This window comes from Micromys minutus (genome assembly GCF_963924665.1).
Source record: "Micromys minutus genome assembly, chromosome: 3".
Classification (NCBI taxonomy): Eukaryota; Metazoa; Chordata; class Mammalia; order Rodentia; family Muridae; genus Micromys; species Micromys minutus.
Window position 1 is genome coordinate 66,364,582 of NC_137972.1, and position 71,520 is coordinate 66,436,101.

The following is a 71,520-nucleotide window of genomic DNA, read 5'->3' on the forward strand; positions in this document are numbered from 1 at the left end:
TACTAGAAAAGAACAAAACCGTCTTATCTCTGTAGCATATGAGGCTACTCTGATAGATGGAAGTGCTGCTGGTACCAGCCTGGCTGTGTCCACAGCTTATCGTATGCTTTGATTGCGCCCAGCCTAGACGGTGGTGATGGAATAGCTGTTCTCATCTCTTCATTACAAGCTCCGCTCAGGGCCAGCTAGTGCATTCTTCCATGTAGGAGACAAGTGTGACGTGTAATGAGGACACTGCAGCTCTTTCTTGTCGACAATGAGCCTTTATCCCATCTCATTAGGATGCTTCGGGAGCCCAGTGCTGAGCAGTGTCAGAAGCTGTGTTTCCTGTTGATTTATGTGCTGTCACGGAATTAATTGAGTCTGGACATGGGGTCTCATTTTCTTGGACATGTAGCAGGTAATCATGCTTCTCCTGTATCATTCAAATAGCTTTCCAGATGGTCTGTTACGAAGGATCTCTCTTTAATACGGCTAATCCGAAGCAAAGGGCCTCAATATGTTTGTGTACATGCTCTGTAATAGGAAGCCTCTGGACCCCTGTGCATGTGCAATTAACTCTCTCCTGGCCACACTCCTCCCTATGCTCTTCTGAGGATGTGGGCCACGAAATACAACAAAGGTTTTAAAGTGTTCTGAACAGAGGGCCTGTGTCAGGGGAATGGTTTCCGGTATATCTTTAGGAAGCCTCAGAGCATCACCTATGCATGATCAGGATACCCAGCAGGGGGATGGTTTCTTTATCAGCAGAAGCCACTTTAACAAAGATACTGCCGGCAGGCGTGGCTCAGGCTGCAGCATCCATATCTCATAGTTCAGAGGCTGCCTGGAAGGAGGGCTGTCTAAGGTCAAAATGCTGGTGTGTTGGTATTTGAGGGAATTCTCTCTGGATTCATAGATACTTCTTTACACTGGTCCCTTACATAGTGGAAGGGACAGGGCAGGCCTTTTGAACCTCTTTTATAAGGCCTAGAGAACTCATCTTTTCTGACATGACCTCCCCACATCTCTATCTCCTAATGCTATCCTTTTAGGGTTAGGATTTCACCAAAGGAACTTATAGGGGACTCAACCATGCACTCTATAGCAGACTGTCTATTCATTTAGAAACTATGATGCAGGTATTAAAATGAAACTCATGGAGCAGTTTTACTGCTCATAGTATTGTGTTAAAGGAAAAGAGGAGGGGCTGAAGAACTTGGATCAGCACTTACGAATAATTGTTCCTGCAGAACACCGAGTTTGGTTCTTAGCACTCATCTTGAGCACCTCATAAGCAACTGTAACTCTGGCTCCATTGGGTGGTCTCTTCTGGCTCTGCAGACCCCTGCACACCCACCCTCACACATACACACAAATAAATAAATGTATAAAATGTGCTTTAAAAAAAAAGAGGAAAACACAAAACTGCATTTCCAGTAAGCTCTCAGCCGTGTGAAGCAATGGGAAGAATAAAGAACAGAAAGGAATATACCGCAGAGCCTGTAGAGGGGGTCTGCCTGGGTCACATGACCCTCCCCCTTTTCTATTAAACACACCATTTCCATCACCAGAAAATAGCAAGCACTCAGAAGCAGCCACCTACCGATATGAAAATCCACCCACATCATTGTAGCAGACATCCTGCAGGATCGCTCAAGTCCCCGGCTCTCTCCTACTAAAGGCAGAGAAGTCCTTGGAGGCCTTCCACAGGGCAGCTGTCCCCACCAGGTAGCCGCACTCCTAGACGTGGTATACAGTTTGGTAATTGAAACCTGTCCGCCGGTAGCTGAGTTCACCAAGCGGATGGTGTTTTGTGGTTCTGTGGGTACTTCCTTCAAGCATTTGGGAGCTCCCTGAAAAAGTTGCTTTGACGTTGAGGTGATGAAAGGGGCGGCCTTTATCATCAGGCTGCAAAGCGTTCCCCAGCCACATGCAGTGTGTTGTCGCCTTGTTGGAGCACATGGTGCCTGAGCATTACTAGATGCTGTTTTAATGTCTGTTCTGTGACTGTGTAGCACAGGATTGACATATAGGGCACAGAAATCCTTTGAGTTACTAGTCTGGTCTGAGGAAGGCTGGCCACCAGCACCTGCTGAAGGCATAGTGTGGTGGAGTGTTAAAGCAGGGGAGAGAGGAGTGTGTGAGCTTGGTTATCTTCTTAAAGGCTACTAATAATATATACAAGCAACATCATATAGACTGAGCAGGTTATAGTTCAGGAATATGTATATGTATCAACATTTAATGAAAAAAAGAGGCCATGAATTTGAAAAAGTAAGGAGGGGTATATGGGATGCTTTAGAGGGAAAAAATGGAAGAAGGGAAGCAATGTAATTAGATTACAATCTTAAAAGTATAAAATAAATTTAAAAATTTAAAGGTACTAACCATGTGGGGCTCCGCCATTATGACCACATCTAATTCCATTGTCTCAGTGGATCCACCTCTAAACATCACTAACACAGGAATATTTCATTTAATATATAGGCAGTATGAGAAAGCTAGCAGAACCATTTACTTACACGGAATCGTTTCATTCCAACTATATCTCTGCACACTTTTTTTTTTTTTTTTTTGTCTCTCCACTCCTTGGCCACACTGTCTTCTGGAATGGGAGTTGTCTGTCTGTTATCCTTCAAATGGTCCCATTTTCCCAGACTGTCCATTCATACCCTAGCTGTGGGAGTGACCTATAAGCTCTATCTGAGAAAAATATATGGGAGCGTCCTTTCTCTAACTCCCCATGAGTGGGTATGGGGGCAGAGAGAGAGCGAGAGAGAGAGAGAGAGAGAGAGAGAGAGAGAGAGAGAGAGAGAGAGAGAGAGAGAGAGAGGTTCTCTATTGCTTGGTAAAGTGGTCAAACTCATCCCATGGAGAATGGAGACTTCCCAGAGACTCAAAGACAGAGATTTAATTTAGGATGTACTGTTCAAATGAAGTCCTGGGTCCATTTGAATGAGAACCACTTGCAGCTCTAGGCTAGGCTTTGGCACACTTGCCCAGAATGTGCCACGAACATGCAAATCTCAAAGTTGACATGAGCTCTTCAAAGTAAGTGCAACTCTTTGTTTGGAAGCAACCCTTTGCTTTCCACTATGACCCATCTCCCGTATGCATAGTTACCTAAATGCCATCATGCCCCATCGAAGAGGTGCTACCTGCCATAGCTGCCATCATCCTTCTGTGTCCGTAGAGCCATCTAACACACAAGTTTGACTATGTGTCATCTCCCTTAAAATTCATCTGTAGCTTTCCTTAAGCCCCTGTCTGTTGAGTTCAGACCGGAATGGGCCATTCTGCTGTGGTGTGAATGTTTAGCATGTTTCCTGAGAGGTTTTTTTTTTTTTTTGGAAGTTGGGCCCTGAGTGGTGATAAAGGGAGAGAGAGATAGTTGATGGGGTCATTCAGAGATGGGGTAGAGGAAGTTCATGGAGGGGATTAAGGTAGTTCTTTAGAGATCCAGAATTACCTTGAGAGCAGAAAGTTGTCCCGTTTAACCTTGTCGGTGGGTCCCCAAGGCAGATAACAGCCAGTAGAACAGTGCCTGGACCGCTGAGAGCTCTCAGAGAGCATGGTAGGCGTGGGGCTGCTCCTTACCCAAATCAGGCTTGGGCCTCCTCAACTTCAAAGAGACAAAAGCCGCCTCGTGATAAAGCCAGATAGGCTTCTCAGAAACCATGTAGAAGAGCTAAGGAAGCTAAGCCATCACATCTGGAGTCAAAAGTCCAACCAGGAAGCAAAGAGCATGGCATGAAGTTTTTAAACTCAAAGCTCACCCCAGTGGTGGACTTTTTCCAGCAAGGTTGTACCATCTAAATCTCCCTAACCAGTGCTGCTAACTAGTGACTCAGTGTTCAACCTTGTAAGCCTAAGGAAGACCTTTCTCATTCAAATAAGCAAAGGATGCCTCTAGAACCATTCCTAGTTAGCCCCACAGGGAAGAACATAGGAGCGTAGTCACATGATGAGAAGGTGAGGCAAGACTGGAGGACATGGGAGTAGGGTCATTTGCCTAGGGACATAACAGTATCAGCTAAAATCAGCCAGAAATAAGTAGATTAGGAAGATGTAATTTTCCATAACTGGTACTTCTTTCTGTACACCAGCAACAACCAGGTAAACAAGGGGAGAGTAACTTCATTACAATACAGAAATAATGTGAGAAGAAAGTTAACAGAGGATGATTATAAGTTGGAAGCAAACTACAAAGTCACTGAGATCCATTTAGGACTTAGGCAATTGCGGAGTTATTCGTGTGGCAAAATTGGATTAAAAAAAAAAGATCCAACATCGTAAGTTTGAAAATTTTCTCTAAAATAATGCATAATTGAAGGCTATACCAACCACAGCGATAATGGGATCCTGTAGGACATTTGGACTCAATAGCTCTTCCGTCCATTGGGGAGGATGGATGTGAAAATAGCTGGAGGGTATCCAAGATGAAGGGAATGGAGGAAATCCACTTATCTGGTGTTAAAAATCTCACAGCCGTGGCAATTAAAATGGCACGGGGCTGGTAGGAGAACAGATAGCCTAGGCCGGTGTAGGAATGCTCAAGGCTTCCACAGAGGCTACTGCAGACAGCCCATCCTAGCACCCGGGCACTCAAGTTTATGAATGTATGCAGTAGCGGCCACACATCCACCCTGCTGATCACTGCCAGTGCAGCATTTAAAATCCACTCGAGCTATTCAGTGTCTAGTGGGGGGATTTACCTCGTGCTAGAGAATCTTCCCCAGTGGTAGGTGGATGCAAGGATTCTGAGCATGTTTGGGCTCAAGGAGGTGAAGGGCTGATACTCCAGGATAGATGAATTGAATTCATGATTTAATAATAGCTCTTTCTGTCCTTTTGTTAGAAAAGAATGAGACATTGCAAAAGCAAAGCATTATTCACAATAGGAACTACACACTAGATAGTTACTTCAGCATCAAATGTCTTTCTCGGTGTATCTTCTAATCACAGAGCAAGATTGATGCTTTGTGCATAAAACATGTTACATATCTCAAAGTGAATATGCCTGGTGGATCACGCCTTTGATTCCAGTTATCGGGAGGCAGAGGCAGGAGGATTTATGTGAGTTTGATGCCAGCCTGATCTACAGAGTGTCCAGACAGTCAATAATATCTCAAAAAACCAAAATCAACCAACCAAACAACCAAACAAAAAAATAAAACAACCAACCAACCAACCAACCAACCAAACAAACAAAAACCTATGAAACAAAAAACAAAAACCCAAAAACCAAACAAATCCCCCTAAAAATGATTAATGAAAAGGTAGTTTGCAGGAATTTAAAAGTTTCTAACAACTCATTCATTTTGACAAACATTTTTGCAGAATCTATAGTCTTATCTCGGCTTTTAAAGTACCAGTCCCTTCATTACCTACTGTTGCCAGAGTCTCAGACACTCAATTCTAAAATGAAACAGCACTGGAAATACCCAATGAAGTTGAGACTTCGCTTGAGGTTCAAGAAGGCCCCTAGCTATGAAGTCCAAAATAATTTTCCCATTAATCTTTTCACAGTTTCTTAAAAACATTGGTGGAGATAAATTATGAACTTCAAAAATCTAAACTTTAAGCTGGGCACATGCCTTTAATCCCAATACTCAGGAGGCAGAGGCAGGCAGATAGATCTCTGTGAATTTGAGGATAGCCTGGTCTACAGAGCTGTCCAGGACGACCAGGGCTATATAGAGAAACTCTGTCTTGAAAAACAAAACAAAAGCCCCTAAACTTTATATATTTATAGGATATATTTCCAAGTGCAACTGCATCCAGATACATGCTCATAGTAAGTCCAGGACACTATATCTGGTGTGTTGGGGTCACCAGCTATCACAGGTCATAGATCCCTGAGAGTTCCCATTCCACTAGGTATCTTTCTCAACCCTGAAATGATTCCCAATTCCAGTTCTGTCTCCATCCTCCCTCCACCAGAATCGCCCCTCCCTGTTCCTATCCCCACCCCATCCACCCACCATATATATATATGAATATATATATTCATATATATTCATATATATATATATGGGTCTTCGTGGTGTCTTTGGTAGATGCTGTCTGTTGTTGTTGTTCTTTTGAGAACAATTATCCAAATCTTAAGACCCCTGACTTAGCGACACAAGTTACCTTTATAAAGTAAGTTCTGTGCAGAGGTCAAGAATGAGCCTACGGGCCAGACTGTTTTCAGTGGTAGAATTCCTGCCTAAGTTCCATCCTTGCACCAGAGAGATCCGAGCCAGTGAGTCTATGAGTTCCAAGGTGGATTTGGGCATCCAGATGACTCTCATCTCCTTCATGCCTTCTTTTGATGTCTGTCCTTAAACCTTCTGACATGGTCATGTTCCCCACCCCCAAGGCATCCAGATGGGATTTCCATGTCCTTCGAATAGCTGTTCATTCACTATGCTCTGAATAAGTGTGCAAGATATAGCAATGCGGTTTGGTCACATAGCAAGTGCCGTGTGCCTTGGGTTGGCCATGGTCTAATGGGACTTTCTGATCGCTCTCTCTACCTTTCTTTCCACAGTGGCTGCTTCCAGGTAACGATGGCTGTGTGAGCGTCTGCAATGGCCCACCGCAAGCGCCAGAGCACTACAAGCAGCATGTTGGACCACAGGGCCAGGCCGGGTCCTATCCCCCATGACCAGGAGCCCGAGAGTGAGGACACAGAACTGCCTCTGGAGAGCTATGTACCCACAGGTCTGGAGCTGGGCACTCTGAGGCCAGAGAGCCCCACACCTGAGGAACAGGAGTGTCACAACCACAGCCCCGATGGAGATTCCAGCTCAGACTATGTGAACAACACATCTGAGGAGGAGGACTATGACGAGGGCCTCCCCGAGGAGGAGGAGGGTGTCACCTACTACATCCGCTATTGTCCTGAGGATGACAGCTACCTGGAGGGCATGGACTGTAATGGAGCGGAATACATAGCCCACGGTGCACATCCTGTGGATACCGATGAATGTCAGGAGGCGGTGGAAGACTGGACAGACTCAGTGGACCCTCATACTCACAGCCCCGGGGACGAAAACAGTCAGGAGTACCCAGACAGCCACCTGCCTATCCCGGAGGATGACCCTTCTGTCCTGGAGGTCCATGACCAGGAAGAAGATGGCCACTACTGTTCCAGCAAGGAGAGCTACCAGGACTATTACCCCACCGAGACCAATGGGAACACGGGTGGCGCTTCCCCGTATCGCGTGAGGCGTGGGGACGGGGACCTAGAGGAGCAGGAGGAAGACATCGACCAGATAGTGGCTGAGATCAAGATGAGCCTGAGCATGACCAGTATCACCAGTGCCAGCGAGGCTAGCCCTGAGCACATGCCTGAGCTGGACCCTGGGGATTCCACCGAGCCCTGTCCACCCGGTGACACCGGCCACGGACCCAGTAGGCAAGAAGCAAGGCCCAAGTCACTGAACCTTGCCCCTGAGGCTAAGCACCCTGGAGACCCCCAGAGAGGACTCAAGACCAAGGCCAGGACCCCAGAGGAGAGGCCGAAGTGGCCCCAAGAGCAGGTATGCCTTAACTACCCCAGGGAAGGGGTGGCCCTGGGGAACATGATATCGCCCAGTGGGTAGTGAAGCCTAATGGGGGGTGTGCTGACACCTAGAGGGGGTGTTAGATGCTATCCAGTTCATACTGTGAGCTGAGTTAATTGTTCGGTAACTGATAATCCAGGAATGTGTTGTCACTTACAAATCCATCCAGTAAATTAAGGAACCCATGCCGCCGAGGCTCTTATCTCTTAGGAAATGCCCTGCACCGGGTCGAATCCTACTTCCTTAACCAGCTCACAGTAGGAGGGTGTCCCTGGTGCTCTGCTGAGTCCCAGAGGTGGCCTCCTTAGGCCACCAGGGCACTGGTTAGGATGGTGGTCAAAGGGCACAGGCATTGACGCACTTCCCTACCCCGTGAGATGAGTTCACCTCACGGTGCCTGTCACAACTTCTCCAAAGCGATCTTGACCAGACAGGCGCTCAGTTGTGAAAAACTAGTCTTGGGGGGAAAAGTCACTCTTTCAGAATGCGACAAAGTTGTAAAGAAGTACATGCTAACACGAGGGATAGCGTGATAATCGTGCTTTATTTAAGTTACATCAAAGCGAGTATGTAGTCTAATAAACATATCTGGAAAACCACTATCCCGCTCCCCCCCATCCACACAAATCAGGAAAAAAAATCACAGTGAGCTGTTAAAGGAGATGTAATTACTGAATTTGTATAAAGAAATTTCTGTTTGGCCCATCATATGGACAGCTTTTCTGGTTTGTAAAGCCTTAATTATGTTCCTTCAGAAGATTTCATGAGTATGAATATGTATTCAGTACATACTGAATTGAACACATGCACACGCTAATGCACACATGCGTGCACACAGACATACACAGGTGAAGCTTGTGCTTGAAATGTAAACCACACGGATTTACTGTGCATTCCGACACACACTTTGGTGCCTTTTGTTCTCTTTGAGTTACTTAAGTGCCAGCTGACCTCATTTTGGGGGTGCCCTGTCACCGACATCAGTACTGCCTTCATGGGGGGTCCATGCTATGGGGTGTAAATTCTATTGTACTAGTGAACGTTAGGGGCAGGGATTCTGAGCCCTGATCTGGGCTTCAACTCAAAATACCCCACATTTTTATTCATTCTTTTCAGAGCATGGGCTTCTCCCCCAGCGACAGCAATGGCACTGCAGGAATGGGCGTGGGTTGTGTAGAGCACATGACATACTGTGTTTTGTTGTAATAAGTGGCCTCCCTGTCAAAGGTCTGTCAGGAGAAAATTGACTTGGAACCTGGTATGGAGTTAGAATACTGGGGCGTTGTTCTGTATTTTTGTTTGTTTGCTTTCCCTTCATGATAACAGAATGAATGAATGAATGAATGAATGAATGAATGAATGAAGTTGAATAGAATTCCAGAGACCTTTGGGGTTAGAGAGCTTGGGTGTGTGTGTGTGTGAATGAATGCAAATGGTTAAATAAATGAGTGGTCCTGGCCAATCAGAAGGCTGGTGGAACTGGGTGACACCTCCACCATCATGGGCGATAAGAAGGAAGTCTGTTCTTCCAGAGAAAGGTGTTGAACGGAAAAGCAGGTGCTTCAGTCTCTCAGCCCAGGGTGTCCGTAAAGTGATGTGCTCAGCCAAGAAATTGGAAAACTCCCAGAAGCCAGTTAATGATTATAGTAGGTTATTTTTGTTGTTTTGGTATTGTCCCTATTGTTGCTTTTGCGATCATGCATTGATTAGTTTGTCTGTTCATCCATGGGCTGATCCAATGGAGGGATAGCCTAGCAGGACCTAGCTCTAGGCTGTGCTGGCCCTCATAAATAAGTGAGCTGAGTGCTCCTTTGGAAGGCTCTGTTGGGTCTTGCCATGTAGATAAGTTGTATATCCCGTAGTCCCGAGTTGTTCAACTCATACACCAGGAATTCTAAATGTGGGTCATTAACATCCTCTGTAGTCCCGAGTTGTTCAACTCACACACGAGGAATTCTGAATGTGGGTCATTAACATCCTCCGGTGAATAAATCGAGCCATAAATATCCACTGGGATCACCTTGGAAACCAGATTCTCTAGAGAATTGCACAGCACTGGATACTTCGAAGGTGCTTCATTTGAAATCGCAGCTGTGTTCCTAAAAGGAATCTTACTCTCCAGGGGATGGACAAGCTGTGCCAGCAACAGTCAAAAGCCTGGAGACCCATCTCCCTGTTTAGTGCAGCATTGCCTAGAACCAAGGCTATAGGAAAAACCGAATCTGGAGAAAAAGAGAGGGTGGGAGGGAGGCAAAAACAGGGAGGGAGAAAAAGGGTGGGAGAAAGGAGAAAGGGATGGAGGGGGGGAGAGATGGAGAAGAAGAGGGAGAGACAGGGAGGAAGGGGAAGAGGGGGGAGGGCAAGGGGGAGAGGAGGAGAGGTAGAGGGAAAGGGAGAGGGAGCAGGAGAGAGAGGGGAAGAGAGGGGGGAAAGAGAGAGGGAGAGAGAGGGGGAGGGGGGGGGGAGAGAGGAGAGAGACAGAGAAAGACAGAAAGACAGAGACACAGAAAGACAGAAAGAGACAGAGAAAGAGACAGACAGAGAGAGACACAGAGAGAGACAGAGTGAACTTTCTCTGTAAAATGTACCCTTGGCTTATAGCATGGGCCCCACACAGGGCACCCCAGAACTACCCAATCCTATTCACATTTCAACAAGATGGCACATTCAGATCAGAGAGGCAGTGCCTTGGAAGTGTCCGACTGGAGAGACACAGCCTCAGCATCCCTTATCTCTTCCCTACTCGTTCTAAAGCTTAAGAATTATAGTCAAGGTTAGTTTCTGAAACACGGTTTGAGTGTCCTCTGATCTGAAAACACAGTCCTAAATACTCTAAAGCTGGTTTCTTAAGTGCTAACACAGGGCTATGGTCAAAGCACTAAACAGTGTGTTAGGCTACCCCATGTAGGAAGCGGACATGAGTGTTCATGCTGCAGTCTCATCCCAAGTGTGTCTTACTATGTACATGTAAACATTGCAAAGTCAGGGAAAAAATGATCCCCAAATCTGAACCAATGGACACTCTCGGTCATTCTGTGTGGCTTCTCAGGACGTCCTGAAGATCATCCTTTAGTCACTGCGTGGATGGCAGTGAGCACACAGTATGTGTATGAGAGACGCATTCCCCACAGACCCACTACCCAGCACAAAGACCTATCTTCATGTTCTCGGTGTTCCCGTCAGACCACAGCACAGAGCATAGAGCACACAGCTATCTTTACAGCCCAGGTACCTTTGAGATTCAGCATGCTCTGCCGGGCACACCATGAGCATCTCTCCATGCTGACATAGGATTTTCACGGTTATTTCACAGACCTTTGAGTATTGCATTTGGGTGACATGCCGCATGGTCCCCATTTATTTATTTGTCTGTGACTACCCTGGCACATGCAGGTGGTGGGTGGCATTTTCTCCTGTATGTGAGAAAATCTTTGTGCATACACATGGTGTTTTCTCTCTTTTTGTACTTCTTTTTTAATTAAACGTGAAAAGTGCCCACTCTTTTTTTTTTTTAACTATTTAAGTTTTGAACCGAAAATTCCAGTTTGTTTCATCTGAAATTCTTTTTTTTTATTGGATATATTTTATTTGCATTTCAAATGTTATCCCCTTTTCCGGTTTCCCCTCCATAAACTCCCAATCCAATCCCTCCTCCCCTTGCTTCTATGAGGGTGCTCCTCCACCCACCCTCCCACCCCCTCCTGCCTCCCCACCCCAACAAGGTCATCCTCTGCTACATATGCAGCTGGAGCCATGGGTCCCTCCATTTCTACTCTTTGGATAGTGGTTTAGTTCCTGGGAGCTCTGGTTGGTTGGTATTGTTGTTCTTATGGGGTCGCAAACCCCTTCAGCTCTTTCAGTCCTTTCTCTAACTCCTCCACTGGGGGCCCGATTCTCAGTTCAATGGTTAGCTGTGAGCGTCTGCCTCTGTAGTTGTCTTGATCTGGCAGAGCCTCTCAGGATCTTGTTGTACTTCTTGAGGGCCAGGGCCTGAGTCATACATCAGTGTTGATTGTTTACATTTCCATACAACTAACTTACCTGTCCTGTAGGTGTGTATGCTGGTCTGTGATGGCAGGTTTTCTGTGTGTGGTTTTAACAAATGAGACATAGATTGCTTTAGAGTCTCCCTTGCTCCTGTCCCCTTACCTGATTCCCTGTGAGGTCTGTCATGAGATAAATCTCCTTAGAGAGATTTAGTCTGTTGGACCTTGGGGGTTTCAGGCTGTGTATTTCGGCAGCTCTACGCCGTGGGCTCAGTCAACCAAATATGTGTTTTGATTATTTGTGGTTTTCGTGATTTCTATTTATCACCAACCCAGCAGTGTTTTCTAGCAAGAGCCCTTTGATAATAGGAAAACAAGAAAATCAATACCTCATAGCCAGCTTAATACAACAGCTAAAGCGAAGTGTTAGCCAGGCCTTCGGCCACATTGAGTGTCATGTCCGTCACTGTTCCTCACAGAGATGCTGTCTGTGACATTTCACCAAAACTTGTTTTGCAAAGAACCCTTACTAATTGCCATGTAAATATTAGTGCCAAACAAGCAGATATAATGCTACCTGGATCTCATTCCTCTTGTTGTAGTAAATATTAAAAAAAAATAAGAAAAAGAAGAAAAAAAAGGCTTGTCTCTTTATCACCGCTTCTAGTACAGAGCTGGCACACAGACTCTGTCACTCTGTCCAAGCTGCCCCCATGGTCCCACTCCATCCACACGACTCCCTTTCCTGGTGGTTCACTCCACCTTCCCTACTGCCTCTGTCCTGGGGTGTTTCTTTACCCCAAATCCCAACACAAACACAACTCTAAGGCCAGACAGCTTTTCATACAAGTTTATATATCAAACTCTCAATCCACAGAACCTCTACTCAATAAGATTACATGAAACAGACAAAGATACAAACTGCCCTCCATATGAGATATTAGACATAAAATCCTTAATTTTTATAGCTACTTAAAGCCAATTAGGCCCACCTGGATCTAATTCATTCTTCCTGACGTCCATCTTGGAACTTCTCCCTTGGTCCTCCCCTGTCCTCTGACCTCTGACCTCTGACCCTCTCTCCACCTCCCTTCCCCTGCCCAATCACCGGCTCTCGCCTTAATTTTACTAATTAAAACGGGCAGGTTTTCATGAAGTCCTGAGTATGTGACTAGGCAGCACTTCTTGGGGAAGTAGAATTAACATTAAAATAGGAACAGCTTCAGGACAAGTCAGCTTGTGATAGTTGAGACTATATCTCTCAAAGCCAGGAAACTTGGATCTCAGCCTGCTATGCAGACCAGTTTGTGCACATTACCTGCGCTGAGTACACCCATCTCCGAGGCTGGGGAGGAATAGTGACTCGGGCCTGGGTGCTGATAGAGTGTGAAAAGTGTGTGGTATTGATCCAGATAATGATTATTATGAGGATGGTGGTGGTGGTAGTGCTGGTGGTGACGGTAGCAGCGGCAACAGTAATGATGAGTTTTAAGTCTGGGGAAATCTTCAGTTTAGGAGATGGCCCATGCTGGCCAGGACTGGGGGTTACATATGAAGGGTGACACAGGAAGAAGTAATCCTGGCTGATGAGGTAGGGCAGGAGAAGTATCAGGGTTACCTAGAGCCACAGATGAGTGGCCTGGGACGAATGGGGGCTGGGAGGAGGGGGTAGCCAGTCTTGTTGGAAGGTCACCAGGGTGGGGGTTTCTCACATGGCATCTTCTCGGCTTCTTTCCAGGAGACACTCACAGCTCCCGTTGCTGCCCTGGTTTTCTTACCCCTGCTTTCTGATGGAAAAAAGTGACAGGGAACTTACACTGGCCTCTCGCTGACTTCAAATGCAGCCTGGAGCTCTCTTTACTAGAGGCTTCTCACCTGTGTCTCCTCTTAATGTCTGTGTTCTTCAAAAAACAACTCTCTCCTATAGGACACCCCACATCCTGGGCTAGCTGGCTGGGCATCCCCCTCTTGCCCATTCAGACCAGTGACTATGTGATTCAAGTTCTGAGGTTGCTAAGGTGAGGGTGGCCCTACTCTTGCACTTGAAAACTCATTCTGGAGTGGGGCAGACAAGGAGAGACTGCTACTCCACCCTTCATCCAGGTGGAAAGGTGCCCATCCAGGCAGGAGTTCCAGTCAGAGGTCAGACTCCGGCATAGGTGAGACATGAAGGAGGCTTTGGGAAGTCAACTAATGAGTGAGGAAATTATGGAAGGGTGTGAGTATCCTCAGTGTGGACTCCGGCTGTAGCAATGATGAGCTGAGATTCCCACGAGAAAGTGGGGAAAACAGAGGCCCCAGGTTGAGGATAGTGATGAGATACACACACACACACACACACACACACACACACACAGAGAGAGAGAGAGAGAGAGAGAGAGAGAGAGAGAGAGAGAGAGAGAGAGAGACAGACAGACAGACAGACAGACAGACAGACAGAGACAGAGAATGGTCATCATGAGAGAGACTCTGAAATAAAAAAAGAATTGGAGTCTAAAAGCCAAGGGCTAGAGACATGAGAAGCCAAAGTCAGCAGGGAAATTTTGGAGGACTTCTCAGAGATGTGGCCATGTTAGACCACAGGGGCAAGGTGGAGCAGGTCTGGTAGTTTGGGAAGGGAGAGTATACATCAGCCTTGGAGATGGAAAGAGGGTTGCAGTAGCTGAGGAACTTACAGGGATGGACCTGAAGAAATAGAGGCAGGCTAGAGAGGATGACCCACCCACTGTGTTTGTGACATTGACGAGAATTTCACTAATTTTTTTAGTGGGGGTGACTGTAGATGCATGACCTGAGGCGGGGAGCTGGCCTCTGTGCATATCTCTCCCTCTCTTCCTGATTGGCTTTTGTCTGTGACCCCACAGCATCTCTCAGGGCCTCATATTTACCAGTGGCTGGAGCAACATCCAGTTGATAGATAAGGTTAGTCACATGGCATTGTCTGGGAAATACTGATCCATGTTAGAACTTTTAGAAACCTCATCTGTTTGGGAAGGAGGTCAGTATGGATAACTGCGACATGTGGAAACACACAATGACACACACGGTGTGTTCTACAGATGTGTGACAGACAGCATTTGATTCACACCCAGCGTCAAATCAGACACTAACAAAGACAGGGGATATGGTAGCTAAGGGTTCATCAATAACTTCTAACCATATGGCAGACAGCACAAGAAAGCAAACACAACCCAGGCATCTTAGGAAAGTGTGTGCATGGGGCGGTGGGTGGCCCTGGTGGCATGCAAAACCTGCTGAGTCAGGGTTTACCCAGTGATCCCACAGGTTACTTTTCTAGAATGTCTACCTTCACAGAATCTGGTGTCTCTCCACCTGAGGCCAATTGTTCATTCATTCACCCCCAGGTGTGGGAAGAGCAGCACGCAGCCCTTTTTAGAAGCATCGGTCAGATTTCAAGGGAAAGATCATTCCGTCTTCAAAACCCAAAGGCACAAAAGCAGGGCTCTCCGCTCTTTAGTCGCCAGTTAACTTAGACTCCTACTCTTCTTCCCCCTTTGAACTCCAAGACTGAAAAGCCAGAATACCTACAACATGGCCAGTCTGGCTTCTGGAGGAGAGATCATGGATTGGAGCTTTCTTTTAGGGATTTGTGGATCATCCGTGCCTCAGTTATTGTGATGAATGGACAAAAAAAAAAAAAAAAAAAAAAAAAAAGGATTTACCTACACTGACATTATTCCGCATTTACAACGCACTAAGCCCTCAGGACAGTGTGCAGACTGATGTAAGCCAGACACGAAAGGACAGATGTCATGTGCTACACTCCCATGAAGTTACCAGTACAGAAAGTAGAACCATGTCTTCCAAGGGCTATGAGAGGTTTGAGTGGAGAGTTGTAATTTAAGGGGTCTGGGGCTCCCAGCTGTGCAAGGGAGACCAGGATGTGGAGGTTGGTGAATATGCTTCAAGCCACTCAACTGTACAACTTAAAAATGGTTGTCAGAGTAAATTTATCTACTATTGTAAAAGACACATCTTTGTGTTGTTGACTAATTGGAGCCAGTTTGGATCATCAATACCCAAGCTTAGCCAGTCTGAATGTGAGTCGCGAGCATCACACACAGACAAGGTCATGTGGGACCGGTTGAACTGGTTCAGTTAGAACAACAGTAGACCCACATACCCTCATTTAGGATGTGGGCACGGAACTGTGTGTGGGCATGAGGTAGTGGGTCAGCATTGCTTTAGAGAACACCAGGGCCGTCACAGTCTGTGACTAGCTCATCTCACTCTTTCTCTCCTGGGTTTTGGGTTGTGGTCTATATGGAACATGATCTTACCTTGGTGGGAGGGTGTGACACAAATGATTATAAAAAAAGGCTGTAAGCACAGACCCAGGCTCAGGGACGTGGCAGAGATCATACCCTGCACACTAAAAGCTGCACACTGACATGCCTTGAAATACGATGGATTTATATAATGATAAGCTCATAAGTCTTAATTTATAAAATTGTAAGTAAAAAAATAAATGGGGACCACAGTCCCAACATCAGGACCAACGTGAACAGGGTACCACAAATAGCTGTGCTGTGTTCCTGACTGAGGGGCTGTGGCTTGCTATGGCGACCAGCATCCAGACAGGACAGCTGTATCGCATCCTCCCAGCCCTCGGGCAGTCCAAATCTACAATCTAAAGTGCAGTTCCTCCTGAATGCATATTGCATGTTACATTTGCACCCACAAAGTAAGACAAAAAGAAAAATTGGAAAACTCATGTCATAAATTGAGACCCTCCTGTCTTGGAAAAATCTAACACTAAACATTAATTCTACTCTTTCTCCTTCCCATTAGCTTTCAAAAAGCAAACATCCCCTTTTTTTATATTCCCAAACGCTTGGCAGGGAGATGCTAATTGGATCCTTGGTATCCTCTTACCGTGTTATTTGGTGACATGTCTTTTAAATTCTGAGTCACAGGATTTAGCGTTCGTGTCTGCTGCACTGGGTTGTTCCTGTGAGTTGGAAGTCGGTTATTTCCGAGGACTATTCATACTGGCTGAAGCTGGGGACGCTTTTTCCTCCTAGGAGAGCACAGCTCTGCTGGTGGCAACTCTGTTCCAGTCATCCAGCCCATGTGGATGGATGGGAGTTAAATACAGAAGATGGCCCCTGGAAATTGAAGCCTAATATTGACTTAGCATTGGTCACCGGCTTTCTTTCTGACACGGGCACCTTAGTTTCAGATGTCAAGCTCATTTTTTCTCAGTGTGTGTGTGCGCAAGGCTTGAGGCTAAGTGCAGGGAAGCTAAGGGAATTCAAAGGATGGTCTAGGCCAGGCTCCCAGGAGGACTCCAGGATTGAGCTGTGGATAACTTCAGGCAATTGCATTTGTGAGCGTTTCACTGTATTCATCTGACATTTTATCTTCAGACTGGTAGGGGACACTTGCAGCTGTTGGTGGCTAACCGGCAGAACTTGTAGTGGAAGAAGCCCTGTTGACACAAAGGAGGGCTTATGCAGGGTGGGTGGAGATATTCTTGTCTGAGACTTGATCACAATCAAATAGGATTCTCCTTTGCTGTTTGGTATGCATCAGCGTGAAGCCATGGAACTCCTGTGCTCCCTTGAAGGCCTTTGCTGTGGCCTCTCCAGATGTGAGGCAGGTGCACCAGAGAAACACAATTATGTGGGTTTGAAGTCTGCGTGACCTGCTCCTCCCCTTGACCTTCTACTTTGCCTCCACGCTGAAGCTCGAGGGTCACCTTCATGCAGCAGGGCACGGCGAAGCTGGACAGGCCACAAGGAAGGCAGGGTGTTTAGACATTGAGACGGTTGTTCTTTCTCCCCTCATCCTTCTGTTCATTCATTTGTTCAGGCAGTGCCATGTTCATAGCCCATACCCTCACTCTTGCTAGGCCAGAGCTGAACTCCGGCTGCATACTGACTGTCAGCTGCCATTGCTTTGAAGTCTAACACACACTTGACATGTGATTTGGCATCTGACAATGAGCCCTCACTATTGTGAGGGGGGGCGGTCATCCAATGGCTTTCAGGAACCGCTTTGTAGTCATCACTACATCTGGACCCAGAACATCCCCACTTTCTCTCAGAACCTCTTACCCCTAAACAGTCTCCCCTTGCCCTAACTTCTTGCAAGGAGAAATTTCTTTTCTATTTCTATGGATTCGCCTATTCCGGATATTTCAGTCTCACGTGATGCCACCATTTTGGGCTGACCTCTCCCTTAGCCTGCTTTAGCTTGGTGCTGCAGTAGTGTATTGAAACCTCCCTCTTTTAGGGCTGAATGGTCTTTCATGGCATGAGTAGAGGGTGTCTTGTCCCTCTCCAACTACTGATGGATGTTTCGGTTGTTTCTACATTTTGACCAAGGTCTAGTCAGCAGGGCCTCTGCTTACTCTGAAATTGAGGGGGGGGGGGGACCTGCAATAGCCCTGACCCTATGGCAGGCCAGACTTGGTCCCTCCAGCTCCTCGGACTTACTCTCTAAAGGATGGCTTTTCACTGCAAATCTGTTTATACCCTGACATATCCCAGGGAAGGTTTAATCTCAGCAAAAACTGTAAAGTCCAGTTACCAGAAGCCTATTTTCCATGTTGCCTGCGGAATGCCCAGGGTAGGGTTCTCATTGGAAATCCCCTTCCCCTTAGTGAGGAGTTCCCTGCATGGTGCAGAATGAATAAATGCTTACTCAGGACTGGCTAAGTGTGGACAAGATAGTCCCTTACAAAGGTGAATTTAGGGAAAAAAATGGGATTATGTTCTGAAATGAGTGGCCAACCGCCCTCTTCCTCCTCCTGCACCCTACAAGGTTCTATGGAAAGACGGCACAAAATAAAGTACATGCTGTGTTTATCTGGTTGTTCTGGTCAGTAGCGTGGAGGACCTCAGAGGGTCAGGCCAGAACCCAAAGCCAGGCTGGAGAATAGGCACCAGCCATCAGTGTCTGGAATGGTGGCCAGACTGACAGATAGTATAGGAAAGGGGACCTTTAAATTAGGGGGCGGAAGCTGGTTCTAGATGCTGGCATTTGCCGGATGAAAAGACGGTAATGATCGCTTGGCATTATAAATGCACTTGGTGATACAGAGCAGATGCACGCATAATGGAGAAGGCAAATGCTGTGCGGCGGGGAAGGTGACGTTCAAGGAGACGATGAGGAATCTTTAGTCTAAGGTGCTCCGTGAAGTGCCCGGCATGAGCATGGGTGAGCATGGCCGTTCCCTCCTTCCAGCCATGGACCCACCTAAAGATCTCAAAGACAGGTGGTCTGACCAGCTTAATCCCCGGTGTGTCTGCCTTGATGCTTTGAAGCCATATATCTCATACATCTCGTTGTAAAAGTGGCCACCCTACAGGAGTGACTAACACAGGAATAAACACTTTATCCCAGGCCCCTTTCACTCAAGGTAAATATTACAGTAGTGGCCTGAGTTGTAAGAAGAATGGGAGAAAATGAGCAACCGCAATAGGTTTCTTCCCTGTATGTGTCAGAGCGTTTGTATATGTCCAAGGGCTTTTGAAAGAATATGTTTACATCCCTGAGATAGATCCTGGCAGATCATACTTTGGGCTGGTCCCCACTCAGAGCTGCTCTCGTGCAACAGACTCCACCTAACTGCTCAAGTTGGATGGAGGAAGAGATTTTTGTAGGCATATCAGATGATCAGGGCTGGCTGGATCTTTTGAAAACTTGAGTATGGAACCGTCCCCAGAGGACACTGTTATCTCTCTAAGCCAGCCATTAGCCCTGGAGTGTCTCTGTTGTAGGGTCATGTTGGAGGGGGAGGTGTGGCCCAGTGAGACGCTGTGACTTCTCCAGATCTAAGCTGATGTTGTCAGCTCCTGACATGTTTGTCTTTCGCTGTTGTTCCAGATGGCGTGAGCTGAGTGAGTGTGAGTTACTTGTCTGTGAGTTCATCTCAAGTAGTGTGGGCTATATTACTGGATTTGTCAATTGAGTTAGGCAGACGAATCAGAATTGACACTTTAGAAACTCCAGACTTTAGTTCACACCAACTGGAGCCCACATGTTTATTCCGATGATTTATTTGCATTAGTGTTTTTATTAAGGGTGTTTATCTCGGCGCTCAGCAGCTGTCCCTGGGTCCCAGCATGATCAGCCAGCCTGTGCCATACCACACGCTGCTCAGTGCTCCGCAGTGGGGCTTCTCCACCTGAGAGCACATTTTCAGTTTATATGCTTTACGCAAGCATCCTCTGTCCTCTGGTGGCTGGCTGACGGTCTGGCCATTGGAAAGGATGGAGACTCTGCTGGTGGTGTAGAGGAGCCCTGGTCTGGTCTTATTTTGACATGTGGCTGGCTGCTATACCCAAGGGAATGCCAATTGGATTTTAAGTGTCATTTTCACCTAAGAGGCTTGGAACCCTAAATCCGTGTGGACCTTGAACACTAAATTTCCAATGGTGCTTCCATGATGCCCATCCCCTTAACATTCTAGTTTCTTAGGTGAGGGTCAATGCTGATGGGTTTTCCTGAAGCAAACTTATAAGCCTACCTTCCTTCCTCGTTGAAAATCACCCTGGTTATTTATGGAAATATGTGGTTGTCATGGTGACGAGGAGCCCACTTGGGGATACATTTGAGGAGTTGTTGACATTGAGGAAGGGTGGTGCTTAGGGAAGACATGTTTTTCATGGATGCCCCATACTGAAGCCCCACCAAGCAGTCCCAGGAACAGGGCATAGGGAGGAGGTTGACACCTCTCCTATGTCCTTCTGGCTAGTCATGAGCAATGACCTAAACTTATCCAAAGGCCTAACGGCTGGCCTGTTCCCAACTCTGTGAGAAGGCATAGCCTCCTATAGTCCAAATCCCCATATCTGGTATAAAGACTTCTCTTCCTATCTTAAGTTTAGGTACCACCACAGGCATAGCATGCATGGAAGGCTGTGTGTTGCCTGGTAGTTGCTTTCTCAAGGAAAGTTGAGAATCTCTGCAGGTGACAGTCTAGAACCAGGAACACCCTGACATATTCCCTACACACTTTGGGAGTCTGGCAGTTGCCAGAAACATTGGCAGCCTCTGAAGCAAGTGAGAACCCCATCTCCTCAAAACAGGGGCCCATGCTGAATAAATGCAACTTCCTTCTACTGGGTTACTGTGTCAGCACCCAACTGTTTGCTACTGTTTTGGGGAAATCACGTTACCACTTAGTGTTATTTCCGAGGAGCCCCATGACTTAGGATACTGCCCACCAGCGCTGTTTGGTTTGGTTGGTGACCTCAGTGTCTTGGATCCTGCTTCTGTTTTCTTCATGGTCTAAGGAATGACATGCAGAAACTACCTTAAGTATTAAATCAAATTGTTTGAAGTAAATAAAGTTATGGGTTGCGATTCTATTTTAGGAAGAGACTTAATGCTTTATGGCATTTTTTTTTTTTTTGTGGTATAGTAGTAGATTGACTCATTTGCATTTATTCTCCCCCAAGAATCTAAATTTATTCTAACAACATGATATTTTACCCTTAAACAAACTGAAAGGAATGTACCATCATGAGAAACTATAGGGAATCATTCAGGACAAAACAAAAGTACATTCAGCATCTGATTCACTGGTTGTAATTGTGGGTATAGGTCCAAGAAAGCGGCCTCAAAGACATGCCCACACATCCACGTTCTCAGCAGCATCACTCTGAAGGGCCGAAGGGTGAAGGAGCCCCAAGCTGCCTTTAATAGGTGAATAAAAGAATGTGTCACATACATGCTGTGGAACACCGTTCATCCTTCAAAGGGGGAAATTCTGATACAATGAGGCAGATGAGGACATTATGCTAAGTAAACTAGGCCAGTCGCCAACAGATGACACTATGTAGTGCCATGGATCCCAGGACCTTAAGATGGTCAATTCATAGATCCAGGAAATCGAGTGAATGGAGCTGACGTGACAAAGAGGATGACGGAGTAGGGGGTTGTAGTGGAGTGCATTCAGGTGAGTTTTGAACTTTTGCCTTTATTTGTATTTATTTGTGAAGCATCTTTATGAGTGCCCATGAAGGCCAGAAGAAAGTGTCAGATTCCCCTGGAGCTGGAGTTAAGGGAAGCTATGTGTGTGTGTGGGAACTGGACTCAGGATAACTGCCAAGCATCCCAGGTTTCAATGTTGAACTATGAAGTGTGTCCTTAGGATGCATGTAGTAATGGCTGGCTGAACAACACCAATGCACTTTAAACTGTACACTGAAAATAATTCAAGTGATAAATTATGTGCTTTATTAGAATAAAATAATAGTAAACAATAAAAGTTAAGCATTTTAGATATGTAAAAGCATATATATTAATTGCATAACAGTGGGGGGCACATGTGTACGTGCCTCCCATACACATATTTTATAAGATTGAATCTCATTGAATGCCCATTTTTATTTTGTATCTGAGTTCATTTTTCTACTATATAAAAATGTAATCACTTCTCTGTTTTCCAGGTTTGCAATGGCTTGGAGCAGCCAAGAAAGCAGCAGCGCTCTGATCTCAATGGACCCACTGACAATAACAACATCCCAGAGGTAATTTTCTTCCAAAGATAAGAGTTCTGGAGCAGAGTTCTCATGGTGAAATTGCCAGCTGTGTTATGGTCATCTCACCTCTGGGGACAGGGAGTCCAGATCAAGGCAGCCTGGGATCACTGTCATTGGAAGAGATATGGTTGCCTTATCCTGAGAGGAGGGAAAAGGCATATCCTAAGGAGTCAGCTGTACTGAGCACCATTGGTGTACTGCTGATGTTGCATGGAACTGTGGTGTGGGGATCCTTGGTACTTCTAGATTATGGTGTGGACATCTGTGATACTTCTGGTTATAGTGTTGGACGAGGATCTCTGATGGTCCCTGGTGCTTATGTTGGGATCCCTGGTGCTCCTTGATCTGGTAGAAACTCAAGGGCTTCAGAGTCATTGTCATTTAGGGAAGTCACTTTCTGATAGGTTTCCCTGTGTTCTATAGATGGTTCATAAGTATCCCCAGCCAGTACATACCAGTAGCCACTACTCTATACCTCAGTTATGACAACAAAATCTTTCCAGACATTGACCAATGTGTCCTTAGTGACAAAACTCATCTTGATTGAGAGCCACGGTTCTAAACCAATAATGTGGTCATGTGATTCATATTAGGGCTTAGGCACATTATGTTGCTTCTTTGGACAAAGTATGTTCTAGCTCTGTTGAACTAATTGTGGACTGGCACTCAGTGTCCTTTATTATGGTCTTGAAGACATGCCTAGGAAATTCTTATGCGTGGTGGTTTAAGAACTGTTGGGCTGACTGGTCTTCAGGCTTCTTCTAATCATGACATGCTAAGCTAGGTTTGGCTTGTGGCTTTAATGACCCCTCTCAGCATCTCATTTCCCATAGATACTTGCTAGGATAATCTGACTTCTTGGAAACATATATGGGCTTAGCCTTTTCCAGCCCAGGCTGGGATATATCTTGAGAAGAGTCTCAGAAGTCATCCTTTTGCAATCATTATGTTTATTCTCTTTGTTATCTCTCAACAGACAAAGAAGGTGGCATCGTTCCCAAGCTTTGTGGCTGGTAAGTGACTTCACATCTTATCACTTGGGAGGCAGGAACACTCTATGTCAAAGCAAATGGTCCTTTGGTGTGTGGGTTTCTCCTGAGTGGCACTATTTCCCAACAAAGTGCCCTTGGGCGTTTGGCTCTCTTTGGATTCTGCAGTAGCCCACTGTGAGAGAGAGGCTTCTGGCTTATCTGCATGGTTTGATGCAAGGAACAGTAAGGGCCATTTATGTTTGTGTCTTGCCCTCATTAACCATCACAGATGACACAGAGGGTGGGATTAATGCATTGACGTGTGTCTATGTAAGCAGCTCATTATGATCTACATCTAGTCATAGTGGTTATAATGACATCCTTTTCACACCCTATTTACTTTCCCCTCACACCCTTATCAAGATTAGCAGTGCATTTTTCAAGTTTCATAAAGACCAAGACAGACAGACGCGGTTAGCTCGGTTAGCTCTGACCAGTGTTTGGGGTGAGGTACTTTTGCTCTGTGCTTGGTGGAGCTGACTTACAGTGGTCTGCGTGTATCGGCTGTCCTCACAGGGTCCTTTCAGAGCAAATAACCTCTTAATTAGGCCCTTTCTCAACCAGAAGAATGCTTCCTACCTATAATGTGTTATAATAAACAATGTGAGTTTTATTAATTCTTTCAATAAGCTGATAATTAATTCTTATGAATATTTATAGCAGCGAGGTAAATGGATCTGAAACAGCATTAAACCTTTTCCATTCTGCTTTACATTTATGGTAAATAAGAGAAGCCTCCAAGTTCTTCTTTAAGAATGAGGTTGGACCAGGCTTAACTGGCTTCAACGTGTTTGCTCCCTGAACTGTTTTAAGCAGCTTAAAGCCATTTAATTTGGAAGAGAATTGGTTTTAACTGTGAGAACTCATATTTAAAACCCAAGTAGACCAGACTCCAAGGTTGCCCAAAGCAAATAGGCTCCAATGGGTTTGGCCCAGCTTTTTTACTTGTGACTTTAGATGTGTTTTTGCTGGATCCCCCCAACCCCATCAAGCTGTTTTGCACTGGAACACAGCAAGCTATACAATGATTGTAGCAGCTTGGCTAGCTGTAGTTTTCCAGGGTCTGATATTTGGCAGGAAGAGGCCACACTCCCCTTTGTCATTTCATGGTGTTCTATGGCTGGGTTCTGACTGGGAGGAGGCAGCATCAATGAAAAACATGGCATCTCACTGCCCTGTTCTCCTTGTTGGGCTGAAATGGGGGGAGCATGACTCAGCCTCACGCTTCAGGGTTATGGGGTCTTATGGTTCTAAGAAATGGACTCACCAATAAATCCTGGCTTCATTTGAAAATACCTTCAAACAGTCTCTGGAGAGGGCATAGTTAACACAGTCTCCAGTCTTATCTCTCTACAAGGAAGGAAGAGGGTATTCTGGAAGCTGCCCATATGTTCCACCTGACTATATATTGTAGCTTTCTAGAAGGTTTATGTGTCTGGACCACTCATGATTTTCTAACCATATCAGAATGAGTTCAAGTCTTCGTGCTCTTTCAGGTGGTCTAAACTGGTAATGAACAGCTCACACCACTGTGGACAACTCAAAGATTAGCCCTAATTTAGGAGAGAAACCAATTGAGCATTATGAAAATATGGAAACCATACTCAAAAGCCCTTCTCTTCATAAATGATAATTATATCCACCAAAGCCTTCACCAGCCCAAAGTCCTATAAAGTAACAAAGGGGGATTGTGATGAGATCACAGAAAAGCCCAGGTTATACTGAATGAGGCCAAGAGAGCTATCTGGTGTTAGACGTCTTTGCAAGCTGGGATGGACTCGGGTGGCAAGGCCGAACTTGATGTTTGCTTATGTAGCAGAGAAGCATGTGAGTGGTGTGCAGAGGTCTAGAACAGAGCCACCAATCATTCAGTAACTGTATTAGATTAGCATCCTTGCTTCCCTCCATCTTCAGCCACGTAACCTCGTTATCTGGTTGGTTCTAACCATTGCTTTCTATTCCACCAGGGAGAAGGAAGGGAAATGCCCAAACCACCTTTGTTGTCTCTCCCTTTACATTAAAGAATCTCTGTGAATGAGCAAAGAAGCTGAGGAGGTGGCTCAGTTGTTAAAAGTCCCTGCCATGTAGGCATGAGGACCTGAGTTTAGATCTCCAGGACCTATGTAAAATGTCAGGGGCAGCAATGCATGTCTGTAATGCCAATGCTTGGAGACAAGCAGGTCCCTGGAACTTACTGGTCACTAGCATAACCAAATTGATTAACTCTGGGTCTCATGTTCAAATATGGTAGAATACAGTCTTGGAACATGCCCAATGTTGACTTCTGACCTCCACACACATGTGCCTATGTGAATACACCTACACTGTACACACACACACACACACACACACACACACACACACACACACACACCAGCATATAGCTGAGAACTGTATACTTGGCTTTCTTTGGCTCCAGGAAAGGTCTGTGGAGGTGCTGATTGAACAAGCCCTAATCTGTTAAAATAGCCTTCAGCTAGATGTGCCAAGAGTTTTGTACCATATCAACAAACTTATGTAAGAATCCAGCATGCATGTGTGTGTGTGTGTGTGTGTGTGTGTGTGTGTGTGTGTGTGTGTGTGTGTGTGTTTAAACCCAAACACTGGTACTGGTAACAAGCAATGGCACCTAATATTGTCTCGTTTGGTCCAAAATAGCAAAGATCTAAAATTGATACTCTATTCTTCACACAGAGTATTGTTCCCTTTGTGTATGAACCGAAGCTCTTGTGGGATGTCTGTAATCCCACATCCTACCTTCAGCTCTAGGCTTGTCCTGCCATAGTTCTTGGCCTAGTGTGTCAGGGACATGAGATTCATTAACAGCCCATCTATAACTTGTCAATGTGCTGTGCCTGCCTGCATGTTGGCCACGTGGGAGAATGGTGACCCCGGTGCATAAGGCCACTAGTCCTGGAACTGAAATTGCCCTTCAAACCTTCCTTTTCTCAGGGGTCTTCACATGACAAAGCCACCTTGTTGGTTGCTTAGATCCAAGATTTTACTTGCTCTTAAAATGAATACTTGGGGCAAGCCTGTCCAAAGTGTGGAGGTATCCTCTTTGGGTGTGAGTGGACAAGGCTCTGGGGATGGCGTGGTTCTAGAGCAGTGTTGACAGGTTGGGAATCAGGTGACTCTGCAACAGTTTTTCTCTTTTAAAAACATGATTTTTTTTTACTAGTACTCAATGAAAGGCATTATATGTTTTAAAATGAGAATTCTTATTGCTTAGCATAGGGTTTTAAATTTTTCTTTAAGATAGAGTTTGGTTCAGGCTGAGATCTATCTACAGAGGTGAATGAATTCCTTCTCGAAAGCTCTGTGGAGGGGCTAGAGAGATGGCCCAGTGGTTAAGAGCACCGACTGCTCTTCCAGAGGTCCTGAGTTTGATTCCCAGCAACCAGATGGTGGCTCACAAAGAAATCTGATGCCCTCTTCAAGCGTGTCTGAAGACAGCGACAGTGTACTCATATACATAAATAAATAAATCTTAGAAAGGAAGGGAGAGAGGGAGGAAAAGAGAGGGAGAGGGATGGAGAGAGGGAGGCAGGGAGAGAGAGAGAGAGAGAGACAGAGAGATAGAGAGACAGAGACAGAGATACAGAGAGACAGAGAGAGAGAGAAAGCAAGCTCTGTGGACTGTCCTTTCTTTGTATCTGTACAGTATAGGAAACTCAATTCAGATCCTGTCTTCTCTTCAGTGAAAGCTACCACTAAATCTCCTTTGACTCTGTCCTGAAGCTCCCTGAATTTATACCAGCTTATATACAGACCTTCCCTTCCAATAGATACTGCCCTGGCCACATAGGGCCTTCACCTTGAAGCAGCCATCCAGAGCATGAACCATGGACGGGCAGTGGTGTATTAACCAGTCCATTACAAACCAACTCTTAGGAGGTTCCTGGCAGCAGTGAATGAATGGCCCTGCGTTGGGATATATGCTGTTCTATAGGAGCATGTCCTGCATAAAACGGGGTTAGCAGCTTATGTCAACTTTTAGTGCATGCTACCTTCGATGTGTGTGGCTGAAGTGTCCTCCAAGAGGGGACGATAGACACAGCCCTTGTTCATAGCTGATTTCATGTTGCTGTGATCAAATACCCAAATAAACAACGTAAGGAGGAAACATTTTGTTTGTGTTACTCTTTCAGACTGTGCTTGCCTGGCTCCATTACCGAGGGCCTGTGGTGGTCCTGCATGTGGTAGGGTGAAACAGCGCTCTGAATGGTAGACAGGAAGGAGAAAAAAAGAGATGCAGGTTACAGCCCCTAGGAGTGTGTCTCCAACTGACCTACTTTCTTAAACCAGGTCCCACTTCCAAGAGCTCTTTTCACTTCTCAGTGATATCATCAGATTATAAGCTCATTAATGAATCAGTCCATTAATTGGGTAAGAGACCCAATGATCCAGTCACTTCCCATCAGTGCTTGGATCACACTCTGGGGACCAAGACTTTTGGTGAGATATTTCATATCCACGCTATGCCAGCAATAAGAATTGCTGAGAAAAGTGCTGACTCACCTGGACTCTGCCATCTAGCCCACCTTACCCCAGGCACTAGGTATATGGTGGCATCGAATTGATTTCACATGTAAATCATTCATCAGAAGTGAAGTCAAACACTATGTCCTAAGTTCATAAGCTAAGCTAAGCCATCTGTGTCTCCCTCCTGCCCTCCCTTCTGGTTTTGTTTCTTCATTAGTCTCTCTGTGTGGTCCCTGTTGACCTCAAAGTCATGATTCTCCTGCTTCTAGCCCTCAAATGATGGGATTAAGGAACAAATAACCATGCCTGGCTCATGTCTCTTTTCCTAAGCCTTTCCTGAATGCTGTCATTGTGACAGAGTAATTAAGATCTACTTAAAGGAGGAAGGGTTCGATTAGCTTATGGTTTCAATAGTTTCCATATGTAGTTGGTTGACTCTGTGGTTTGGGGGACTGTGGTGAGACAGAACAGCAGGACAGGGGCAGGTAACAAGATTTTACCTCATGGCACTAGGATGAAGGAAGAGAGAAAGAGTCAAAGTCATACCCCAATAGTCTAATTTCCTCCAACTATGCCTTGTTCTTAAAGGTTCTATTGCTTCACAATACAACCATCAGCTGGATTAATGTATTAATGCATGTATATAATGTATTAATGCATGGGAATTTGGGGGACACTTCAGATCCAAATTGTTAACATGGTATTTGTGGGGCTGAGGAGATGTCTCAGTGGTCAGCTGCTTACTACAGAAGCTCAAAGGCCTGAGTCGAGCAACCAGACACAGTGACATATGCCTGTAATCCCAGTGCCAAAGAGCAGTAAGGGGGGCTGAAAATAGGCAAATCCTGGGGCTAGGAGGCTTGCAGCCTATCTGGAACCTCAAACCGTCAGTCAGCAAGAGACCCTGCCTCAAAACATAAAGTGCAAAACAATATAAAAAGTCATTTGGCATTGACCTTTGGCCTCCATATACACACATGAGTGTCTGCACCCAGTTTATATACAACACACACACACACACACACACACACACACACACATATTTACACACATCTACATACCCCAAAAACTACACTAAAAAAAAAAAAACTTACTCTTTATCCATTCCTCTGGAATTTAGCCCCTCTGCCTCCCAAGACTTATTGGAGGGTAATTGGAAGATACAAAATGTGCTTGTAAATGTGTACAACATGTTTCTATATAAAATACACTGCACTATACTTTCTACAATCGAGCTAGTTAACACATCCTTACCCACCACAGTCCCCTTTTGTGTGGCAAAAGAATACGAAGATCCCTGGTCTTGGCAAATTTCTAACGTACAGTCATCCCTTTAATATCCAAGGGCTCCTTCCAGATACCCAATCCCCACAACAGATTTTCAAGTCCTGTGCAGCAAATGGTGTGGTGTACATTTGAAACCTGTGCGTGTACACATTCTCATGTGTACCCAATGACATACAACACCAAACACAGATAAATGCTGTGTATGTGGTTATTATGCTATGGTGTTTAGGGGATAAGGACAAGGAAACATTTCTGTAAGGTTCAGTTCACATGCAGCTAAGGGTTATTTAAGTCCCCAGGGGCTGAACTGAAGGTCAGGACTGTGCATCTGCTGGTCATCATGCTCTACCCTTGTTCCCCAGGGCGCCCTCTCCTGGGCTGGATGCTCTTATGCTTTGACCAATGCTCACCTTAAGCTCTGGCTTGGCCTTTGTGTTTTTTATGGCTCTGCTCTTTTTTTTTTTTTTTTTTTTCCCACTTAAAAGAAGTGAGCTCATTGGGAAGATTCCCCAGGTTCTGCTTAACCAGACTTTCATGCTTTTGTTTTTGTTTGTTTGTTTGTTTGTTTGTTTGTTTGTTTTTCTCTGCTTAGACAGAATTTCACCCTGTAACACAGCCTAATCTTAAACTTACTTGTAAGCCCCCTTTTTTTATGGTTTCAAATAATCAGTCTTTTTTCTTTTTCAGTTCGTTAAGGTCTGTGTAATCCTTGCATCGTTCAGATTATTTTTTAAAGTTTTCATCTAGCACTTTTATTATTTAAAAAATTAAATTTGATTCATCTGTACCATTTTGGCATGTGGTTACAGACAAAGGTTAGTTACATATTGAGCACCGAGTAAACAATCAGTTGTCTGGATGTGGCAGAACATCCCTGGTGGAGAGCCCTGCGTTTGCTGTATTTTTCTGGCTCTGAGTCCATGCGGGGATGGTTCACTAGGTTCCAGCTGAGGCTGCTTTTCACAGAGGATTTATGTGCATTTTACAGCAGGGTGTAGTGTATTTCTGTCCCTACCTCCATCATTATTTTTCAGACCTTCCCTGGAGACATTGCCTCTCTCTCTCTCTCTCTCTCTCTCTCTCTCTCTCTCTCTCTCTCTCTCTCTCTCTCTGTGTGTGTGTGTGTGTGTGTGTGTGAGTGTGTGTATTGGGTCAGCTTGTTTAGTTACACATATAAAAATTTCTCTTGACATCTTTATTTGGTGTGCACTAAATTTATCTAGTTAAAAAGAGACCATCAGTTCTACAGGATACACACCTCCTCAGCCCAAAGTGCTTTTCTGGCCCCATGAGGTCAAACGTGTTAATCTTTAAAGCTTGTTCATAACTCTCACACATGTCCCTTTTGTTTATTCTTTGTTACTTTATGCCACTTATTCTTTTGATGAATGTCATCTTTTGCTTCATTCCATTTTTTCTGACTTGTTTATAAGTACAAAGAAACATTGATTTTTATATTAAATTCTAAACCATTGGTTTGCTCAATTTTCTTAGGTTTTTTTTTTTCAGCTCAAAATACGTTTGTATTTGTTTTCTTGGCTTCTTCCTGACATAGAACCTTACCATCTGCAAACTAGAATGTTTTCCATCCTCCTTTCCAGTTTTTCGGTCACATTTTCCTCTTGTCACAATTAGGTAGAAAATAGGTAGAGGATCAGCTTGTTTAGTAATAATGGGAAATGCCATTAGTTATAAAAAAAAATAGAAAACATCAAAATCAGTGCCCTTTTGAGAGAGCCTTCTTTTTAATTTGCTATCATAAAAGTTTTACACATACAGAAATTAGAAACCAAACCTTGCCCTTCACCCTGCACTGTCTCCAGCTTCAGACTTAGTCACCACCTCTTTATGACCTGTGGTGCTTCACCTCTATCCCTCTCCTCCCCTGATCTCTAAAGCAATCCCATTTTCCTTAAGTATTGCAATTATATACCTTTAAGATTGCAAATATGTATCTTCATTAAAACTAATCTCGATGCCATCGTCACAGCTAAAACAAAGCCAGCAATGCAATCTATGTGTCATTCGGTGCCAGCTAGAGTTTGCTCTTGAATTTGCACTTGCCCATGCACGGTGTCCCTCTGAATAGAGATTCAAGCAAGCTCCCCTACTGAGCCCGGTTGATATATTTTATAATCCTCTTCTGTCTCTTACAGATCCTGTGTTAATATCTTTCCCCTCTAGCTTTCTTTCTGTACTGTGAGGAAAACACTATGACCAAGACCAACTTAGGAGTGACAGGGTTTATTTGGTTTACATTTGCCAGTGATAGTTCATCACTGAGGGAAGTCAGAGCATAGATTCAGAAACCACGGAGGAATTGCTGCTTGTTGGCTTGCTAGAGTACTTACCTGGCTTTCTTACATAACACAGCACCAGTATTAGGAAATGCACTGCCCATAATGAGCTGGGTTCTCCTCCATCAATTAAGACAAGCCCCCACAGACATGCCCACATCTGATCTAGACAGCTCCTCGTGGGAGGCTGGTTCAGATGACTGCATCATGTTGTCAATTAAAGCTGACCATGACTGTTTGCCTTTCCACAGTGGTCTTGCTGACACACAGTGTTTAAGTCTCTGTATTGTTCACCTGGTAGCACTTTTTGTACCCTGGGCTATGTTGATTACTTCCTGATGGTGTTGTCAACATGGTCCTCTGTCCACATTCAGGAAGATGGTCAGGGTTTAGATATGGGGCAGTCATAATCAATTTGACTGTTTGGGCCAAACTTCATAAATACCATTACACCTTTTAGTAGGAGGAGCTCGCGGTATCTGGTTACCTCTCTTCCGGTGATTTTAGTTGCAGGATATGTCTAGATCCTTGTGTAGATCCACTCACTGATTATTCTGATAGCATCATTTCCCTGTTGATTCTCATAACTTCCACCCAAACTTTCTCATGTCAGCCATTTGGTTATCCTGATTACAGTGCACACAAGGAAATCTGGCAAGGTCTTGAGCCCTTCTCTTTAACAATGTTTAAAAGAACAGGTTTCCCTACCAACTTGTAAAGGTAAACAGTGGCCTTAGGGAACATCACTGGACATCCTTGGTTCGAAGCCTGGTGTGGCGGCCCTGAAGACAATTGCTTGCGGATGCTTCCATATCTCTATCCAACTGGCCTTTGGAGGTAGTTCCTCAGTCTTAGTGTGTTATTAGTATGTTATTAGTATATTCCAGCATTCTGGTATAATTTATTTTGTCCTGGGAATGGAATTCTTTAGTTCTTTTATCAAGGAGCCAGGTGAAGTACTATTTAGATACTAAAACCTGGGTGAGGCCGAAGCTCTTGCTGCAGAAGCTTAAGAAGTGGGCACATGTGGTATGTGGCACGAGGCTCATGGCAATCCCATCTCCTGGTACTTAGCTGCCACGTGCGCACCTCACCCTTACCCCGACTATGAGCTGGTAAAAGTGATGCACAGGATGTTGCTTCTCTCCCTCTTGCTTGTTCTGTAAGGGAGCCAAGCTACTGTGCTGTGGTCCTCAGATGCCCTCCAGAGAGGCCAGCAGGAAAGGGACCTAAGTCTCTGCCAATAGCCCTGGCAGGGAACTTGGCATCAGTCTTTCTTGCTCAGGCCTTACAATTGTAACAAGCCTCACAACTACCTTGACTACAGCCTCCATGGAGATTCTGAGCCAGAGGCCCCAGCTGAGCCATAGCTGGATTCCCAAGCTAATAAGTGTTTGATGTTTTAAGCCACTAAATTCGGGAGGGTGATTTTTATGCAATTATACTCAATAAACAATAACTAGTGTGCTATATTTTCAAAGTTGAACTGCATAATGATTCATACTGATATTTTCCCCAGGGCTTCGAGGTTCCTGCATTTGAGCTCTCTTGTTCCTGCGTCCCTGGTTCTGATTCTCAGTGTGATTGTGATTGTGCGTTTGTCTTAACTCTGCTAATCACACTCCAGTTCCAGAGACAGCAGTGTCCGTATTGCCGAGGATGCAGGCCCGTAGACTCAGGTGGGACTTCCTGCCTTTTATTTTTGTCTTTCCATCAGGGAAAGGCCCACCAAATGGCCTCAAGTGGGGGAAGAAACCATCTCAATCTCTGGTGAGGCTCTGGGAACTATAGCACCTCCCTTCATATAGCATCCTATCCTAGACCCATACAGTGCATACAGTGCCTGTAGCGGCTTTTTGTAATGCTTGGGAATCAAGTTTAATTTTTTTTTATTATGTCACAAGTGAGTATTTATATTCGTTTATTTCCTTTTTCTTTGCGTTCTTAGAAACATGCTTTTGGGGCCTGAGAGATGGCTCAGTAGTTAAGAGCACTCACTGCTCTTCCAGAGGTCCTGAGTTCAAATCCCAGTAGCCACACAGTAGCTCAGAACCATCTGTAATGGGATCCAGTGCCCTCTGGTCGCATGCAGGTCCACGTGGAGATAGCGCACTCGTACACATAAAAATAAATGAATAAATCTAGTTTTAGAATCAATTTCAAAAGAAATTTGTCAGTATGACTATGGAAAGTACTGGCATGGGTCTAAGATAAACACACCACAGGGTGTGTGTAAAGGTGTTCAGTTTCCCTCCTGCCTGCTCCGTAGAAGCCTCCCCATATAGACGGGCACCTTTAACATTTAATATAGTTTTCTTTACATCTCAAAAATGGTCTATTCTTTGTATAAACTTTTAGACGGACACATAAAATAGAAACATCTCCTTATCTTAAGTTTTATATAGGATGTTATAGAGGTAATATGATATTTCTTTACATACTTGGTTTATACAATGGTTAATGTTCCATGTGTCTTCTTTGTGAACTTATCTCTCCCTCTTCAGTGAGAGGAGGTGAATTTAGAGTTCCTCTCCCCGTCATGCTCAAACATTCCTAAACACCAGTCCTAGCCACACGCTTGTGTTCTGCATGGTGCTAGTCGCCTTCCAAGCTGCTCCATGGGATCCCATGTAAGATGGCTATGTCGGGGGTGGGGGGTGGGGTGCTCCGGGTTTTTGCATTGACAACAGTGACACAAAAATGCCCCTTCCCGATTGGCCAGGCTTCATTTTGAATGTATTATCCTAAAGTACTAAACTGTCCTCTACTACATCTGTCAGGCAGCAAACCTTCCCTACCCTGCACGCAAGCACGCACGCACGCAAGCACGCACACATGCACACACGCACGCACGCAAGCATGCACACACAGAAGGTATTTCCTCAGGCTCCTCCTTTCCAGTTTGCCATTTGCTCCGATCCCTTCCTGTTCCTCCTGCTCTCTCTCTGTCACAGAGATCTGACTGCACAGTTTGACCAAGCTCCGGATTTGCTGTCTGCTTCGGAGGGTTCAGACAGAGGAATCTCTTTTCCTTAGAAGCCATTCACCCAGTCCAAGCTAATACCGAGAGTGTCCCTGGCAGAGCTGGGGACTGGGCTTCACTTGGCTCTGACCTTTTCCCTCTGCCGCTGACCCTTGTCACTCCCTGTGGTCTAAAACACCACACTGTATCACTGCGGCTTGTCCCTGTCAGTGACAGTCCTGCCTGTCTCAGGCTTGGGTTTTATAGGTAGTGCCATCTGTTAATAGCATAGGCCACTCTGTTCACGGGGCTTCATGGAGACCGACCTGCTACAGAGGCTTGCCTCGCTCTGGAATAGGAAAACACTGAAGGCCTCGGAGCCTTCCCACGGGGCCTGGAAGTGATTCCTTCCACACTTAGGGACTCCTTCCTGTCCATTGGCTCTTCATTGACCGGGGTGACTGCCCTGATATGTGCACTTAAGAGCACGCACCCCCCCCCCAGAATGACATGTCAGATGTGTGGCCTTTCCAAAGCTGTAGAGACAGGTGTCTGTCCCTCTGCACCACAGTCCTCACAAACTCTGAGGCCTGTCCTTCCTCCCTCCTTCCCTCATTCCCACCCTCTCTCCTTCCCTCCCTCCCACTGTACCCATCTGTCTGTCTTATATCTCTGCACGACTTACAATTCTCCTTTTCTCCTTGGAGCCAGAACTGGGGTAACGGCTCACCCTCGGTCCCTGCCCACACTCCTCACTCCATGGGCTGGCTCCCACCTGCTACTCCTTGAAATGGCTCCAAGGTCACCACTGACTGCCTTGTCAGGATGCCCAGTACATGGGGGCCCCTTGTAGATGGCCTCCTGCCAGCCTGGTACAGATGGGCTGGTGTCTCTCTCCAAGCTGCTTCTTGTCGTGATGCCTGGCAAAGCGAGATCCTGGGGCCTCCTTCCACCCCCTTGGCCCATGTCCTCTCCACAGTGACTCCCCCTTGCTATAGCTCCAGTTGGCAGGTCTCCTAGCTCATTCTTAATCTCTTGTCTAACCTGGGCAGTCTCTGAGTATACTTGGAAGCTATCCTGGCTCTTGCAGCTAACCTGGTCCAAATCTTCACTGCAAAAGCCAGTCCTTTGCCAAGGGACCCTTGTAGTCAGTAGGATCTTCAGCTGTCTGCTATGGATCTTTTCAACAGCCCCTCCCAACCTCGCCTCACACTCCATGCAAGTTTTGACTAGATCTCTGTCCCCATCCTCCTCCTGGTCTACACTATTTCTCGCTTGCTTCGACCACTACAGTGGCCCTTGACCCACTTAGCAGCTTTCAGTTCTTCCTCTCTGTTGGCTTCCTAGAGGAAGTGGTGCCGTTGGGCCATGTCCCTGGCTGGTAGCCTGAAATGACTCCAGGGTTCTCACATCTGGCCAGTGTTTTCTCTGCACTTTGACTTATTCTGGCTGCCAGCTCATTCCTTGCAACGGGTCATCTGGATGCCCTCTGGTCCTTCTGAATTGGCTCTCTCTCTGTGACCTTTGTGCCCGCTCTTGCCTCAGCCTAGAAGGCTCTCTTCTCTGACTTGCTGATCCCTTCCAATGTTAGAGACTTCTACGCATGGGCAGTCCCCTCCTGTTTCTCTAGCCTTTAGACCTGCTTCCTCTTCTGCAGGGCCATACCTTCCCTTCCACCATAGTTCTTCCTGATGAGTTTCTGTTATACTGGGGACTGGTGTCAGCCTCCCCCTCTGGCCAGTGAGACGTGTTTTGTGACATCACAAGTCTTCACAGACAAGATGCTGATTTGGGGAAAGCCATTTGACTTTGCTTAAAATGGCCCTTTTCATAAAATTGGATAATGAGGTTGGTTTCATGGAACTATAATGGACTGATGGCTGGGACCCTGCTGTCACACAGAGCTGGTGAGTCAGACAAAGCTGCTGCACCTGGAGCCTCCCAGCTACACAGAATTCTACCCATTTGGCACTGTGCTCCAGCCCCACAACCATGCCTTGGGGCACCCATGCAGAAGTAGGAAGGTTTGGAGCTCAGGAGGCTAACAGACTGGACTGGTATGCTGGCAGCCTCTGTCCCATCCAGGTAGCATAGCAGAGATGTGTGATACCAGGTACAGTTCCATAAGACCCCAGCACTTCCCTGTCCACAGAGCAGACAAGAAGCCTCAGGTGCAAGTGCATACCCCATGGCCATACAGAGAACACAAGGACTCTCTGGGCAGGACAGCAGGCTCGCTAACGAAGCTGCCAACAAAGGCTGCTTCTGGCAGGGAAGGAAGGACAGTATCTCACACCCCTCTCCGCTGCACACACAGGGCACATGTACTGTGTGACTCAGAGGTACATCAGGCAGGGGCAGGTTGCCCTCTGGGGACTCAGGTTGTCCTGTCTGTTAAGCATTTGTAGTTGCCTGCTCTCGGTCGCCCTCTGCTGGTATCAACTAAGGGTTGCTGCCAGAGTTTGGCAAAGGAAGAGCAAGCATGCTTCACACAAAGGGTCTGTGCCCTCCACTGGTCTCAGATTAGTGAGGAGCAGCAGTCCTGTCAGCATGGATGAGAACATGAACAGAGACTCATTGAGGTTCACAAAGCTGGTCAGGTCACCCAGGTAACTGGCAGGAGTCATAGGGCAGTAGCTTCTGAAAGTCAGACTCAGAAGACAAGACATATCCCTGTCCCTCTCCCTCCCTCCCATAGAATGGACGACACCTCCCTAGTGTAGATCATAGTATTGAGTGAGTCTCACTGTAGGTAGATGAAGTTCCTACACCACCCACAGGACACAGCACTACACCTATATCTTCTTTGCATGAGCGTGCACACACACTTATACAAAGGTGGGGAAGGAAAGGAAAGGGGGGTGGAGGGAGAGATTATTATTGTATCAGGCCCTACTTGGGGAATACAGGACAAGATGCCCCTTGGCCAGTAGACATCTCAGACCTGTGTTCTCTGGAGAGAATGAAGCCCATGTCCTTCAGCCTGAAGCCCCAGAGGTCAGAGTGGAATAGTCTGCATGGGTAGTTCCTGTTCCATGTGTTGGATGGCCTCAGGACCCCCTGGCTGGTCCACCTGTACAAGATGCAAAGCTGCCACCAGCCAGCTCCAGACCTAGGGCTATGGTGCCTTTGATTACAAAAAGGAACCTGACCATGGCGAGCTACAGGGTCAGTGAGGCTGTCTTGTCCTTGGAGGCAGGGTGTGGGAGACCTTTCCTGAGAAAGTTAGTGTGGGTCTATGGCCTTCAGGAAGTGCTTGACCTGGGATGGGACATCTCCAACTGGGCAGGAGTCCCCGGATTCTGCTCTCCTCTACTGTGGCTGCCTACTGTGTGAGCATGCCCATCCTGATCCTGGATCTTACTGAGTTCTCTTGGCCTGCTCAGCATCTGAGCAGGATCCTCGATTCATCCCCTGAAGTCTCAGCTGTACGCCCAGAGCAAGGTCAGAGGCTCAGGGGCCACAGGCTTTTGAGCCCAAGTCTTGATTCCTCCTCTTTACTCTTTGATCATTTGATACTTGTTTATAATTAACTTCCGTCATTTTCATACCCTGTTACCGTAACTCATCCTGAAACCCTTCTTTCTCAACAAGTCCCCCTCCCTTTCCATGTCTCTGTGGTGTTTGTGTTCATAGTGTGTGTGGGAGACGGGGGTGGGAGAGAGGAGAGGGAGAGGGAATCGCACTAATTTTATGGGCAGCTTGTATGGCATAGGTGGTGGGGGGGGGTTATTTACTGGAGCTTGAACAACTTGTCAGCAGCTATACACCCGAAGAGTAACCATTTAGAGACAGATCTTGGGGAGGGGAAACCTCATGAGCTCCTCCTTCTAGGATGAAATGTTGATGAACCCAGTCTCACGCTGACCATGGCTGCCTTGAGTTTGTGAACCCTTTCTCTGAGTGGCTCTCCTTCCAAGAGTTTCTCTGAGTATAGTGACCCCTCTGCTCTTTGTAAGAGTAAAGTTGGTGGCTCACAAATACTGTGGCTCACAAATACCATCACTCTGGGACTAGGCACCTGGCCGTCAGATGCCAGACTTGCCTCCCCCAGGTGCTAGCCATTCCCCTGGACCTAGCAGCTCTCCTCTCCTCTCATTGGAGTTTGGACTAAGATACAGACACTTGGTTGCCTTAATAGCTGAAGGTGCCTTTGGCAGAAGCTATTTCTCTCCACTCAGAGCCAAGAGCACCTCGTTGCTGGAGGCTCACACCTTTTCGCTCCCAGGAGGAGCGTGGAGCCAGTGTGTGAGGTTCAGAGTCACAGCATGTGATACTCCCAAAGCCAGCAGCTGCCCTTGCTCTATGTGCATGTGTGTGGTGTGTGTTCATATAGGAGCGCTGGCGGCCAGCTCTGTGGGATGGGAGTCTGATGGTCCAGGATAGAGTTCTGGGTGAGTGGGGCTTCAGGAAAGTCCGTGGTGGGCTGTCATCCACATGGGAGGAAATCAGCTGGATTGGCCTTTGTGACCCATGCCATCACTGAGCTAGAGGCTAGAGCTGGGGGCTGGAAGAAGTGTGACAACAAAGCCGCCACCCCCAGCAACAGGATATAGCTACACTGACCATCAGCAAGGTGACAGTGGCACTGGAAGGAGAAACCTTTGATGTTATTGTTGGCCAGGCCTCTGTGTGCTGTTGCTGGATTTCTTGTTAGAACCCAGAAAGTCCGCTCTTACACCTGCACCTATGTCCTGCCCACTTGTTCCTTAGTGCCCATTGGGAGCTTTTGCATCTCACATGCAGAACTCAGTCCTTGCAACAGACAGGACAAGCCCCGAAATGGCCACCATCTGCCTCCTCACTAGAGAGACAATGCCCGGGATCCATGGGCCACTGACTTGGCTTGTTTTTTATTTTTTCAAGAAAGGTTTATCTCTGTGTAGCTTTGACTGTTCTGAAACTTGGTCAATAGACCAGGCTAGCCTTGACCATGGAGAGCTACCTGCCTCTGCCTCCTGAGTGCTGGGATTAAAGGCGTGTACCACTGTGTAGATTTTAATGTTTAGTTTATTAAAATTGCAGTCATTCCTCCCTCCTTGTTAGTGAAGAACTGGTTCCAAGAGCCCTCTGGGAGTTGCCTACATCCCTTGTATAAAAATGTAGTTGGCATACCCTCCGGCACACTCAGATTCATCACTAGATGGCTTAAAACTGCCAGCTACAGTGGAAGTGTCATGTAAACAATGGCCACACTGTATGTTTTTTAGGGAATAACCACAAGGAAAAGTCAGTACTCACCCAGCATGGATATAGCTGTCTCAGGTATCACGGCATAGTGCATGAACTGAAGTTTGCAGGTGTGGATCCCAGACACAGAGCCATAGCTGCGTCTTTGGGAAGGGAGCCAGTTTTCCATGGAAGTGCTCAGAGCACACATGCCCGTGGCCCTTGCACTGAACAATAGAGATGGAACACTCAATGAGCAGAGCTTCTGCTGACCTGTCATGTCTAGAGATAGCAGATAGAGCCAGGATTGTGTTGCCCAGTGGGGGCCTGTGTTGAGTAGCTAGTTGAAGGCTGGCAGGAGTCCTGCTACACAGTGGAGGAGGAACCTTCACACACCCCCATGAGAGTGTGGAATGTGCTGCTGTGGTTGGGAAGCATTCTTGCGGCAGGTGTGTGTCACCCCGAGGCAGAGCTATCTTGACCCCAGTCATCTGGGGTCCTGGAGTACCCCTCATTCCCCCATTCATGCAGAGTGATCTAGCCATGTGTCACTTAGGTAACTTGTGCTGGCTTCCCATGAGCTGCTGGTCTCCTGCAGAGCTCAGTCCTCTACCTTCACCATCTCAGTTGCCGTGTACCTTGTGCTGGGTATAAAAGTCCCCAGATCCTGGTGGCTCTCTTTCGGGAAGATACTCACTCTGCACCTCCTCAGTTCCAGGGCCCTGTGAGCCAGAAGATCTCATCGATGGAATCATCTTTGCAGCCAACTACCTGGGCTCCACCCAGCTGCTCTCTGAACGCAACCCCTCCAAAAATATCCGAATGATGCAGGCTCAAGAAGCTGTCAGCAGGGTCAAGGTGGGGTGCTTCTGGGCCCGGAGGGTTCCATGGGTGAGCTCCTGAGGGGAGCTCTGAAATGGGAGAACAGTACTCCATCCAGCACAGAAAGCAGACATGACCCAGCATCTCGAAAGAGACTTAGAGCCTGGCTGGCAAATGCTCAGCTGGGCACAGTTGTCACTGGCTCCTTCAACATGGTCCACTCAGTCTCCAGGAAATGATTTTTCAAAGATAGCTGATAGCGCTGAAGCATTCCCATCTTTAAGCATCTTTGTATGGAGACTTAAATTCTGCCCCAACGGTGTATTTTTAGCACTGAAGTGCTTCAGGGAGCAGGGAAGAATCCATCAAATGTCACTCAAATGCATAGCCTCGAGGAACACTGACACGCTCAAAGCTCCGTAGGCTTTGTTGGCCTGTGTGGTTTTTCCAGCAGGTGATGATAGGCAAGGGAAATATGAGGCCACATTAACACCAGGGGGAGGGAATATGGCAATATGCTCTGCCCTGGATAAAGTGGAACCTACATATACTACCAGCCTGTGGGAGTGTGGAGCAATATCAGCGCCCCCATTTCACTCCCACCACACACTAACCCCCATGGATGGGAACAGAGAGCTCTGTGAGATAAGACCATCTGTGCTGGTGAGACAAGGGCAAAGCAGGGAGCACCAGGGCTGAGCCAGCCCCTGACCCTTGACAAAGACTCTGGGCCCTGTGGCTCCTGACCCAGCGCCGCCTATTCTTGTTCCCTGATCCCATCTTCTGGTATAGTCATTTCTGCCACTGGGACTGGTGTGCATGAATGGGTTCTTATTCCTCTGTGTTCTCAGCACAGTGGTGGTGACAGTCCATCGGTCCCTGCAGGGGACTTGCAGAGTTTGAGTTCTTCCTATTAAGCACAAGGCTGAAAATAACTTCACCTCGGCTTCTTTCCCGATTTCCTTTGCTATGCTACTCAGAGGATGCAGAAGGCTGCTAAGATCAAGAAAAAAGCGGTGTGTAGGACCCATGTGGGCTGGAAACAGTGATACTTGTGTGTGTGTGTGTGTGTGTGTGTGTGTGTGTGTGTGTGTGCACGTGTGTGCATGGATATGTGTGTGCATGTGTACATGCATGCCTTCTTCTATGCATGGGGGCTTCTGGTGGGAATTCAAACAATATCACAGAACTCAAAGGCTCTACTTTCTCACTAGAAGAGTGTTGGAATTTGGAGGGTGAAATGAACTCACCCCTCTCCCTCTGTCCAGGCAAAACAAGATAGATTGCAGGCCTGGGGTTTGGATGCGCTTCCTGCTTGCTTGCAGTCTTCTGTTCTCTTTTTTGCTGCTCAGAATTGGAGAAAGTTAGAGCCTTGGGGTCCTTATAGATTGATGGGATTCTTATCCTACTTCTGGGTCTGTAGGCCCAGAAAGTATGTAGAGACTCAGGCTGGGATGGAGCTAGACACAGGGCAGCTCTTTTCAAGACTGCCATCAGCAGCCAGGCTACCTTGTTCAAGAGGACTTCTTTCTGGGCAGGACCTGGAGGTCCTTGTGCAGGGCCCCTTTTATGATCTGGCTACAAAGACTGGGGAACACTGTGCTGGCTGAGCTATGGCCCATTTTGATCTCTCTGTGCTCTGGGTCTTTAGAGGGGATTCCTCACCATGCACACTGGCTTCCTGTGGCTACTCCATTTTGGATTAGTGTTTCCTCGCATGTCACCTCAGGTCACTGAGAGAACTGTGGTGGACCTTTGGGTTGTAACCACGCATGTTGTTCTCTCTTAGAACTCTGAGGGTGAGGCTCAGGCACTGACAGAAGTGGACCTCTTCATTTCTACCCAGAGGATCAAAGTCCTAAACGCTGACACACAGGTAAGCACTTGAAAGACAGTTGTCCGGAGCTGTGATAGCCACTCCTACACCTGGGACATCAGGAGAGCAACCATCTAGCTGCAGAAGAGCTCTCCACAAGAGTAGTGGACTTCTATACCCAGGGAAAGGGCACCTTTGTTTATCTGTCACTGTCAGGGAATCAGGAAGTGACATGCTAGACTATTGGATCTCAACCTTCCTGATGCTACAACCCTTTGATACATTTCCTGATGTTATATGACTCCCCAACCATAAGGTTATTTTTGTTGCTACTGTTAATTTTGCTACTCTGTTGTGCATTGTAATATAAAGATTTTTGGAGATAGAGGTTTGCTGTAAAGGGTTGGGACCTACAAGTTGTAAACCACTCCACTACTAGATTCACCTGGATCCCTTCCGTCCTGAAGCTGACGGTCTTGCCAACATCCCTTGCAACATGGAAAGTACAAAATGGTGATTTAAAATGACACCGTGCTTTCTATTCCTTACTGACGTTCTCCTGTGATATGGTATACCCTGTGTCTTCCCCGATCACTTTCCTGCTAGACTCTGAGAACCTGTTGTCTCACCCCTGTGCTGTGGATACTGAGCCCCCTTCATAACCTTAGCAGAAAGTAGATCACCAACTAAATCAATGGATCTCAGCCTGGGTCTTGACCCCTTTGGGAGTTAACCCTTTCAATGGCGGTTGCATATCAGGTATCCTATACATCAGATATTTACATTATGATTCATAACAGTAGCACAATTATAGTTATAAAGTGAAAAGGAAAATAATTTTATGATTTGGGTTCAGCAGAATGTAGGAAGCAGCATTAAAGGGTGGCAGCCTTGGGAAGGTTGAGAGCCACTGGCCTAGAGAGATACACACCGAATGATAGATTCTGTACAAAAGAAAAGAGCTCCAGAGGTCAGAGACTCAGAAATACCAGATTTCCCTTTGTGAAGGGAGAAGAAAGGTACAAAGGACCAACTGATTAGTTTTTCAGGGCCTTTGTGAGTAGCCTTGTTAGGAAGGGGTCATGGGCAAGATGCCCAAGGAGATTCCTGTCAAGTGACAAAAGGCATCCAGAGTCATGGGCCTTGTCAAGGATGGCTACGGAGACTCAGTATCGACTGCAGGCATTCTGTGTTACTGGGATGGGGACAGGCTTCAGCACCAGGCCCCCTTCTTCTCGGAGGATGGAGACCCCACCCCCCCATGTCACGCAGGTCGCATTGTCCAGAACCGTCATGAAACGGTCTGTGATTCTCAGCAAGGGCCACTTAAATACCATCCCCGCCAAGACATTTGGCAATGACCAGAGACTTTTCTGGTGTTGGCAGCCCAGTGGGTAGAGGCCAGGGAGGACTACCATCTTTTAGGACAGCCCCACCTTCCACGACAGAGTGAACTGGCTCCAAATGTTAACAAGGTCAAGGTTTCAAAACCCTGGAGCAGACTGATTGTTAGTGGGACTACTCTGTTCCCTGATGTGGGCCTCTCCTCCTCCCAACAGGAAACCATGATGGATCACGCCTTGCGCACCATCTCCTACATCGCAGACATCGGAAACATCGTGGTTCTGATGGCCAGGCGCCGCATGCCCAGGTCAGCCTCTCAGGATTGCATCGAGACCACGCCGGGGGCCCAGGAAGGGAAGAAGCAGTACAAGATGATCTGTCACGTGTTCGAGTCAGAGGATGTAAGTAAAGGCTAGGACTTGAGTGAAGGAACTGCCTCTAACGGGGAAGCCGGGAGGAGACTGAGTACCTCAGCTCACACTTGCATCTCTGAACAGAGTGAACAGCTTTATTTCCCTTCACAGAGCAGTCTTCTGTTACTAAAATGCACGGGCTTGCATGCCAGGGTTGCACAGAAAGATGCACCTGCTCCAAGTCTGGGTAGGTTCTGCCTTGGCTCTAATGGTAACATTGTTACCATACAACGAGTTACAACTTTTTTTTTTTTTTGAGATTTTTAAATACAATAGATCTACTAAGAGATCCTAGGGGTGTAGAAGCCTGTAATCCTAGGTCCTCAGAAGCTGAGGCAATGGGGTCATGTCTGCCAGAGAGAGGGAGGGAGGAAAGGAAGGAAGGAAAGAAAGAAGGAAGGAAGAAGGAAAGAAAGAGAATATGTTTTAAATCACAGAAACGAAACTAGAGGTAGCCTTGAGGATGTAACCTTGCTCCAGCATCTTGAATGAGGTCCTTGAAGGCCAACCTCCCTCGAGCCTTCTTGAAAGCCTGCAGTCGGGCTGTTATCTTTTCTCTGTTGATCCATTCCTTCTGTGAAGAGGCCATCCCCAGCTTTTGTCAGTGATGGCAATATTGTGGCAACAGCAGTCACCCAAGGGGCTAAGGCACGCTTGGTCACAGGGGAGCTCACAGGCATCAGTGTAGGACCCATATACTTCATGATTTAAAACCCAGTACAGAATCTTTATCTGGACACAGGTTCAAACCAGTGTGTGGGGACTGCTACCTTTTCCCCTAAGGCAAAATTGAAAGTGCTTTGCTATAATACAGACCAGTATGTCTGCACAGGCCTAGCAGCCTGTGCACAGTCTTCCATTTCCCATCAGTGCGTGGAGAGCTGTGGACCGGTGAGCAGGCATGTCTGTGTGGTTGGGAGTTTGGGGTTGTCCAGGAGAGCCAGTGCAGTAGATGTCAAGTGTTGGGGAGAGCAAGCAAGAGCCAGCAAGTAAGGCTCTCGGGCAGACTGTGGAGAAGCAGAGGATATGAGGAGCACAGGTTCAGCTGGTGCGGACATCCTCTGGGGCACAGCGAGGGTGGGGGCCAAGTTACATAGTCATGAAGAGCAAGAGAAAACTGCTTGATCAAGGTCAGGCACCCCAGGGCAGCTGCTCAGAGAGAACACATGAAGAAGTCTGTCCTGCTGAGTCCTGGGTAGCCCTCTATGTGGTTGAGCTCAGTGCTCTGGGGATAAAGCAAGAATAGATACTGCTATGGAGGTGACAGAGTCAGGGATGCTAGGCATGACCTTCTCCTGACTTCTCGAGAGCACCAAGGCCCCTGCGCCTACCCCTCATGTCACGTGGGGTCTCTAGCAGCCTGTGCCCACAGGCCTGGCTGTGAGCTGGAGTAAGCAAGGAACCTCTGTCGGGCGGCCTCAGCTAGTGCGCCCTTTGAGCTGGCCCCTGTCCTGACAGGAAGGAAACAAGGGCACAAGGGCAAGGGGTAGGGTGGGAAGGAAGCAGGGGATGTGGGGACAGCAAGAGGAGGTGGGGACAAAAGAGGAAAGCAGGGGACAGCGGGCAATGCAAACTCCATAGCTCCATGGATTGTTCTTGAAGACGGTGATCATTCTAACGTGTGCAGCTGACTTAAGTCTCCACCGGGGTAGGAAGAGGAAGTATAATATAGCAAGAAGAGTGGGTTGGAGGATGGGAAGTGGGCCTTGGAAAAGCCCAGTCTGGAGCTTTCACGGCAAAGACATTGTCTGATGCACAGTCATTTCGCTCTTCCCAGGCAGAGACATAAGGGTTTGGCAGCTGGAGCACTGAGGTGTTGTTAGACAGGGCAGACCCTCTGATCTGTGGCCCATCTCTAAGACCTTCCCTCCCTTGTGGTTTCCACAGTCCCCACTTTTCTGGGAGGAGACCCTCAAATGCATCAGCTCCTTTCCTTATCTGAGGCAGCAGTGCCACCTAGTGGTTGATGGACTACTTACACCCACCCATTGCTAACAGGCACAGCACATGCGGGAACAGTAAGAACACTGTGGCACCCTTCCTCTGAGCTCTTCAGGGGGGCGGGGGGGCTGATTTGGGAAGGCAGTTCAACTTAGAACTAGTGCATATTTAAAGTAAAGCCACACACACTGAGATGGGATCCAGCTCAGCTTGATTTTAGATGCGCTTATTCATTTGGAAGCACTCAAATCACTATTGTACAGAGGGAGAAAAGAACTGAAGCCAACCCCTCTGTCCTCAGACCACACTGAACCAAGGCCTTTCAGGGTTACCCTGCAGAAGGTTTTCAGGGTTACCATACCTCAGTTGCAGGTACTGGGGAGGAGGGACATAGGGAGAACTTGGACTGAATGGGGCTCAAACAGCAAGTGGGTTGGGACGGTATAGGGGGATGTTAGTTTCGCTATGCCTTCTTAAGGCTGCACAGCTCAGAGCATGCTGGGTGTGGTCCAGGAGGTGTCCTTAGAGCTTGCCTCCCACTATCCCGGTTACAGTGAAGGTGGGACACTGCTGTCCCTGTCAGTGTCCAGGCCCCCACTGCATCTTTCTGCTGGCATAGGAAGAAGTAATGTCCTCAATGACATGGAATCTGCTCTGGGTCCCAGGTCCGTGCCCCTCATGGCCCTCAGTACCCACACCCATCCGTACTGTAGTAACATGGCACGCACACACATCTCCATCTATTGGAGTTATGTGACTCTGAGAGGTAGAATAGACAGCTAACTATGTATGTGACACTTCTGGGGTTGGGGTTGGACCTCAACTCTATTATTTTATTTTTAGAATAAAATAGGTAAAATAAAAATACATCACAGTTTTCTAATTAAAACAATGAAGTCTGGTGTTCGGCAAACACTCCCACTTCACCATTTTCTGTGATTTTTACAAAGAACTTGCCTTGTCCCAGTGTCTGGACATGAAGTGGCAGGGACAGCAGAGGGGCTCGCTATAGCAGCCCGAGGTGGAATGTGAGGGGCAGACAGCTTTAGCCAGCCTAGGGCCCAGAGTCACTCCCTCAGTCTTTTAGCCTGTGTGTCTGTGCTTTGGTCTAGCATGCCTTTCTTCCTCCCCACAGGCCCAGCTGATAGCCCAGTCCATTGGGCAGGCCTTCAGTGTGGCCTACCAGGAGTTCCTGAGGGCCAATGGCATCAATCCTGAAGACCTGAGCCAGAAGGAATACAGTGACATCATAAATACCCAGGAGATGTATAATGATGACCTCATCCACTTCTCAAACTCAGAGAACTGCAAGGAGGTAAGCCAGTGCTGGGGCCTCCAAAACTTTCTCTGCTAGACCCTGCTCTCCAAGATGACCCGCCCCCAGAGATGATGGACTAGGCAGCTCAGATGTGGGGGCTGTCTCAGTGCCTCCTCATCTCAGCTTAGCAGGCAAGGACGAGGGCAAGTCGTTGTTCCTCACACCAGTGCGTCCAGCACAGGGACGCTTGGGGCATGTCTCGGTCCACCTGCCTTAGAGGTGTGCACTTAGATATAAGCTGAGATACTTGCTGCAGAGACAGATTTCAACCAATCTTAATAACCCTGAAAATGTGTCTTTTAATGTTTTTGCCACCATCCACTGGGCTTAGCACTGGAAGATATTTCTGAAAAGCTCGTGGGTGGCATCTTCAAAATAGGGAGCTTGGGTGCGTTGGCAGAGAAGTTCTGAAATTGCTTTGCGACAGAGGCCCTAGCAGATCCGAGAAAATTTCCCTGGGGCTTTGGAATGAATGAGTGCACTCCCAGGGAATTAATGAATGGATGTTTTTGTGTGTCTGTTAGAGGAGTGAGTGAATGAATTATCCTGGATCCTTGTTGAGTGCATGCCTGATCCTGGCTTCTTGGATGTGTGGCACATAGTTTCCTATTAAAGCAAAGAAAAAAATATAGGACTTTTAAGATGAGCGTAAAGGCAAGACCATGAAGGGGGCCCTAGAGGGCATTCCTCTAGCCTCATAGGGGTTGGTGGGTGGGAGAGCTTCAGGTCCTTGGAGCTGTGTTTGCATCCTGGGATCCCTGCTGAATATGGCAGGAGGGGGGGGCCTCTATACTTCTCATTTCCAAGGATGCTCCTGAGTCCTGAATAGTGTTGGAAGCCTGGGAAGGTTTAGTTCAGAGGAGGGGTGGTCCTCTCAGGCCCAAACCTTTCTTAGCTGAGGTAAACTGACCTCAGCCTGAGGGCAGAACATGAGCCATGGGACCAAAGTCAAGTCTTTCCCTGGGCTTGGACACAAGGAGGCGCTCTTACACTGTCCCTTCTCCTGCAGCTGCAGCTGGAGAAACACAAGGGTGAGATTTTGGGTGTGGTGGTTGTGGAGTCTGGCTGGGGCTCCATCCTGCCCACTGTGATTCTGGCCAACATGATGAACGGTGGTCCAGCAGCTCGCTCGGGGAAACTGAGCATTGGGGACCAGATCATGTCCATCAATGGCACCAGCCTGGTGGGGCTGCCCCTTGCTACCTGCCAGGGTATCATCAAGGTAGGTGTTCTGGGATACCTGTGCTGGTAGTCTCCCCAGCCCTACCTCACATGACCCATGCCCCTTACTTGACACTAAGGCCCAGAGAGACTTTACCAGTGATGGGTCTATGGCAGCTGATCCTAAGATTAGCACGTACCTGAAGTCAGAGGACAACCCAAACTTTCCCAGCATGGGAAGAGGACAGGAGGTGTCATCTTGTGATAGTGAGGACCTATGTAAGTAGACTATTGACTCAGTCTGGTGTGCCTGGGATATTCCGAGGTTACCCGACAGCAGGCACATCTAGATGTTTAGTCAGTGGCAGCCTGGAAGCTGGGTTACTGGGAGGCCAGCTTTCTTTCTGACTACCCATCCTGTCTGAGCTTGGGGCTTTGGGAACACAAGGAGGTGGGGTCAGGTCTTCATACTGCCCAGTTCAAGACCCAAGGCAGTTGGTGCTGGTATTGGAAGCAGCACTGCAATCTGTGATTGGCTCCCCCAAGTCCCCCACCCCCTGGAGCCATCCCACTGGGTGAAGTCCCATTGTTCTTTTAACATAAGGGATTTTTCCTAAAAGACTAGAATGAAGGGGCTTGAGGAGCCAACCTGGAGAAGCCTGTGTCCAGTAGGACTGATCCATTCAGGCTTCGCCTAGCTTTTGCTGCACTGCTTCCTGGGAGCCCTGTAAACATGGCCATCTCTGGGAAAGTTTAAATTATGGCCAAAGGCCAAGCCTTAGGGTCAGGGGTTGCTTGGAAGGACATGTCTGCTCTGGAGCCTGTAGTTCTTCTTGGCTCCTGGCTAGCCTGTCCCGATTCAGCTCCTGAGTCCCCAGTAACTCCTTGGGTTCTCACTGAGGCAGGAATGTTCCTCTTGGGAGTCTATCTTCCAAGAGGAGGGCATTTGGTTAGACAGTGAGAAAGTTCTTTTGTATACAGCCTGGTGACGACCCCTCCTGGGCCCCCGAGTGTGATCCTAATATTCAGCGCCCCCCCCCCTGGTTTTTCTTAGTGTGCACTAACTAGGACCCAGCTAGTGACTTCCCCCCATGTTCTGCAGGGCCTGAAGAACCAGACACAGGTGAAACTCAATATTGTCAGCTGTCCCCCGGTCACCACAGTTCTCATCAAGCGTCCAGACCTCAAGTACCAGCTGGGCTTCAGCGTGCAAAATGGAATTGTGAGTTTACCCCGACACTCCCCGCCTGGGTTTACCCACTCCATGTGTAGGGGACTGAAGGCTGGAGTGCTACCCTGCCTATGGAGGGTTCTCCAGGCCAGCACACAGGCCCAATAGATCTGGACAGGACATGCTGACAAGGCAGACAGGGAGGACCAGGGTGGGGCTGGGATCCCTTCAACCCAGGCCATTTTCTCTTGAGGATTATCCTCATCCGGTGCTTACTTGCAAGGGGGCATGGTAAGGCCTGCTAGCTATCGTAGCCTGGACTCAGACAGCCATGTGCTGGCATTTCGTACGCTGTGACCAGCAAGTGCATGTTTATCTATTCATTGTTACATTCATTCAGGACATTTGTTCGCCCATTCAACTGACACGTGTAAAATGCCTGCTCTGTGTCAGGCGTCAAGGACACAGGAGGCCCTTCTGGAGGAAGGGGTGCTGGGCAAGTGTCTACCCGCTCGGTTGATCCTAAGCATACAATCTGTGGGGTCACAGAGCCTCAGGCCTGGGGTCCAGGTCGCTTTTCGTTTAGGTCACACATCCTGCGAAGACGCCTGTGTACAGCAGGGCTGGAGAGGGGCACGTGCTACCAAGTAGGGGAAGGGATCGGATTGAGCCTGTGGGGGCTAAGTTAGGATGAGTCAGGACAGAAGGAAGACCCTGTAGCAAGCCAGGCGGGACATGAGCCCTTCTTCAGAGCACGGAGCAGAAGGCAAGGTGTGTGTGTGTGTCGGTGGGGGATAGGGGCAGGGGTGGGCCTGGAGGAATAAAGGGTCTGCAACACTCTCCTCCCAGAGAATGACGCCTGGGGGATGGAGGGTAGCCAGTTGAGGACAGTGCGGTGTGGGTGTTGGAAATTTGGGGTGCAGAGTTCAGAAGCCTGGCCCTGAAGCGTTTTGGAGTTGATGGAAGAAATGTGTAAACTTGAGTATAAATTGTTAGTCTCCAAGGGTCATGGATTTTTACGTGAGACCAGACCTTGCTCAGGGTTTGAGTTAATGGTGATGATGTGGACCCAGTCAAGTGGGACTGAGACTCTGGAATGTCCATATGGTACATAGCCATACCTGCCACTGAACCCCACCTTCCCAGTCTTCATGGCTAAGAAATGATCCAAACATCATGAAGGTTCTGCTCGGGCTGTGAGTGGGTATTGGGATATCAGTGGGAGGCAGGCATAGATTAGGGGACATGTGGGACCAGAATTGGAGGACTAACATGTTTCTATCTAGGACTTAAGGTTTCAGCTGCCTGTAAGACTTTAGGTACTTCCATCAGCCCCATCAGTGACTAACCAGCCAGCCTTCCCTGCTGAGCTTCAGGGAGCATACCTGTTCCCCCCGCCCCATCCCTCTATGCACTCTGAGTCTCCTGGAGAAGCCTGCCCACCTCAGAGCTGGTTTCACACAAGTGCTTTTTCCATTTCCAGCCTCATCGCGCTCCAAGTAGAATGCATTAGTTTGCAGATAGGTCCCAGATGACTATTTTCATATGGACTCCCCCCCCCCCCCCCGCCTTTCTCTTCCCGTGATATCTCCCAAGGAGTCAAGAACTGTTCAGTTTGGAGACTCCCTAGAGTGCATACTGAGAACAGCTAGAGCATGCAGCAGCCCCTGAGGTGGGCGCCTCCTTTTGGAGGGCCAACAACACCAGGTACAGGACAGTTCTCTCAGGCATTTCCTGTTCTCTTTCACTGCTCCCGTATTCCCAACGCCTAGCAATCCACAGCCGAAGTCTACCCCCCCGAAGAAACCCTACAAAGGTGCAAGCCTCTTGCCTTCTTTCCCTTTGGTCCTTTTTCTCTAATACCCAAAAGCCACTGGGAAGTGAAATAAAGTAGCATCCTCAGACCACCCTGCAACACCTTGCTCACGATCTTCAAATTGCCAGTTACCACGAAATAACCTTACCTCACTTTGGAGAAAGACTCAGATCAATGCTCAGTGCTTACATATAGTAGGTAGGCACTCTGGTCGTAAGAGCCCTGGTGGGACAGAGTTGGCCCCCAGCCTCCTGGGCAGTGGTGACCTCAAGCACAGGCCGCCCCTTGTGTTTTGACACCTCTGCTAGATCCTCAACAGTTAGTGTCTGGTGAGTCCTGGTGGCCAGACACAGGCAGTGTTCCTGGGCGGTGACATCAGTGTTCTTTCATGTCCCAGCCAGGGCACATGCTTCTTTCCAGGAAGAGAAGGATCAAGAGTACTGAGAGGGTCAAACTGTGGGTACCACATCAGGTTCCCCACTCACCTTACTATGGGAACTATACAAAACCCACAAAAAAAAAAAAAAAAAATGGCTACAAGAGGCATGGGGCTGGCAGAGCCAGCCTGTGGCAGTAGACTTAAGCATTTTGGGTTATGTGGCCATGAAGGATATGATGGTGGACTGGGTAGGTGGCCAAGCGGAGACTGGATGAGGAAGCCCTGAACCTAGTGCTCTGATACAAGGTGATCCATTATCAAACAGTATACACATGTCTGAGTGGGTCTTGGGGCTCACCCCAGGGTCCCAAGGGGAGCTGTCAATAAGGCAAGACTATCTGTAAATGAGGAACACAGCCACAAATGAGGAACAACCACAACGCAGCCCGGCTCCTCCCAGCACCCATGCCCACGTGTTCCGCAGTATCTGATCTTTCAGGGTACTTAACCCTGTGCCATAGGAAAGTGTCATAAAACCACAAGACATTAGCTGGACTGTGAGTGTGGTCAGACTGAGAAAGTACCAGCAACAGACGCCTTCATATGAGGTGTAGTCCCTGAGGCACCAGGGGTTCTGGGTTAGCCTGTCTGGACTCTCCAACTAGGCAGGGGAGTATTGATACCTCTGGACCAGTCTGTCTTCAGACCCAGCTAGCACTTGTTTATTCCGTGATGCTGGGTGGCTCAGCTGCCTTCAGCTTATACTGGAATTCTGGAAGTAGAATCTAATACCAGTGAAGGAATGAATGTGTCAGAGAAAGGGAGGGTAAGTGGGTAGAGAGCGAGCTTCCTTCTTTCATGCCTTTCTGGAGGCTGCCACCAGAAGGTGTGGCTCAGACTTAAGGTGATTTTCCCACATCGAAAGATCTAGATCTTCCCAATTCAAATGATTCAAGTAAGAAAATCTTCTTATAGGCCAGACACTGGGTTTATTCAAGATGTAGTCAAGTTGACAACCAATAGGGAGGACAGGAGGTGTGGGAGCATTGTCCCCGGATGCCTGGGTGGACCGCAGGTGCTCCTGGGAGCTCACTCATGCAGGCCAAGGTTTCTGAGGTTGGAGGATAGGGTGATGAGAGGCCCGTAGGTCTAATTGTAGCTTCTCTATGATGCCTTCTCTTCTAGCCTCTTTAGCTTGACTAACAACCAAGCTTGCTAGGATTCATGAGACCTAGTGCCTAACAACCAAGCTTGCTAGGATTCATGAGGCCTAGTGCCTTTTTCCCTGTACGTAACATCTCTCCCTCCCCTCCCTAGCCTCTCCGAATGCCATTTTTCTAATGTCTTGGTTTTTGTAATGAGTTCTGTGAGTGAATGGATACAGCTTCCTGTCTTTGTGTCACTTTGCCAAACTCTGTCCCTTTAAGAGTTCATCATCTCTATGAAGTGGGTAAGGGAGGTATAGGCTGTTTTCCCCAGGAAGAAGCCCTCTGTTCTAGCTTGGCAGTCTGACACTCACACAGTGGCACTGATTCTCCTTAAAACCACATTCTAACTCACGGTTGTCCTTGCTCATGAGTCATGGACTGAAATGCTGGGATCATCTGCAACAGTGATTTCTGTTCCCCCATCCGTGGGACATGGTGGGAATGTGTATGCTGCCTTCCCTTGTCCCCGCAGATCTGCAGCCTCATGAGAGGGGGTATTGCAGAGCGAGGTGGTGTCCGAGTCGGCCACCGTATCATCGAGATCAACGGACAGAGCGTGGTAGCCACAGCCCATGAGAAGATAGTCCAGGCTCTGTCTAACTCAGTTGGAGAGGTAAGACTGACGTCCAGGGGCTTTTGGGCTTCTGTTTTCTCTGCCTAACAGCTCACTCCCATATGGTTGGAAAAGTCATTGGTCCTTCTGATAGAAAGCAGCCCTTTTCAGAACAGCCTGCGTGCGTGGGACCTTGGGCTCACATCTGCCTGTTGGTTCATGGTCCCCCACTTTGACCCAGCTACCCTTCAGTGGTCCCTGGATGTCACTTGGGAGCAGGCTATGTCCCCACCTCACAGTATCCATGAATAGGATTAGCACAGTGGAGGAGGTGCTCTCAGACTGTCTGGTATGTCAGAATAGAGGCCTGTAGGCACAGCTCCCAGCGCCATTTCTAAACAGAATCGCGTACATCCAGCTCCCTACACTAAGAGATTCCAGTCGGCTCATAGCTGGTGTGTCATCCATGGTCCTCTGTGCCCAGGGTCAGGCTGTTTTTCTTTTCCCATTTCACTAGTTTTCCACCATCCCCTAGTTCAGCCCTTCTTGGGTCATTTCCATACTAGCAAGAAAATGGCCGGGAATCCCATTGGAGGGGTATAACTGTCCCCAAGGATCTCAGAGGTGAGCACCACATTGCAAGATGTGGAGGAGGCTAACTTGGGTGATGCTGTCACAAAGCACAGAGAAGAGACTTACCCAGTATGCGTGAGGTTTGTGGTATGAGGTGTGTGTGTGTGTGTGTTCTGGTGTGTGTGTGTGTGTGTGTGCATATCAGAGAAGGGTGGTATACATGTATAGTTGGTGGAGGCGAGGTGATGAGTGTATGGGTGTTAGTGTGTCTATAAAGGTATGGGTAAGAGTGTATATTGTAGATGCATATGATTGTGTCTGTGAGTACTGATCAGCATGGGTGTGTGGGTAAGAATGTGTGTGAGTTTGTTGAAGGAAAGTGTGTTTTGGTGTGTTCATGGATGTGTATGAGAAGAGGTGCATTAAAAGCAAGGCATTTGTGCTAGTGTGCATGGAGACAGTGACTGAGTCTGTGATTTTGTGGGCTGTGTGTATATGTGTGTGTGTGTGTGTGTGTGTGTGTGTGTGTGTGTGTGTGTGTGTGCTGTGCCTGTAGATGTATAGGAAAGATGGAGTATGATTGCGGTTTGTGTGAGTCGAGGTTTGAGTATGGGTGCGTGTGAATTTGTGGGTGAGGCTGTGTTTGTGATGTGTGCATAAGTGTGTCAGAGTGGCTGAAATGAGTGCAGGGTGTGCGTGTGTATTTAGATATTTGCAAGGTACATGTATGTTCATGATGTCTACATCTGAGTGTGAGAGTGTGCACATGGTAGTCTAAATCCCGTGAGTGTGGGGTGTGGGAGCGGGAGCTGTGGTCTCTGGGAAAGTGTGAGTGCTACCACAGAGGTTGAGGCTGCCCCCTCTGCACCCCGTCCAGCTGGAGAGGTGTTGGGGGAGTCGCATAGTTGCTGCCCTTTTCCTGGGAGTCTGCTGTGGTCCCTGAAGGGCTGCCAGACTCCCTCTGGTGGCCACCTGGTGCTCATGCAGGACGGATGGTCAGGGCTTCCGTCTCCTGTGGGCTAGGAAGGGTATGTTGAGTCACACTATTTGCTCAGGGGATCCTGGTTCATGTCCCTTAAATCCTCTCTCTTGGGGCCGCACTGACCAAGTCAGCATCTTTTGACACACCAGGACGGGCTTTGGAGGGGAAGAAATGCACTCTTTGGTCTGACAACCGTGATGGCTGACTCTCAAGGAGGGGACGGGAGGGGGCCATTGGCTGCTTCTAACTGATGGCTTCCAAGGAAGGATAATCCAATTTTCCTAAGTAGAAATTCAGAAATGACTGCCCTCGTGGGAGTAATCAGTCTCACACCTAAAGAAATCAATCCTGTGGGGGAGTGGGCCAGGGACCCCAAGAAATGATTCCACCACCTCAGGCCTGAGATTGATTGATAACTAAGGAAACAGCCAAGTGAGGGGGTGTGGCAGACTTCACTGTGGGCCTAAGCTGCACCCACCCAGCCGGGTGACTAAAGTGCCTGCCTGCGTTTTCCGCCAACCCCAAGCGCATTGGAGAATGAGTCACTGTTCTCAGACACACCTTGTGGGCTGTGGGTGGGTAGGCTTTAATTGAGGAATTAGGGAGAATGTAGCTTCTGAGGGGGAAAGGCTGCCTTGGGGCTGTGGGGGAGCTGAAGTATGCCGGAGCACACACCCGTACATTTCACTTGTGTGAGCTCCGCAGAGTAGTACAGTCTGGGTCAGAACGGCAGCTTCTTCCAGAGCACAGCACAACCTAAGTCCAGGAGCATAGCCCCATGATGGGGACAGGGACAAAGCTTCCAGCTGTTTGCTTCCAGAGTCTCAGTGTCCCTTTACACCCAGGAAGTAATCCCATGGTGAGCGGGTTGAACATCCAGCCTGGGTAGAGCCAGCAAGGGCAACTGGACTGTTGAGAGTCATACGTTAACTGAGGGACACCTCGTCTTCTCAGTTTTCCTGTCCCCTGCTCTCGCCTCATCCAGAGTCAGCGTGCTCCCCTCTTGGAAGCACAGCATACTCCTTGCAGCTCTGGGGCGAGGGTCCTGCGTCCAGTCATTGTCAGAAGCCTAATGTTTCATTCTTTTTGGTGTCAACTTGAGATGTGACATAGTATATGGGCCCCGTCTTGGAGGGGAGCCCCACCCTTCACCCCAGCCTTCTCACTCTGAGATCTGCTCTATGACTGGGCATCTGATGTCTTCACGTCATCCGGAAGTGGCGGATGGCTCAGCCTTCCTTCTCTGTTTACAGATTCACATGAAGACCATGCCTGCAGCCATGTTCCGGCTCCTCACAGGCCAGGAGACCCCACTGTACATCTAGGTACACCCAGCCTCACCATGGAGCAGGGACACCAGGCAGACCCACCTGGGCCCAGAGGAGCCAGAAGCCAGGACAAACCCCTGACCCCACAGCCCGACCAAGAACTCCGGCTCCCCCGAAGGGTGTGTCCTTGTCACCTAGGTTTTTGTTTGTTTGTTTGGTTGGTTGGTTTGGTTTTTTGTTTTGTTTTGGGTTTTGCCAAAAAAAGAAAAGAAGGGGGAAAAGGGGTATGTCCTTACTGAAGGAGAGTCGCAGGACAATCCTTTGTAAAACTTACCAGTCTTCTGCCACATTTTCATCGTGACTGATGAAGGGTGCTCACAGGTAGTGTTCTGTGTGGTGTGCTGTGTCTCCCCTCCCTGAGGCTATGGAATGTGAATGTGGTGCCCGCCCATCCCCTTGGCTGTGAAGGGGGCCAGCCTTCTGTGATGCAGCTGCAGCCTTTTCTGCCCTTTGCTGGGACACCTGGGGTCCAGGGGCATCCCAAAGGGCCCATAGGCTGGCCTTGCCTCCTCTGCACAGGCGCAGAGGCAACATGGCTCCTGGGCTGAGACTTGTGCCGAGTGTGGGAACGTGTGATTGATTGTAAGTATTTACGCAGCAAGGGGATGCTCCCGAGTTAAATAAAAAATCATGGTCACGATGTCAAAACTCCATATTTATTTAGCAAATAATACTGTTTGGACTTTGACCTTGGCAAGCCATTCTCTGGTTGTTTAGGTTTTCCAACGATCTGTGGCCACTGCTGCTGCTTCTGTCCTAGCCTGCTCTGAGTCCCCTGAGACCCTGTGCATTTCCCTGGGCATCCTTACCTTGACTGACTCCTCCACCACAGGGCTTCCTGTTAAGGGGCAACATCCTGCCAGGGACAAAGGCAGAGGCATGGGAAATGCTCCTATTTAAACAACAACAAAACTCTACCTACATATGTGTAGACACTCGCGAATGTGCGCGCGCACACACACACACACACACACACACACACACACACACACACACACACACCTGTCCCCAACAAAGGAAGCCACACCAGAAAACCCCACCTCTGTCCTTCCAGAAGGGACCAGCACATGTCAAGCAAGCTGCTTGGCCGTCACTCCCAGAGCAGTGTTAGTACATTATGGACCGAGCGCAGCGGCTGGCTCAGCCCATTAGAGATTAACGTTGACTGACTGACGTCATTTTGTTTGGAAGCCTTTTCTTTTTCTTTCTTTTTTTTTTTTCTTTTTGGCTCAAGAATACACTGTGACTTAAGAAGCCTTACCACACAGTAACTAAAGATTTAGGATTACTGTACTCGAGGAGTAACCTGTGTGTTGCATGCAGCTGACCCTAGGAAGACTTTGTGCATATTACTAATAAACCTGAAGTCATGATCAGAAAGCACTTCGAGTGCCTCGTTTGTCACCCGGGCAGTACGTGCTCTGTGGGCCTCTCATTCCCACGGTGTGGACAGGGGCTCTGGGTGTCCGCCCCGTGGCAACAGCACCCTCTCTGGGCTGGAACATCGGCAGCTCCCACGCAGGTGGGCACTGGAGGACAAGTGTTAAAAGCACCGGGTGTCACTGATGATGCTTGGCCTGCTCCAGGTTCTCGCCTGCTGCATGGAAGAGAAGGCTGGAGTCTGACTAAATAAAAGAGCAGTGGAGATGTAGGATTCTCCGGATCAGTTACCTCAGAAGTGTATGTGAGTATGTTAAAGGGTGTTGGCAGTGTATGTGAGTATGCTGAAGGGTGTTGGCAGTGTATGTGAGTATGTTAAAGGGTGTTGGCCCACGGCCCTGGCCTTTCTTCTGACCTTTTGGATCTATACCTGTAGAGTGTTGGCAGGACATCTCTGCAGTTCTGTACCTTGCTACTGACCTGAGGAGGGAACAGGGTAAGCTTGGAGTTGCTTCTGGATGGAGGTGGAGTTGGGGGACCTTGGCAAGCAGGATTCTCCTCTTTGGCCCACCTCAGCAAAGCATCCCCATGATTCTGCAGGAGTCACCTGAGGGGCATGAACCATGTGCCCCCTTCACTTCTAGCCATCAGGAGCTGGTGAGAAACAGCCTTGCAGTGTGAACTCTGGCCTCAAACAGTGCCCTGGGAAATGCCATCATAAATGCAACACAGAGGACTCTGTTGCCTTGCTCCCCAAAGACGGAAGTACTGAGAGCAAAATGCTTCACTGTGCCAAGATGCAAATACTGGCATCTAGATGGCTAGCTGGCATTCTTGCAGAATGACAGGAACAGTCCCGGAGGTCAAAGCCAGAGAGCAGAGGAGCTAGCGCCTGCTGCTAGGCCAATGGAATAATGCCCCTGTGAGTCCTAGGCAAGCAGGTGCCCAGCTCCAAAGAGAAGATGCACAGTCAGAGATGGTATGAGGGTACGTCTACTGACTGGTACACAGTGTGTGTACCGGGGCTACAGCATCCCTCCCTCCCTTCTTAGAATCCAAACTCAGGTTCTCATGCCTGCCCGCTGAGTGCTTTACCCACTGAACTATCTCCCAGTCCCTGGTACACATAGCTCAGGGTCTTAAGTGGAAGACTTTGGAATACATTACCACCTCCCACGTACCTCGAATGTCAGGTCCACGGGGGGGGGAGGGGAAGCTGTGGTTTGGACCTCTGAACACAGGGAGCTGCCTTCTCACCTCAGCCCTTGGCACTGAGCAGCACCTTGTGGGTAGCTGTGGCAGCTTCCTGCTCCCCCAAATCCAGTCCTTCCAGGACCCTCTTAGTCCCAGTTAGAACTCAGAGACCCGAAATACTTTTTATTAAAACACTGATCATTATTAAAACACCTTGAGGTACATTAAATAAATACAACCTTTCAAGTTGTACAAACAGGTCTCTGGTGGCCCGAAAACGATTTCCTATAAACTCTGCCTCAGCAGCAGCTGTGGGCTGACACAGCCGAATGGGTTGAAAGAGAGAAGATCCAAAATGAACATTCCACTCCAGGGCTGGTCAGGAGCACTACAATCTTATCAGGGCCTCCCTGGGAAGGAGACCTAAGTCCTTGCTGCTCACAGTGGGTTCCCATCACCTTTTGACCCCAAGCAGAGTTGCAGGATGTCCTAGAAGATGCTATTTTTTTTAAAGCTGGGGGCCCAGGATCTGACAAGCTGGGTATGAGAGCATTTCCTTCCAAATGGTCACTACTGGGCCCAGTTCCGATATCAGCAATAGAAGAAGGGACAGAGCTTCCAAGATGGAAGGCTGTACAAGCAATTGGAAGGAAGACAGCTTTTACTTCAGCAAGGGACCCACATGACTGCCCAGGGTCCCTAGTACAAACTCACCACTGAGGCAGGGTTAAGGGACCCAGAAGAGACGAGTAAATTGCAAGACCATTGTCTAGTGGCTGTTTCCAGTATCCCAGGCTTCTTGGGAGCCTGGAACTTGGGCATTTTTAATGCCTTCATGGTCCACCCAGGATCCTGACAAGGTGAACAAAGACCGACTTGTCTTCGAACACCCACCCTATAGCACAGAGTGCTGTAGTTTTCTTTTAACCATCATAAAAGCCTGTTAGGGGAGCCATCTCATAACCTAGCTAGAATGGTTTGTGTATGCCATGTCTGTGAGAGTGTCTGGGACTCAGGGCTTCCAGGTGGTAGTGTTAGCTTGCACCTCTAAAGAGGAAGCAGAAAGGCCATAGTTCCCTGTGCTATATCCAGATAATGGTCACTCTGGCCACACTATGAAAATACCTCAGAACTTGGGTCAGTTGGAATGGGGTTGGTCCTGGCTTCTCTTGGGTCATAGCTTGTTCTGAGATCCACAAGTGTTTTAAGCACACTGCTGCATGGACCCTCCGATCAGGTGACAGACAGCAGGCCACTACCTTCACTTCACCTCATCTTTGAGAAGTTGAAAATGCCCAGCAGTCAGACATGAAAGTATTTCGTGCTGAGACTCTGGGCAGGCCCATTCTACCTGCAAGGAATGTGCTCTGGGGGGATTTTCAAAGTCCTCACTTGAGGGAAATAGTAGAGAATTTTATAGTCCGGATAAAGTGCTCAAAAATTCATCTTTACTATGTCTCCTGTGGAAAAGGCAAGGTTGCCGACATGTGTTTTGGCTCTCTAACCTCAGGAATGCCAGAGCTTAAGCCACTGGATGTGGACAGCTCGTCTCTGCTAGGGGTTTTCCGAGGCCATGTGTGGCCTGACACTCCACAGCTTCCAAACACACAGAAGTCTTCAGCATATGGGCTACAGAGAATTTGGGGCCTGCATCAGGGTAGCAGAAGGACAGGCAAAGGCAGGCAGAATGGAGAGAAGAGCTGCCTAAGCCTAGCAGCGGATCCACCCCGGCACTACCCACAGACTTAGGGCTTCTGTGCCTATCCTGAGCCTCACAGGCCCGTTACAATGCAGTGGTCCCCCACAATTATTGCTGCCGCCGTGGATGAACCAGATATGGGCATTTCTGGTTTCTGCAGGAAGTTCTTGCGAGCAGTGCTGCTCCACACCCGTAGTTGAGAAGCGATTGTTGTTGATCTTGCCAGAAAACGAGGTCTGAAACGGCCAAGGAAGTCTGGGATGGCCATTTCTCCCCAAGCCACCCGATTGTGCTAAGCTAGGTTTGCCTTGCTTCTGGGTGTCTACCACTGGCATTCTCCCAGAAATGAGAAACTGACCATTTGCATCTGTCCCTGCAAGGATACCTGCTGCCACCAGAAGGGACAACTGTGGGTCATGAGAGAGGCTTGCCTTAGCTGGAGATGCACATAGAGCAGACAGTAGCTTCCTAGCCCAACTATGATCTACCATTAAGTGAGATCAGGTACAAGGGGAAGCCCTCCAAGGACGAGGAGGGGAGCATATTGTTAAGACACAAGTAACAAGTATTTGCTGTGGTTAAAGGATGGGAGACTGTAGGGGAGGGGCCTAGGGAAGAGGTGGGGATAGCAGCCCACAGACGGAGGCCTAGTGGGGAGGCCCAGGACTCAGAGGAGGTGGGCATTTCAAGCCCTTGTGACACGTGCTTGCTTCCTAAGAGTATATAGGAAAGCTTTCATTGCGGATTTATTTGCATGACAGCCCAGTGGGTGAAAAGATGGTCCAGGGCTGTGCTAACATCATCTATTGCCTTTGAGAGGAAGTAACGGGTCGGGATCTGATAAAGGTTTCCTTGCAGAGTGATACCAGCCACATGGCTCCATTGTGGTTACTACCCTCTACTGTTTTAACACTGAACCAAACCAGGTACAGAGGAGCATCGTGTGTTAAAGGCCTTGACTTGGGACAGACGCAGTGTCTTTATGTTCCACAAGAGTCACCTGTCCCAGGATTGGTATTCCCATCACATTCTTCAGTTCAAGAGGTGCTATCCTGAAGCCACCAGAGCTCAACCAAGGTCACGAAAGAAACATGTCTGAGTTAGTGGGACAGGGGACAAACAGTCCCCAGGAAGACAACTGATGGGAGAAAGAGTAACAGGTCCTCGTCTAGGCCACCAGTGAGCCTCCCAGATGTCCTGGATGTTCTCAGTCCAGCAGGCCAAAGGCCTTCCTCTACTGAGCGTGGCGGCATCTCGTAGGATCAGACTTTGCAGGCCCATCAGTGTCCACATCTAGGCCCGTAGCTGCTTCATAGCTGGTCCAGGACACCAGCACCAAAGATGGCCTCCTCCACCCTGGGCTCCTCCAAGGTGGCTGTTGATCGTATGGTACCCACCACATGTCGCACCTCTGTAGGGAGGCTGCGGTGTGCATGTTCCAAAAACTTAGCCACCAGAACCCTGGTGTCTGCATAGGCCTTGCTCTCCACTAATGAGTGTGGCCGCTCTTTGGAGACGGTCTGTAAGGTCTCTGGCTTGCTCCCGTGGTCCATTTTCCAGGTATCTGGGTCACCAGTGGATGAGAGCTGGTGCTGACAGGCAGCCGTGGCTGGGCGAATACAGCTGTGAACTGAATGAAACCAAAGTTCTAGAAAAACAGACAGACAGACAGACAGACAGACAGACAGACACAAGTGTGCCAGGGGAGAGTCACTACCACTGAGTGTGACCCAGTTCCCTGGAACACTTTATTTCCTGTCAGCCTCGTGTGGTTTTCCTGTTAACTTCAAAGGATTAAAGTGAGGGGTGTAATGAGTACAGGGCCTATGAGAAGGGCTGCTAGGGGATCCTGAGGTCTGCTCAGCCTTCTCCAGCTCTATGACCTCTGACCTTTGTGGTCTGATGGCTCGTAGGGGCAGAGTAGAGCATCTAGAGACGGTCTGATTTAAGATTACAACTGGGATGCGGTGAGGTTTCCCCACCGTGTGTGGAGGGACAGTCCCCCCATGTCCCCATAGCCCTTTATAGTAAGCAGATGCCAAGATGTTTGAGGAGTGCCCCACCTCCCCCCAGAGCAGCCCAGCATAGTCCTGGCTGCACCTCAGCCAGAAGAGTCTCTTCCCACAGGAAGGGGACCAGGGGTGACTGGTAAAATTCACCAGCTGCTTAGGGCTGAGCGATGTGTTAGGTGTCAGAGAAGCAGACACGGGGAAATGAAAGGGGGAAGCCTTATAGATTTTCAGGTCTAGGCTATGTGGGAGCCCAGGAGGTGCCTGCGAATACCCTTCAGTTCTTGGGTTCTCCTGGGACCCAGAAGGCACATGCCTTCAACACACATAATACTGGCAGTGTTCTCTGGCTAAGAGAAAGCTGATGTGACAGGCTGCTGTGTGGACCTCAGAAAGACATGGTGACCTTTGTGACATTTGTCACAGACCACAAATTCCACTGAGAAGAACAGGCTAAAGAATGCTATCCAAAAGCCACAGAAGGTACCTGGGCCCCCTCCGATCATATGGGGTTCTTTCTCACAGTTCCATGACAGGAAGTGGACACAGAAACCCACATGCTGCCCTTGGGGGCAGAAGGAAGGGAAGCTCTGTGGCTCCACATAAATCAGGAAGAAAACATTCCAGGTCTCGGTTGCGCTTTCTCCATGTATCTCTCAAAATCTACAGATTGTGCAAAATCTGATGTTTCAAACCAGGAAGACACCTCCACATAGCTGGCTGCTGTCACTCTTCCGAAGACTCTGCTCTTGCTTAGCACTGCCATACGCTAGTCTGCTTGGCGTTCAGCTGTACAAGACCACCGAGGTGAGGCTGGCACTTCTCTAGGGTTCTTTTTAAACCCATATCAGAAGCTTTTTCTTCACTATGATAGGTCAGAGTCAAAAGGCCATTAGCCAGTCATTAATGGTTTAAATTATTCTCCTATACCATCAAAGTTCAGATGTACATTCCTCAGCCTCAGGCACACAGAGTCCCAAGGAAGCTGGTGTGGCATATGAATCCCTAGGCAGCTGGATACAGGGATCTGGGACAGTGTCCATTTATAATCACATAGGGAAATAAAAATGGCTGGTGGCTACAGACACCATGAAGTGCTGAACGAACCAACTCAGGGCAGGGGACCAAGCAATCTATACACAGTTATTACCCTTGGTCACACCCACTCTGACCTGGACCTCAGATTGTGCATGTAGCTATGTTGGAGCTGCTGGTGACCTAATGAGATCTCATTACCCTACCATCTTGAGCCCTTCCCCCTGGCCAGAATAATCTCTTCCTGGCTACCCACGCCACTCCCCACTCCAACTCAGGGTCTTCGAATGTTCAGATGACACTAGGATCCAACAGCTGAGCCTCAACTATCAGAGGTCACTTGCCTTACAAATTGTGTTCACCCTGAGGATATAAGCGAGCCATACCTGCTTCACTGGATGTGCAGGAGGTGGGGTCACTGGCTGAGCGGGCCACACGCCCTGGGCTTGGTTGTGCCTGTGTGCTCAAGCTTGTTGCCTCTGGAGACATGTGGTGAGGGACTGGAGCAGGTAGAAGAGGCGGTGGGGTGTCTAAAGTGCCATCAGGGGATGGGTGGCTTGGACCCAGTGAGGTGGCACCCTCTGATGTTGGGAGACTCGTGCTGCTGGCAGGCACTGCAAGAAAACAAGCACAGTATTAGGGTAAGAGATGACAAAGGTAACCTGGATCCTGAACCAGCCAGCTGCCTGCTCCAAACCATGCATGTATGTATCATATAGGTATGCATGTATGTGTGAGATGTGTGTGTGTATGTGTGCATGAATTACAGTTAGTATGTATATGTATGTGTATGTATGTGTATATGTATGTGTATTAAAGTTAGCCATTCAAGCCTCAGATGGCCCACTATGGACCAGCAAAGCTTGTAAGGTCTGTGTCTCTTTCCCACTGGGTTGCACCAGGGGCTCTTTAATGCATGGGCATCCTAGAAGTACCAGAAGCCCATTCTCAGCCTAGGAGCAGATACTGCAAGGTGAGGGCCTGTGGTTCATCACAACAGCCTGAATTCGATCAGTGGTTGGAAGCTTCAAGCTTTGGTCCTCCCCTTTCTTTCCACCAGGCCCAATCAGTACACCATGCTCCTCTGTGTCCATGACCTTGCCCTAGGCCAGGCCTTTTAGCCATGTGCCACTCAGTCCTCACTGCCCAACTCTTGAGGCAGCCTAGACAAGGGAGGTGGGTCTGAGCTGCCAAGAGGCAGAGCTAGTTGGAAGATGCTAAGGCATTCCTGCCTAACCACTACTACCCTTCTATAAATAGTTGGAGACAATTAGTGGCCCTTTGAAAGGGGTACCACATACATCATATACAAACAAACTCCAAGATAATTAACCCTTCCCTTTTGGGGTTACAAAATTAGCAGAAGAAAATTTGCAACAATAGATCTGCAGCTAGAGGCAGAGACTTCGAGGTGATGATACAAAGCATAAAGGGAATAAAGGAAAACAACAGTAAGAACGTGTGAGCTTTGGCTCGTGAAATGAACTAAGTAGGGGTCATGGGGCTCACAGAGACTGCACCGGTCTGCGCTGGGTCCTCTGCGTACCTGTTACGGTTGGCTTGGTGTTTGGGGAGACCCCTGACAGTGGGAATGGGGCGAATCTTTGCCTGCTTGGGGGATCCTTTTGCTCCTACAGAGTTGCCTTGTCCAGTCTCATCTGGAGCCTTGTGTCTAATCAGATTGTCTCTGTGCTCTCTTCAGCTGATGTCCCAGGGAGGCCCGCTCTTCTCTGGGAGAAGACACTGGGGGTGGGAATGGGAAGATTCGGGGTCTGGGAGAAGTGGGAGGGGAAGCTGTGCTCAGGGTGCATAGTATGAGAAGAATAAATAAAGACGGCCATGCACGTTGTGTGCCTGTGTAATAAATGCGGTGCTGTGGAAGCAAAGCAGAGACAGATTCCTGCCAGAGTAGGAAGGTCTCGGCCTTACACATTGTCTCGTGACTTGATTTAATAAGCACTTTTTCTTATGGATCTAGTCCCAAAATATCTTCTAAAAAAGAAAACACTTCAAATAAAAGAAATTAATCAAATCCAGACATACACATGGGTAACAGACCTGTGGGAAGTTTCTCACAGCCAAGGCTGGAGAGTGGCTATTCCCTTGGAAGGGCAAGAGAACTCATCGGGAGTGAGGGGATCCTGGGCCTCGATAGTTGGTGTAACTTCTCTATAATGCAGTTTGACTGCTCTATTAACACTTAAAATACATGCTCCCTTGGACTTAGCAGTTGCTTCCAGGAATTTATTACTGGACATAATCTGACAAATGCTTGGAGATGAAAAGAGTATATATTAAAAAAAAAGAAGCAATAATTTATCACATCAGAAAACTTCAAAGACAGAAAGTGCATTGACTAACCCCAACCAACCTCAGCTAGTTATTCCCTAGGGAACTACACAGTGGTATGCCAAAATCATCCTGGATAAGCCGAGCTGTATCGTGCAGGATTGTGATTCCTGCTGCACAAAGGGCTTGAGGCAGGAAGGCTTCACGGTCCAGGCCTGTCTCAACTAGAGTATTTTTCCAGCTCATCCTAGGCAACCTAGTGCAAACCTGTCTTAAAATACAAAGTATCAAGAGCACTGAGGGTGTAGATCTTTTTAGAATGCTTGCCTAGAATGTGCAAGGCCCTGAATCAAATATGAGTACTGCTCCCAAATGTGTGTGTGTGTGTGTGTGTGTGTGTGTGTATTTTGCCTTTTTGGAAAAGATTTAAGTGTTTGTGTACTGAGGAGGAGCATTGTACATTTGAGTATAGGTACCTGGAGTACAGAGGTATCAGGTGCCCCAGGAGCTGGAGTGCTAGTTATACAGCACCAGATGTGGTCCTCTGCCAAAGCAGCATGTGCCCTTAACTGGTGAGCCATCTCTCTGGCCCAATACCAAAAATCATATTTTAGATAGTTCCAATTCAGGCCTCCTAACTCTTCTCAATCCAATTTTACCATCAGCACTAGCACAATCAAGTCACAGACAGGAGAGTGTGACTTTGCTCTGAATATATATAATTACTGGAAACACAAAATTACAGTAGATCCTGAAAAAGCTCCCAGCCCAAGACTGGTGGCTGTTTTTCCCTGCTGTCACCAGGGTGACAAAGCATGCCTGCTTTTATGACAGTTACGGTCCTAATGGACTTCAAATTTTTCATCCAAAGAACCCACTCATATTTTCTTAATTAATGTAGAATAATGTATCTAGCACATGCCACCTGTTTTTTATGGCTCTCATTAAAGGGCTTCACTGTTCCCCCAGGTTTTCACAATTATGAAGAATGAAAACACCTTCATTTTTATAGAGTTCTTTTCCTTATGTTAGACCCCAGGGCGTTCCCAGAAGTGTGGATTGCTTCATCTAACAATGTAAACATGGATTCTAGATTAAAAAGCCCTCACACGGCAGGCTGCTTTATGAGATGCCAGTGAAGAATCTGGATTGTAGCTTCCCTGGGGTCTTGCCAATGTCCCATCCTCATTGTCGTGACATTATTCATAATAGCTTAAAACCAACTAGAATCTATAAAGAACTGTGAAACTAAACATCAAGGTCAACATGGTAACAAGTGACAAGGTCAACATGCGAGTGAATTACATGCTATCACACTGTATGTTGTATGCAATAACAATGACAGTGGGGATCTGGAAACCCCAAATGCAGTACTGCTCCTCAGTGAAGAGAACGAAGTCCCAGAGCGGGCAGCTGACTCTGTGTGTATGAGTTCTGCATCCATCTATTCAACCAAGTGTGGTTTGGAAACTGTGTGTCTCTGCTAACCATGTACATATGTTTTTTTATTGTCCCCACCGAAGAACTGCTGTGATAAATATTAAATGGTGGCTTAACCTTTTATCCCGCACTCGCCCACTCCCTCGGGGCCATCCGGCACTGTGGTAATCTCTATTTTGGTGCTCCAGGCCGCCTCTAAGAACTCAGGTGAGGTTTACTCTACCGCCCCTGCTGCTTCTATCCCTGGTGGTGTTCCACAACTGCCCCCCGAATGTTGTTTTCACTCACTTCCCCTTGGTGTGTTGTTGCCAAGCCTTAGACACACATATCCCAACTCTGTGGTGGGCTTTATGAGTTCCACCACGACACACTTTAAACTCAATTAGTCACATCAAAGAACACATCAAACTGCTCTGATCCAACTGGTATGATTTGCCAACCTACATAAGTCAAATGATCCTGTATAATTCTATCTTTTATAAAACATTCATAACAACCTTATTTATGAAGAGATGCGCCGAGAGAAACATGCACATCTGTCTCCATCTTTGTTCCTCCTGGAATCTCTGCCTCCTTCGATCTCTTCCATGCCTCCAGACCCTTTCTCCACCTACCTCTCCACTGTCCAATCATGCATCTCCTTAACACCAACCCACAGAGGACCATTTACAAAACATTAATAAGTACCCTAGAGATAACTTAAAGTGCATCAGAGGACCTGTATACGTGATATGTACATATTTTGTCATCTTATGCAAGGGACTCAAGTCCCTTGTATCTTTGGGCTTTGATATCTGACATATGTCCTGAAACTTGTCCTCCAGAGATGTCAAGGAATGACTGTGTGCCTAACCAACTATGGACAGCAAGTATCTAGCGGATAAACACTGTCAAAGTGGAATTAAAAGAGACCCGAAGTAGTTCTGGGGAATGGGATGGAACTAATAGATCGATATGCTTAGTGTAGGTGAGCAATCTTTCCAGATTGAGCTATGGGTTTGATTTGGCTCTTAGAGAATCCAGCAATGGCTTTTGAAGGTAGCAATGGCACTCATTCTGAAATGTATATGGAAAATCACAGGTCACAGGACTGAACCACCTTGGATTAAGGATTAACGTGGGAATATTTCAGATTTTTCAGTCCACTCAGAGGCTGTTGTCATGAGCAGTATGGGAAGGAGGCATCAAGAGCTTCCCTGGAGTTTGGGGAAATGTGGTTAGAAGGTGATATCATACCATTTTCCTGCATTCCAGAGTTGGGCCCCAACAGCTTCCAACCATGAGATGCCTACACACATTACAAGTTCTTGGAAAAATATGATTGGAAGAGTAGAGCCCATAGTTGGATCCCTTTTCTGGTTTTTACATAAGGGTAGGTTAGAGTTGGACAGAAGAATCTGGTTACTCCTTGCCTAGAACCTGATCAGTGAGCTTTGGAGGTGACCATAAGACCAAGGGGAACTTCCAGCACCCAGTCTTCTGGTGGTGATACCAAGTACTAGAGGCTTTGGATTGTACTACTTAACACCTCGGAGGCCTGCAGGCCAGAAGACATACCAGTTGAAAAGATGCTATTGCTCAGATAATTGCTATACTACAGTGAGGTTGGGTTAAAGTCTCTTTTTTATTGTTTTTTTTTTTCTTATGTACGTCCAGTTGCTCTAGCCCATTTTTCCTCTTGTACTTTATGAGGGTGTATCTCAGGAGTCATATGTGAGGCCATGGGTTCAACTCCCATATTGGGGAAAAAAAAAAAACCAGTTTAGCTGGCATAATTATGTAGATATGTCTCTCGGTTCTTCCTTCTGTCACTGTGCCACACTGCTCATGACAACACTTTCTACTGAACAGCATGTGACTTTCTACCCCCATAAAGTCAAAAAGAGGCCTGAGTCAAATCACCAGTAGCCAGTGACTGTCTAAATAGTTTCCTTTGTTCCTGAAAAGGTGAATAGTACTTTTTCGTCCGATTCACAGCCTAAAATGAAGGAGACATGACAGAGCGGAGAGGAGACAAAATGCAGCCCAGGGGAAGGGTGAGTTCTTGCAGGAACATAGCTTATGATATAGGTTAGGGAAGAATGCTATGGCTAAGATACCATGTTACAGAGTCAGAGCTAGAGAGGAGGGGGCAGGAAGAGGCAGGAGGCAGAGGCAGGAAGCAGGAGAAAGTACATATTTTGGAAAACAAACAAGCAGTGATTCAAACTGACAGAGGTGTGATTACCCGGCGTGCTGAAGTCGGCAGCCGTGTTTGGGTCCCCGGAACTGGAATCAACCACCTGGTGATCAGCACCTGCAACCTACAGTAAGAAACACAAAGCATTACCCTTGCTCAAGAGAACACCCAAGCAGCCATCAAAAACACAGCCAGTCCTCTGGACCATCAAATTCCTTAGATTCAATCAGCATAGATTATAAAATACTCAGTGCAAAACTTCCCAGAAGTTCCAAAGGGTGAAAGAGAAATCTTCATGTACCATGTACTATGCTGAGTTCATGTGGATGCATCTGGTTGGGCATAAAGTATAGGAAAGGACACGTGTAGTTTCTGTGCAGTCAGCAGTCCCTTTTATATAAGGGACCTAAGCATCTATGGATTTTCATATCTGGGAGATAGAGAGAATCCTAGAACAAACCTTCCAATGAAAAACTGTCCATGTTGGCTTTAAGGCTCATCTAGAGAGGACTGGAGACATATACATACATTTCTTTCTTCCCACCTCATCTTATGGGGTGGGGCATGAGAACTGAGAGGGCAGATCATTGTTGCTAAGATCAAGAAGCCCAAGTCCCTGGCCTTCTGCACTCAGAGCACCTTCTAGGACCCTGGTTACTCTGAGTCTACTCACCTTATCCTGGATAAATTTATGCCAACCTGGCACAGGCTAGAATCATCTGAGAGGAGGGAACCCGAATTGAGAAAATGCCTTCAAAAGATTTGGCTGTGGGCAAGCCTGTAGGTCATTTTTCAAGGTTTGTGATTAATGGAGGACGGCCCAGTCCATTGTAGGCGGGGCCACCCCTGGGATGGTGGCCCTGGGTTCTATAAGAAACCAGTTTGAGCAAGCCATGGAGAGCAAGCCAGTAAGCAGCATCCCTCCACGGCCTCTGCATCAGCTCCTGCTGCCAGGTTTCTGCCCTGCTTTTGAGTTGCTGCCCTGACTTCTTTTGATGAAGAACATTGATGTGTAAATGTAATCCAAATAAATCTATTCCTCCCCAACTAGCTTTTGGCCATGGTATTTCATCACAACAAGAGCAACTGTAACTAAGACAAAAAGCCACAGAGGAGTCTTCATTGTCACAGTGGGACTTAGGCCAGGCAGCCCTTCCAACTACCTTCTTTCATTCTCTTTCCAATGGCTCCAGGAAGAATAAAACCATGGGACAAATGACCATGAAATCTGACTTATGTCACACCAGCATGGCCAGGGCATGGAAAGAGCACTGGGTGAATGACTGCATCCCAAGTCTGGTAGCTTGTGCCCTGCCCATAGGAAGGGGCACTATTAGGAGGTGTGGCCTTATTGGAGTGGGTGTGGTCTGGTTGAAGAAAGTTACATTACTCTGTGGGTGGGCTCTGAGGTTCTATGCTCAAGCTCTCTCCAGTGCAGAACAGAGACCCTCCTCCTGGCTACCTGCAGAAGATAGTCTGCTGCTGCTGCCTTCAGATATAGAACTCTCAGCTCCTCCAGCACCGTATCTGCCCAGACACTGCCATGTTCCTGCCACAATGATAATGGACTGAACCTCTGGAATTATAATCCAGCCCCAGTTAAATGGTTTCTTTTATAAGAGCTGCCTCGGTCCCGGTGTTTCTTCACAGTGAGGGAAGCCCTAAGACACCAAGTAGACGTGCAGCCCCTCCTCAACTTGCTTCTTCCTTTTGTTCCCTTGCAGATGGAATGAACAAGAAGCTCCTAGGCTACTCTCCTGCCTGAGCTTTGGGTCAGAGTCCAGGTGCTCACAGGGTAGGATGCCAGTCCAAACAGTAGCCCACATCCGGACAGTAATAATCACATTCATTAAGAGCCACCCTGACTTGGTGGAGTGTGGCCATGGAGACTCCTCTGGGAGTGACTCTGACCTGGCGAGACCCCAGAAAACAGGACTCAGAAGGCTGAGCCCCCCTAGCTTCCTGCCTCACCTTACCCTGCCTGTATCAAGCAGCTGCAGTTTCTAGCCAACAGCCACAACTCTTCCAACTGTGCTGCAGGCAGTGGACACAGGCCCCGGACTTGAAACATCCCCCTTTACCAGCCCCATCCCAACTCCCCCTTTACCAGCCCAGGAAACAATATCTGACTTCTTGTGTTATTTTGGAATTGCTTTGGGGACACACTGGTAAGTAATGAGCTCCAGAGGAGACTGGGGAAG

General features: G+C 47.8%; 2 protein-coding genes across 5 annotated transcripts in view; one reads left to right on the forward strand and one right to left on the reverse strand.

The window, feature by feature from the left end:
• Window positions 1-6,557: 6,557 nt before the first annotated feature.
• APBA2 (amyloid beta precursor protein binding family A member 2) lies at window positions 6,558-56,133 on the forward strand (the record flags this gene model as incomplete). 4 transcript variants are annotated; one of them, XM_080914006.1, is made up of 12 exons in its annotated part: window positions 6,558-7,511; window positions 21,946-22,026; window positions 23,015-23,051; window positions 39,982-40,127; window positions 41,072-41,107; window positions 41,881-41,967; window positions 43,467-43,652; window positions 46,741-46,920; window positions 47,933-48,145; window positions 49,187-49,306; window positions 53,131-53,271; window positions 56,020-56,133. In XM_080914006.1, the coding sequence occupies 12 exons, from the start codon at window positions 6,558-6,560 to the stop codon at window positions 56,089-56,091; spliced, it is 2,253 nt and encodes a 750-aa protein (XP_080770132.1). The 4 variants fall into 4 exon arrangements, with proteins under 4 accessions (XP_080770132.1, XP_080770133.1, XP_080770134.1 ...); XM_080914007.1 differs by lacking the exon at window positions 41,072-41,107; XM_080914008.1 differs by lacking the exon at window positions 53,131-53,271 and having other exon boundaries at window positions 56,020-56,091.
• Window positions 56,134-61,677: 5,544 nt separating this feature from the next.
• The window catches only part of ENTREP2 (endosomal transmembrane epsin interactor 2), a gene marked incomplete at both ends in the record, with an annotated part of 385,859 nt that continues 376,016 nt past the window's right edge, over window positions 61,678-71,520 (reverse strand). The window contains 3 exons of the mRNA XM_080914208.1: window positions 61,678-61,997; window positions 63,798-64,025; window positions 69,368-69,443. Coding sequence (XP_080770334.1) covers window positions 61,678-61,997; window positions 63,798-64,025; window positions 69,368-69,443 — 624 coding nt within the window. The remainder of the gene's footprint in view (window positions 61,998-63,797; window positions 64,026-69,367; window positions 69,444-71,520) is intronic.